This window comes from Arvicanthis niloticus, chromosome 5 (assembly GCF_011762505.2).
Source record: "Arvicanthis niloticus isolate mArvNil1 chromosome 5, mArvNil1.pat.X, whole genome shotgun sequence".
NCBI classification, from domain to species: Eukaryota; Metazoa; Chordata; class Mammalia; order Rodentia; family Muridae; genus Arvicanthis; species Arvicanthis niloticus.
In genome coordinates, this window is record NC_047662.1 from 93058111 (window position 1) to 93130199 (window position 72089).

General features: G+C 38.5%; 2 pseudogenes; both read right to left on the minus strand.

Annotated features, from left to right (window-relative positions):
• Positions 1-21000: 21000 nt before the first annotated feature.
• On the minus strand, positions 21001-56183 carry LOC117708776 (Y-box-binding protein 3 pseudogene; annotated as a pseudogene).
• Positions 41227-41334, minus strand: LOC117709732 (small nucleolar RNA SNORA17; annotated as a pseudogene).
• Positions 56184-72089: the final 15906 nt, after the last annotated feature.

Genomic DNA, 72089 nt, shown 5'->3' on the forward strand with positions numbered 1-72089 from the left:
CTGCCCCCTGCGGAACTTCAGACCGGGTGAGAACTCCCCGCCTTTGGGTGGAGCCCCGAAGTGTCTTTCAGGTGCCTTGCAGAGTGCCTCCCTGAGCTGCCTGGGGCGGAAGACATACGGGAAGCACAACTACCCAACAAGATTTACTCCCATGCCCACACATGAGCTAACCAGCCGCATAATCTATATGAGATTGTTTTGCAATAAAATAAATTATTTAATGTATACCTCAAGCAAGACTTCTCTAGTTTGGTTACAACTTAATTTATAAGTACATTGGCATATATGTCTTGTCAGTGCAGGTCTCATGGCTTCCTTTTAATTTTTATTTTTATTTCAAATAGATTCTTCTATCATAAAATCCATCCTAACCTCAAGTGAGGATTTCTGCTTTCATTAGAGACTCAGTTGTGTCTCGTGCTATTTTTCTGTAAACTGTCTTATGAGAGGAGAGTTTGCTGAAGCAGACACATGAGAGGATGTTTTGCTGAGGACAGACGTGGAGTTTTTCAGGAAGTTGCCCGGTGAAGGAGCATGTGATGATTTGTTGGAGAGGATGCTTGAGTGTCATGTCAAGTTTGGAAAGAGTATAAATTTTACCCAACAAACTTTTGTAACTTTTTGATGGTCTTTTTTTTTTTTGGCTTTGCTGATGATGGTCTTAGCTGATGGCACTCTTGCTTGGTTTTCCTTGCTTTCTTAGCTGGTCATCACTTGCCATGAGTTCATAGAGAAAAACACACCAAAGAACTGGTAGAATACTGGCTGCTTCTTGCTGCCTCTGCAGACTTTGGCAGATTGGCAGAGAGCCCTCTGATATCTTCTAGATCTAGCCACTGCTACTGATTCATGTTTGGTGTTTGCTGAGTGAACTGGACTGATGCTACTGCGGATTTTTTTTGTTTTGCTAGTGGACTAGACTGATGACAATAAAGATTGAAATCACTCTAATGAACTATTTCTAAACAAGTCCACAACCCTCATTTTTTTTATTAACCTTTCTTTTCTTGTACTGGTGAGTGGTGGCTAAAAGGGAGGTTGAAGTGTTAAAGAACCATAATTAAAGTAGATTTTGAAATATCTAATCCTACAGTGTCCCCACCTTCTGTTTTTCGACCTCCTCTTCCCCAGACACCTCCCCTTCTGGCTTCACTTCAGAAAAGAGTAAGCCTTCAAGAAAAGACAGCCAAACAGGACAAAACAAGATAAATAAGACAAAGCAAAATTCTACCGGACTAGACAATCAAATAGGATGTAAAAAGTTCCAAGAACGAGCAAGAGTCAAAGACACTCCTGCTTCCACTATTAGAAATCCCACAAAAATCAAGCTAATACCACAATACATATATGCAGAGGACCTGGTTCACACTTACACAGGCTTCATGCTTGCTATTCTTAGTGTCTGTGAGCCTATGTCGGCCTGCTTAGTTGATTCAATGATTACAGTGATTAGCTGGCAATGAATCAATTAAGACCATGTTCTTCATGTGTCATCCATCTTTTCTGACTCTCATAATCTTTCCTCCCCTTCTTTCATGGGACTTCCTGATCTCCTAGGGGAGGCACCTGTTGAAGATCTCCACTTTAGAAACCCTCATTCTCTCTCTCTCTCTCTCTCTCTCTCTCTCTCTCTCTCTCTCTCTCTCTCTCTCTTTCTCTCTCTGTCTGTCTCTCCACCCCTTCCTCCTCCCTCCTCTGCTCTCTCTCTCTGCATAAATGTCTATCTGTAGATCTCCATATCTGTTTCCATTTACTGCCAGAGAAAACCTCTCCAATGACAACTGGACAAGGCATTGAACCTTGGGTTGGTCTCTGGGCTACCCAACTTCTGTTTCCTGGCAATACAGGAAGTGTAGGTCATGAGCTCACTTTCCTGGCATGGGCCTCAAGTTAAATCAAACACTGATTGGCCACTCCCACAAGTTATGTGTCACCGTTGCACCAGCACATCTTGTATGTACAACAGATAGCCTGATTTTAGATCAAGGGATTTTTGACTTGGTTGGTGTCCAGGTTTGGTTTTTTTTTTTTTTTTTTTAACATGGCCTGTTGAGTACCTTTCCACAACAAAGAGACTAGAACATAGAGGTGAAGGCTCCAAGCCTGCACCAACTTAACTTCTCTCTGTGAACTATGTGAAAGATGTTCTCAGCAATGTACCCTGCTCTCAGTTCTCAGACAGCCACCTTTCGCATTTTGAACAATAAGGTTTGAACAGTTTCTATGACTGCATGGATAAGACTGTTTTTATTATTTTTATTGCACGAATGTAAAATATTTTTAAATAAGAGTTCTCATTAAAGTAAATCTTGAAATCTTTTAGCCATTGTTGACTCGAATACATTTTAAGAATTGAAATAAGCACTGTCACAAGGTTAACAATTAGCCTTTCACAACAAAGAAGAGTCTCAAATCTAAAGGGACATTTTCCTCATCTTTTATGTTAATGTGAAAATAGGGGAAGCAAAGAAAAATGCTAACAAGTCTTTTCTTTGGGGAAATTGACAAGGTAAACAAGAGAACAGATCTTTAATTTATACATCTCAAGCAGCATTTAATTTATACATCTGCAGCAAATTTAAATCCTATCTGACAGGTATTATATTCATAGCAGTTGGCAAAATCTGGACACACACACACAATTAATTTATTCATTTTCCATTAAATGCAATTGTTGTGGTTTGTTTCTGTCACTATGTTACCATCAAAAATATTATTAGAGAACTCTTTTTGTTTCTTGTGTCAAGCTCTATCAGCATAATTCAACATTTTAAATATAATCCACAAATACCCAAGCCTCTTACAAAAGGTTTTGTCGTTTGCTTGTGTACCAAAGCCACTGAGGGGAGTTTTTTCTCACACATAATTCCCAGTCATGATTATTCAGAATGAAATTACTAGCATATGTTTCTTTTTATATAGACTTTCTTGCCTTGCGGGTGGGTTGATAGTGTTCTTCCCTCCCTGCCCCACTTTTTAAATGGAACACAGACCATGATATGCTGGACTCCACATGAATTGCTGTAGATGGTTGTGGGTTCCTTGCTCTGGAGGGTGTCCCACGATGATCTCCCGACTGGGGACAGGGTGAGAGCAGGGAGGACACAGAGGGCGAGCAGGAAGGGAGATTGCCTACCCCTGCTGCTGCCTCTGGCACCCTGTCTCTGACCGGTCTCTCCTAGGTGTTGCCGGGTCTCCCCACGCTGAGCCGGTCCAGGCCCGGGCTGGGCCGATAAGGAGCGGGCTAGCTGTCAGGGAGGCAGCTTGGTGTCCCAGGCAGGTTTCTGGAAAGCTGGGTTCTCCCCAAGTGCTACAGCTCTTGTGACAAAAACTCTCGGACACCAGGATGATTCTTGAGCATGCGCTTTTACTTCCCCTAAATAGAGCCCTTATACAGTTTTGTGGTGGGTTAGGGTCTGGCAGCAGATAATGTCTATTGGCTTGACCTGAGAGCTTGGAGATACCTCATCTGCATGCAGAAGAGCCTGAGGGACCGTTCCTCATGTCTGATGGCCATAGACCTCTCTGTGGGAGGGGTTGTTGGAGGACTGAAGCTAAGTGAAAAGATCCAGGGCCTGGGAGCAGAGCTGAACTCCTGCCTTCCAATAAAGGTTCTGGGGTTCGAAACTCATGCTCAACCAAACACACCCAGCTTCTTCTCACAGCCCACTGCCCTACAGATGGTAACTAGGTATTACCTACCATAGCAACTTTAGGCACACAGTTTTATGGATCTTTATGTATAATATAGAAAATATGCAACCTTTACAAGAGGAAAGGCAATTTTGAAGGTAACTACTTACCTGTGGATGGGATTGCCACTCTTCTAACAATCACATATCATCTCTTTTAGCTTTCACCACAACCCATTGATAAGACAATGAAGTCTAGCCTAAGCTCAGACATTGCCATAAGCATCAGTTATAGATCTCAGAAGTCTGAGAAGCGAGGTCAGATAGGAGAATGTAGGAGCACCTCTCTAAAGGACACTAGCATTTGGTCACTTAATTTTACAATTTGAGAATACACTGTTCCATTAACTATATTTTGCTTTAAAATTGGGACTCAGAAATTAATGTGAGAAATTAAAAAAAGATACTTGTAGGAAAAATACATGTGGACAAATTGGTAGAGAGATAAAAATGGAAGATGTGAGAATGGGCAGTACGCATTATGTGTGTGTGTGTGTTCACGTGTGTGTGTGAATTTATCAAAAAACATTTTCATGAATAAAAATGTAAAGTTGGGACATGATATCAGAAAATAATTAGAATCATAGCATAGGATTTTCACTTTAATGTACTTTTCTAAAGTATAGAAAATCAATATTGACATTATTCTTTGAGTATTCAGATAGGTATTAAATTATTTATCATATATTTGCTTATAGATATAGAAGTAAAAACATTAAGTACTATACGGTATAGACTCCCTACAAATCTTGGTGTGTGAACCACAGATAATCCAAAATTTTCCTTTGTATTGTTGGTACATTTTAATCATAATGAAATATTTTGTAATGTAAATATTTCACTTGATTCTCAATTATTTAACTATATATAGTTATAAGTTAACATTGTACTGTCAAATTTTATCATGTAGGCCTCTAAAAAAGAATTATAACTACTATTTTATTACATAAAACAAAGCAGATATTTGAGAACTCATAAAAGTATAAAATAAAGAAAACAAAGCATTTTTAAAAGGATTAGCCATAATCATATTACATTAATAGATATGTTCAGGATCACTTAGTTTTATATTAAGATATTCAAATTATACTTGAAACACAGCTAATCATTCTGAATCAGCTAATAATATTTGAAATATGTTAATGAAAATAATTATTCTGCAATAAAAAGTTCAGCCATTTATCATATAATTTTCTTGAACAAAAAGCAAATAGGATACTCTCAGATAATATTTTGAAGTACTAATATAAGGCAAGTTAGTTTTATGTAAAAATAATTTTATTTAAAATTCTATAGGTCTTTGATTTTCCCATAGCAGACTATCTAAATATAAATTAATATAAATCATTGTAAGTCTACATTGATCTTGTAGCAAAATCAATTCAAGAATTTTAATTATTGCTGTTTAATCTTTCCTGTGAAATATATTTTAATTGATCAAAAAATAAACTATCTCATTGCAGAAGAAAATATTATACTATACTTTAAATTTAAAAAAAATTACCACTATGACCCATGCACTGGAAATTATTAGATATGGATAGATCTTCAAATCATTAATGTAATGTTCTACTGCTAATAAATAAAAATAGTAACAATGTAGAAATTATAATGTAAGGTATTAAAACAAAATCTCTCACAGAATTTATAAAAGCAAAGCAAACTTTATCTTACAATATGTAGCATCATAATTATTGATAGTATTTTAGCAATACATCACACAAGAGTTACCTAAAAGAGCAGAATGGAATGGAATGGAATGGAATAGATCAATATGTAACTACCACATATGACATCCAAGTAAAACCATAGTGAATGTTTTTAACATAATGGAAGAAAGTAACATAAATTATTAAGAATTTTATCTTCATAAAATATCTTCTCAATCAATAAGATGCCACTTTTGAGAAATTCATGTATGTTTTAGAACAAAGTAAATAAAAATATACATAAAACTATTTTATACAGTTGTAAGTGAAATGAAATATAGAAGTACAGCAGTATTTTGTGGAGAAAAGTTATATTTTATGCTGTTATTAACATATGTATTCAGAGACAAGGGGATTGTTCACTAATACTAGAAATTGAGTCAGAAAAAAATGTATCATATTACTTAAACTGACTTTCCTAGCCTCTTCACAGAGTAATATAAAAAAATGTACAGTAGATATACAAGCCAATGGAGATCAGTGTGACACTGTAGGAAAAATTGTTTGGTATGTTGCATTTGCCCTTAAATGAGCATCTTCTCAGCAAGTTCATACCATAACCTGTCTGAATAGGAGTATCATCTCTACAACTGTATTTTTTTTTTTTTTTTTTTAGGAAATTAGGGAGTTGGACTTTGAGGTTTTTTTTTTAATTATGAGTTTCTCCTTTAAGTAACTTGAATCTTGAGATACATCCCCTTGTCAGGTTGTTCTATTATTTATATGGCAAATTTGTTGGTAATAAAGCCATGTAAACCTTCTGACACCCTTACTATTCTGTCATTTCCTCTTTAACAGTGTTTGCTTTTCTCTACTGCAAAACCAGGTCTGACTTTCGTTGTGCTCATCTACCTGTAATGCATCTGAGGTATATTTTGCGCGTGTAGTTTTACATAGTCAATAACATGCTCGCACTCACCTTTTGTTTTGGGTTTTTTTTTTTTTTTTTTTTTTTTTGCCTTAATTTACTTTGCCTTGCACATTGCCCTTGGCTGAAAGGGATGAGGGTATCAGAGGGACAAGTCACCAGGGTTAGGGCGAAATTTCTATACTACACTTTTGTCAGCATAACTCAATTTCCAGTAGTCTTTGTTGCACAGTGAAATAGCTAAAATCCCAACAGCCAACTTGATTATTATCGTCACCTTATTCTTTAGGAATTTCTATGAACCAGGCAATTTACTCTTGAAGTTATATTATTTAAAGAAGATTCTACTTTGAACATATATGTTTCTATTACTGGTACTGAAGATTTGAATTAAATTATTGAGGATTCCTTCCCATTATGCAAACACAGATAGCATCCAGAATTGACTATAAAAGGGGAAAACTGAGGGAAAGCTAACTATTTCATTTATGTGTATGTAAAATGTAAGATAAGTTCCCTCTTGGAAAATCAGGCTACTTAGCCAGGCAGTGGTCACATATGACTTTAATTCCAGGACTCAGAAGGCAAAAGCAGGTGGATCTTTTAACTTCAATGTCAATCTTGCCTACATAATGAGTTCCAGAACACTAAGGGTTTCACAGAGAAACCCAGGGAGATGTGGGGGATCAGTTTCTTAGGTTTCCTTGATCCTTGTATTGTCTTAAAATTCTTATCACATAGATTATATTAGTTATGAGAATCATGTTCTTTGATATAATATATATTATAAAATTATACCTAAGTTCTTCTTTTCTTGAGGTTTCATTTCCCTTTTCTGTTTTGTTAAATAATAGCATACTGGAGTTTTACATTTTTATAAAGTACGTGTCCAAAATATTACTGACAAACTTTGATTGTATAATAGCATGTCTGTTTTCCAAAGCAGGACCAGGGTTGAGCAGCTGTAAAGAAAAAAGCATATAACTCTAAAGAAACCAGAATAATTTCATGTGAATTTAACATACTTTGTTTTTTACAGCCTAACATTTTTATACTATTTGTAGACTAGTATTGTCAGTATAATTCTGATTTAAAAATGTCACATATTGCCTTTCTTTAAAGAAAGAAAAAAATGATCACTAAAATAGCAGTCAGTTTGTGCAGAAAAACAAATTAGCATCTTTAGATTTTTTTTTAATTTATTTATTTTTTTCAGTCCAGACTTTATCTTCCTTCTGGTCCACCCTCTGACTGTTTACATCAAATACCTCCTCCACAGGTCTCCAAGAGAATGGCTCTATTCCTCCATTCCCATCCCACCAGACTTCCCCACTCCCTTGGACCTCAAGTCTCTTGAGTGCATCTTCTCTGAGTGGAGACCCAGCAGTCCTCTGCTGTATATGTGTTTGGTGCCTCATATTAGCCGATGTATGCTTCCTGGGTGGTGGCTCAGTGTCTGAGAGATCTTGGAGGTCCAGGTTAGTTGAGACTGCTGGTCTTCCTATAGGGTTGCCCTCCTCCTCAGCTTCCTCCAGCTTTTCCTTAATTCAACAATAAAGGTCACCAGCTGCTGTCCATTGGTTGGATGTAAATATCAGTATCTGATTCTTTCAGCTGTTTGTTTGGTCTTTCAGAGGGTAGTCATGATAGGTCCCTTTTTGTGAGTACACCATAGCATCAATGGCCCTGGGACCTCCCCTTGAGCTGGATCCCAATTTGAGCCTGTCACTGGACCTTCTTTTCCTCGGGCTCTTCTCCATTTTGTCTCTGTAGTTCTTTCAGACAGTACAATTATGGGTCAGAGTTTTTGACTGTGGGATGGCAACCCTATCCTTCCACTTGACCCTGTTTTTCTGCTAGAGGTAGGCTCTACAAGTTCCTTCTCCCCACTATACAACATTTCATTGTAAGACACCTCCCAGTTCTCTAGCACATTCTAGAGGGTCCCCTGCCTCTTACCTGTTTCCATTCTTTCTGCTGGCTCTCAGGGCTTCAGTCCTGTTTCCCCCACCTGATACCTGATCATGTTCTCCTCTTCCCTCCCTGCCCCCTTTCCCGTCAGATCTCTCCCTCCCCCTCCTATGTTGAAGTACAGCACTTTTAATGTCTGTTTTGGGTTACAATCATCAAATGAATTTAGGTGTGTAAGACCCAAGGTTTGGGGATTAATTATATTCAGTCTGTGGTGAGGATACCTGAAAAGGAAGACACATACATGGAACAATTGATTGAAATATTAGCAGGACTAAAACATTTCTGCTTCAAGTCTAAAGATTTATATAGTGACAGTGTGACTGTAACAGAAAAACACTTCAACCTGTCTTAAAGACACTTATGTATTAATCAGACTATTAACAATTTAAGGAAATTTTATTGATTTAGAGGATCAATTATATTTCTCCCCTTTTACATGGCAGTATAAATGTAAATTTCCCTTCTATTGACTTAGATAAAGTGATGGGATTAGAGGTATATCCAAGCTTTATGAATACATGGCTTGGGCTGAGCCAATAGCTTCTCTATCTAACCTTACACCTAGACCTGGAGGCATCTATTCCCATAGCAAGCCCAGACATGGAAAGTTTCAGGCATCAGTTTCCAGCCTCCATTTGCTAACTTAGGATTAGAATGTTTCAGCCTCTGAGACTTACTCTTTCTAGCTACTTCTGAAGTTGGCTGTCTGGTTCAACTCAGATGTTCTGGCCCAAAGTCCTCGCCAAACTGACTGATTCAGAATGGGTTTTCTTGGCCTCTGATTGGATTGCTCTATTTAGGTAGACAGCCTTTGAACACCACAAACTGAACTGCTCCAAAATAAACTGATCTGAACTGAACTTAATTGAACTGAACTAAATCAAATTCCATTGAATACTCTCTCCCATGCAGCTGGTTGAGCAATCTCTCTTTCCTCTCTGTTCTCATGAGAGTTGGCCACATCCTACCACTGACTCATTCATTTCTTTCTCTGGTTTGTCACTTTGTCTTTCCCTCAATTAGGTCTCATTGTTTGAGATTAAAGATATGTAGTAAAGGTATGTTTGCATTCCAGCCACAAGGATGCAAAGTGTGTAGGAATGACATGTCTATATTGCTAGCATCTTAATCTTGACAAAATAACAGTTTAGCTATGTGATTCATCTCTTGTCTCAAAAACACCTGACATAATGCACAAATCAATGATTATGTTTTTGATATACATTGTACTCATTCACTCTTAGTAAGTTTCTGTTTGCTGACTATAATTTTTTATGCCTTACTTTGGTTTTTTCCTCTTTCATTTCATTCCTTAGACATCTGCTAGTTTGTCAGTTCAGCCTTGGCATTTGTAAATACTAGCTATACATACTGTTTTTCTTTTACCTTCTCTTTCTTTTGCCCCTCAGTTTAACTGTATCATTTTTCCTTCTTAATTGTTCTTATTTGATTTTTTTGTTTTTTTGCATTTTTATTGGATATTTATTTATATTTCAGATGTTATACCCTTTCCCATCACCCCCCACCCAGAAACAACCTATCCCATTCCCCCTCCTCCTGCTTCTATGAGGATGTGCCCACACCCACCCACCCACCCACCCACTCACTCCCTCCCACCTCCCTGCCATCGAATTCCCCCACACTGGGGCATCCATAGGAAGAAGACCTCCTCTCCGTCATATGTCCAACAATGACATCCTCCCCTACATATACAGCTGGAGCCAGGGGTCCCTCCCTATGTGCTCCCAGGCTGGTGGTTTCGATACTGGGAGCTCTGGTTGGTTGGTATTGCTGCACTCCTCATTGGGCCATAAACCCTTTCAGCTTCTTCAGTCTTTTCTCTAACTTCTCCATTGGGATCAGTTCAATGATTAGCTGTGAGCATCCACATCTGTATAAATCAGGCTCTCGCAGACCTCTAAGGAGACAGCTATATCAGGCTTCTGTCAGCATGCACTTCCTGACATCCACAACATCCTGCCTTTGGTGACTGCACATGGGATGGATACCCAGGTGAAACAGTCTCCAGATGACCCATCCTTCAGTTTCTGTCCACACATTGTCTCCATATTTGCTCCCATGAGTATTTTGTTACTCCCTCTAAGAAGGACAGAAGCACCCACACTTGATCTTCCTTTTTCATGAGATTCATGTGGTCTGTGAGTTGAATCTTGGGTATTGCGAGATTTTGGGCTAATATCCAATTATCAGTGAGTACATATCATGAGTGTTCTTTTGTGATTGGGTTACTTCACTGAGGATGATATTTTCTAGTTCCATCCATTTACCTAAGAATTTCATGAATTAATTTTTTTAATAACTGAGTAATATTTTATTGTGTAAATGAACCACATTTTCTGTATCCATTCCTCTGTTGAAGGACATCTGGGTTTTTTCTAACTTCTGGCTATTATAAATAAGACTGCTATGAACATAGTGGAGCATGTGTCCTTGTTACATGTTGGAGCATCTTTTGGGTATATGAGCAGGAGTGGTATAGCTGGGTCCTCACGTAATGCTATATCCAATTTTCTGAGGAAATGCCAGACTGATTTACAGAGTGGTTGTACCAGCTTGCAATTACACCAACAATGGAGGAGTGTTCCTCTTTCTCCACATCCTCACCAGCATCTGCTGTCACCTGAGTTTTTGATCTTAGCCATTCTGACTGGTGTGAGGAGGAATCTCAGGGTGGTTTTGATTTACATTTTCCTGATGACTAAGGATGTTGTACATTTCTTTAGGTGCTTCTCAGCCATTTGAGTTTCCTCAGTTGAGAATTCTTTGTTTAGCTCTGTACCCCATTTATAATAGGGTTATTTGGTTGTCTGGAGTCTAATTTCTTGGGTTCTATGTATATATTGGATATTAGCCCTCTATCAGACGTAGGATTGGTAAAGATCTTTTCCCAATCTGTTGGTTGCTGTTTTGTCCTATTGACAGTGTCCTTTGCCTTAAAGAAGCTTTGCAATTTTATGAGGTCCCATTGGTCAATTGTTGATTTTAGAACATAAGCCATTGGTGTCCTGTTCAGAAACTTTTCCCTTGTGCCCAAGTATTTGAGGTACTTCCTCACCTTCTCTTCTATTAGTTTCAGTGTATTTGGTTTATGTGAAGGTCCTTTATCTACTTGGACTTGAACTTTGTACAAGGAGATAAGAATGGATCAATTTGCATTCTTCTACATGCTGACGTCTAGTTGAACCAACACCATTTGTTGAAAATGCTGTCCTTCTTTCACTGGATGGTTTTAGCTCTTTTGTCAAAGATCAAGTGACACAAATGATCATGTGTGGGTCAATTTCTGGGTCTTCAATTCCATTCCACTGATATTCTTGCCTGTCTCTGTACCAATATCATGCAGTTTTTATCACTATTGCTCTGTAGTACAGCTTTAGGTCAGGGATGGTGATTCCTCAAGAAGTTCTTTTGTTGTTGAGAATAGTTTTCGATATCTTGGGTTTTTTGTTATTTCAAATGAATTTGCAAATTGCTCTTTCTATCTCTATGAAGAATTGATTTAGAATTTTGATGGGGATTGCATTGAATCTGTTGAATGTTTTCAGCAAGATGGCCACTTTTACTGTATTAATCCTGCCAATCCATAAGCATGAAGGAGGATCTTTCCATCTTCTGAGATATTTTTCAATTCCTTTCTTAAGAGACCTGAAGTTCTTGTCATACACTTACTTGGTTCAATTCACACCAAGGTATTTTATATTATTTGTGACTATTGTGAAGGGTGTCATTTCCCTACTCTTTCTCAGCCAGTTTGTCCTTTGAGTAGAGGAAGGCTACTGATTTGTTTGAGTTGATTTTATATCCAACCACTTTGCTAAAGTTGTTTATGAGGTTTAGGAGTTCTCTGGTGGAAATTTTGGGGTAACTTAAGTATATTATCAATTGTCTGCAAATAGTGATATTTTGACTTCTTCCTTTCCTATCTGTATCCCTTTGACTTTCTTTTGTTGTCTAATTGCTCTGGCTAGGATTTTCAGTACTATATTGAATAGGTAGGAAGAGAGTGGGCAGCCTTGTCTGGTGCCTGATTTTAGTGGGATTGCTTCAAGTTTCCATTTAGTTTGATGTTGGCTACTGGCTTCTTGTATATTGCTTTTACTATGTTTAGGTATGTGCCTTCAGTTTCTGATCTTTCCAAGACTTTTACCATGAAGGGATGTTGAATTTTGTCAAATGCTTTCTCAGCATCTAGCGAGATGATCATGTGGTATTTTTCTTTGAGTTTATTTATATAGTGGATTACATTGATGGATTTGCAAATATTGAACCATCCCTGCATTCCTGGGATAAAGCCTAGTTGATCATGATGGATGATTGTTTTGATGTGTTTTTGTATTCAGTTTGCAAGAACTTTATTGAGTATTTTTGCATCGATATTCCTAAGGGAGACTGGTCTGAAGTTTTCTTTCTTTGTTCTGTCTTTGTGTGGTTTAGGTATGAGTGTAATTGTGACTTCATCGAAGGAATTGGGTAGTGTTTCTTCTGTTTCTATTTTGTGGAATAGGTTGAAAAGAATTGGTATTGCGTATTCCTTGAAGTTTTGGTAGATTTCTGCACTAAAAATATCTGGTCCTGGGCTTTTTTTGGTGGGGAGACTTTTAATGACTGATGCTCTTTATTTAGGGATTATGAGACTGTTTAGATAGTTTATCTGTTCCTGATTTAACTTGGTACTTAGTGTCTGTCTAGAAAATTGTCCATTTCATCCAGATTTTCCAATTTTGTTGAGTGTAGGCATTTGTAGTTAGATCTGATGATTTTTGGATTTCCTCAATTTCTGTTGTTATGTCTCCTTTTTCAGTTCTAATTTTATTAATTTGGATACTGCCTCTGTGCCCTCTGGTTAGTCTGGCTAAGGGTTTATCTATCTTGTTGATTTTCTCAAAGAACCAGCTCCTGGCTTTGCTGATACTTTGTATAGTTTGTTTTGTTTCTACTTGGTTGATTTCAGCCCTGGGTTTGATTATTTCCTGCTGTCTACTCCTCTTGGGTGTATTTGCTTCTTTTTGTTTTAGATCTTTCAGGTGTGTTGTCAAGTTGCTAGTGTATGCTCTCTTCAGTTTCTTTTTGTAGACACTTAGACCTATGAGTTTTCCCCTACTTCATTGTGTCCCATAATTTTTGGTATGACGAAGCTTCATTTTCATTAAATTCCAAAAAAGTCTTTAATTACTTTATTTTTTCCTTGATCAAGTCATCATTGATGAGAGTATTGTTAAGTTTCCATGTGTATTTAAGCTTTCTATTGTTTTTGTTATTATTAACGACTAGCCTTTATCCGTGGTGATCTGATAGGATGCATGGGATTATGTCAATCATTTGTATCTGTTGAGGCCTGTTTTGTGACCAATAATATGGTCTATTTTTTAGAAGGTACCATGAGGTGCTGAGAAAAAGTTATATTCTTTTATTTTACATTGAAATGTTCTATGGATATCTGTTAGATCCATTTGGTTCATAACTTCTGTTAGTTTCACTGTGCCTCTGTTTAGTTTCTGTTTCCATGGTCTGTTTCCATGATGCTTGTGTCTATGACTCCTGATCTCTTTCCTAGGTTTTCTATCTCCAGGGTAGTCTACCTTTGAGATTTCTTTATTGTTTCTACTTCCATTTTTAGATCCTGGATGGTTTTGTCTAATTCTTTCACCTGTTTGGTTGTGTTTTCTTGCAATTCTTTAAGGGAATTTTGTGTTTCCTCTTTATGGGCTTCTCCCTATTTACCTCTGTTCTTCTGTATTTCTTTAAGGGATTTATTTATGTCCTTCTTAAAGTCCTCTATCATCATCATGAGAAGTGATTTTAAATTTGAATCCTGCTTTTCTGGTGTGATAGGATGTCTAAGACTTGCTATAGTGTGAGAAATAGGTTCTGATGGTGCCAGGTGTTGGGAGCCGCAGTGCCAAGATGGCGCGGACATCCTGTCCTCCCACTTGTAAACAACTGACTGCGCAGGTGCAAAAGGCAAAAGGCGCACCAAAGTCACTGCCCATCCCGGGGCGTAATATGGGGTGATGAGTGAACAGCCAATCAGAAGTGAACACGCCACTCTAGGGTATATATAGCAGTGCCTTTCCCAGGCTTGGGGTCTTTTCCGCTTTTGCTGTTACAAGAAGTAAAGCCTCGTCTGTAGTGATACCCGATTACTGCCTCCGTGTCCTTATTCGCGGGCGGAGGGGACACAGAAGAGATGCGTGCAACATCTGATGCCGAAACCGGGGTTTTTCAAGGCGCCGCGGAAGACCACCCAAGTTTTGAGGCGGGTTAAAAGACTGCAGGAGTCGAGGTACACCTTTGGAAGGTATGCTTGGGGTAGAAACCTTCGTTGCGGGTGGATAGTCACCCATTGCCACCGCAGCAATAGCTAGCCTCTTGATTGCATTGCTTTCAGCTACTAGGGCAAGTCAAGAGGTTTCAAGAGAGGTCAGCTCCAGGCTATCAGAACCAGAGTGTGTTAGTGTTAGTCGGCATCAGGCAAGGAGCCTGGAGGTCAGGCCAGACGGCCTGGAGATATAGAGTACTCAAAAGGAACAAGGGCTACTAAAGAGCTATTTAAGCTTATAGAACCTCCACTGGCGGGTGGAGAGAGGTCGGAGGAAAAAAGGATCCTCCTTTATGACAGAATCTTTGGGGAAGCGTCTGTGCTCTGCTACCTGCAGCGGCTTGCAACAAGGCAGAGTAAGAGAGTGTGGCGGGAAAGGCAGACAGAGGAGGGAGATAGTCTGCCCTGGGAAATGCGGCGGGCACACGGGGAGTGCCCCACGAGCTCAGAGCAAGCAATGCCAGTGATAGAATGGATGATTCTTGAAAATGCCACAGCTGAATGTGGTTTGGGAGACACCCTTACTAACGCAGGACTAGCGGCAGTTAATTTACAGAGGGCTGCTGTCAGGGACAAGGTCCAAGGTCAGGGACGAGATAGGCCCGAACCATGGCCAGGAAGGGAGGCTGTTTGTGCTTATTCCACAGGTGAAAACAATTCAATTTGGGTCCCTACGCGGCTGGTGCAGATTGTGAAGAATGAAGCTAGGTTGCAAGATTACGGTTCTGAGTCTCCTGACACTGCTGTTTGAGTTGGTGATAAGTATACCACTGTGGGCCATAGTCAGATCTTAAACTGTTCTCTTGCCAGTATATTCAAATGCTGAAGTACTGCCTAGTTCAAAGCTATTGAGAGTTACTTGGTTGCCCTGGCCTCAGGCGCATCCGCCAAAAGCCTGGGTCATAAATGCTACAAGTTTTCCATTAGACTTTACACTTTGTTTTGTGGCAGCAAACTTTATAACATAAAGGTAATCCACTTGGTGTTGATTTGAGAGAAAATAGATTGCTTACATCGTTAAAGATTGTATTTTTGATTTGCCTATGTTTATAGAGAAAAGATACAACATGTGTCTTTTAAGGTTTACAGTTTAAATTTAAGGTTTTAAGCTAAAAGCCAAAATGCACAATTCGGCTTAGCCAAGCCTCAGAGAACAGGCCTGAGGGAGGTTAAGTGCATTTACATTTGAATTAAGACAATGCAGACTGCCTGTAGAAGCCCAGGTGCAAAGCATTTCCTTTTGTTCTGGGTCTTTAGACCAGGCCCTAGAAATGTGCTTAAGGGAATTTGTCTTTTGTTCTCATTGTTTCTTGTGAGAGGAGGGGTAAACCTAAGACCCAAAGATTTTACAACAGTCTGTGGGCTAAAGGTTATGATTATGCTGCAGAAATTAAATTTATGCCTGCTTCCCTCCATGAGTATAGCTGTGCCTGCTGATAGAATATGGTTCAGGTTGTTTTAATTCCTCTGTATTTGGAATTGTTGAGGATGAGATGCTTTGCATTCCTCTAATATATATGTAACAATTATTGGAGAATAAGGTTGGCTTTTATCCGATATATTCATTGGACTAAAAAAGATGGGTTATTAAATTGATCCAAAATAAAGTTCAAATTTAAGATTTATACAGCCTAACTTGCCTACTCCAGCTGCCATTTCAGTAAATGTTTACATAAAAGATGTTTTTATACCATTCCTTTACATTTCTGGTAAAGGTAAAAGGTTTACAATTAGTAAATTTATTCATAATTTTTAAGAGCCCATGAAGCAATATTTGTTAAAAATGATTGCTTCAGAAAATGGTTAATTGTTTTACATTTTATATATATAAATTTTGTTGCTGCTTTAATACAAAAAATTAAGAGGTTAAATCTTTTAGTAGGTATTGTTCCTTGTGTGATACTTTATTAGTGGATTTCTCTAAAGAAAATTTTTCTGCAAGCCATTGCTTCAATATAACGAGCTTTAAAAAAAATTTTAGAGTACTTGTTACTCCAAAAAAGGAATCAAAGACAGTGTCTTTCAATATTTGAGACCTCAATTATATCCTAATCAGTTGGAGCTAGAGAAATGGCTCAGCCATTAAAGGCTAGATTTTTAAAAAATAAAGGCTGAACTCCCAGCAACCACATGGTAGCTCACAACCATTTGTGGTGGGGATCTAACGCCATCTTCTGGCTTGTGAGTGTACATGCAAAAAGAAAATGGTTTACTTTTAATCTTGATTTGCTCTTAGTGATTTTTAAAAGTTGTTAAGAGATATTATTTGGCTAAAACCTCATCTTAAGCTTACCATAGGAGGATTTAAACCTCTGTTTGATATTTTCAAAGGGATGCAAGTCCTAAATTAAATCATATGTGTATTTTCTTGAGTTTAACCTGCTTCAACACAATTAAATTATGTGTTGTAGCCACTGTTTAAAATGTTAAAAAAGGGTGTATCTGCCTTTGTCTTGTTAAATGGTATATTTCATGAAGTGCAGAATGTTTCGGCTACATGATTTAATATCTCTAGCCATTTGAATAACATTAAAATTAATAAGGTGTTTAAGAATACATCTGCACAACCGGTGTCGGTGTGTGTGGACCCTCCATTTTTCTTTATGTTATCCAACTTTCAGAATAATTCTGATATCTTAGATTGTAAGAATGTTACATGCCTTTTGGCATGATGCTGGAATGGATCACTAGACCTAGCCTTGGTTGTGCATGTGCCTACCTTGTGCCCATCCCAGTACATCATTATTGAGACTTAAAAGAGACTTTGGTCAATCAGAGAGTTGATTGGCTCCAAACCCATGTGGAGCAGCTCATGGATGTGGTTCAAATGAGCTGTGTGTCAGCAATCCCACATCCGGGTATTACACCTTTGAGATTTGTGAATGATACATTTATTCAAAGCCATAATCTTTCTGCTTATTTAAAAGAGAATTGGGACTGGGAAGCTGGACCAGATGCAGTAGCAATTGCAGATCTGGATTTCGAGCCTTGATGGAACTTGAGTGGACCCTGCTACCCCTGGCAATTTTACTTCTTGGCCTACCTCCGCCTTTTCCTTCTTTCTTTCTCTCTTTCTTAAAGGGTGGGAATAGGCCTGCTTGGTGCAGCCCTATGTTGTGGATTAGTGTTCATGATGGTTGGTCTGTAAGCTCAGAGCCCAACAAAAACGTGACAAGGTTGCTATCGCCCAAGCACTAGTAGTCTTGGAGCAAGCATCTCCCCCTGAAATTTGGCTATCTAGGCCAAGAAAGTAGCTGATGACTGAGACCCTCAGTCGATGCACCCCAAGGGTTCAGCCCATTGCACTGGGTCGATGAGAGGTCTAAGTCCAGCCAGCCCTTGCCTGAATAACTGGTACCTGAATATTTAGAGGTGTTTGCGAGTGGGTACTCGACAGGGAATGTTCCACGAGTGTGGATAGATTTCATGAAAGTATGCCTGATTGCACAAAGATTTGATGCCAAGAAACCTCCCCTGGTGGCGCCCCAGGGTGGAGGCTCCCTTTCCCCGACAAAAGGCATCGAGATGGGTATGGGAAGTAAACCCATTACAATATCTCATTTTACACAGGGGATCAGGCCTCTGCTTTCCCTCACTGAGTTGGTGCCGTGCTTGATAGGCAATAGGCTGTTCCATCTTAAATATATAGATAGGGGGAGATGTTGGGAGCCGCAGTGCCAAGATGGCGCGGACATCCTGTCCTCCCACTTGTAAACAACTGACTGCGCAGGTGCAAAAGGCAAAAGGCGCACCAAAGTCACTGCCCATCCCGGGGCGTAATATGGGGTGATGAGTGAACAGCCAATCAGAAGTGAACACGCCACTCTAGGGTATATATAGCAGTGCCTTTCCCAGGCTTGGGGTCTTTTCCGCTTTTGCTGTTACAAGAAGTAAAGCCTCGTCTGTAGTGATACCCGATTACTGCCTCCGTGTCCTTATTCGCGGGCGGAGGGGACACAGAAGAGGTGCGCGCAACATCCAAGTACCATTGGTTTCTGTTGCTTATGTTATTGCACTTGCCTTTTGCCATCTGGTTATCTCTGTTGCTACCTGCACTCACTGTCTCTGACTGGAGCCTGTCTTTCTAGTTATTTTGCTTATGTCAGAACTCCTCACAGTCAAGCTGTCTCCGTGATCCTGTGATTCTGTGATCCTGAGCTCCTGGGTTGAAGAGGGCCTGGGAGTCATGCTGCCTCTGGGATACTGAAACACTACTGCTCTGAGCGCATTGGTTCCTCTGCTGCTTTGAGTGCAGTGGTTCCTCAGTTGCTTCTAGTACAGTGATTCCTCAGCTGCTGAGTAGAGTGGTTCCTCTAGGATTCATCAGGATATGGTATCCTCACAGGAGCAGACCCAGCAAAAAGGACCAAGTGAGGTACAGAAGGGAAATGGTATTCCAGAGGGTGGGGTTTGTGTAGGTGATTGGTCCTGAGTGCTCCACACTCCCAGCTGAAGCTGTGGAGTGTAGGGTTGTGGGAGTAGGTTCTTACCTGTTGCTTTGAGTATAATGGTTCCTCTAGGATGGGTTCTTTTCTTCTTCCACTTTTCTGTCTTCTTTTTCCACACCCCAGCCCAGTCATTCTTTTTACATATTCATTTAAAATGAATTATTATTTTAAATGTGTTTTTATCATCCTTCATTGCATTGATCTTGTCAAGGTCACTTTGAGTCCCATGTTACTAATTTTAATTCCCAGTTCTAAATACAGCTAAAATACTAGAGACACTTGACAGCATTCAATGTGCCCTTATTAATACACATAAATGTTTGCTTCTAGAACACTGAATTTTCCTTATTACCTTTCTTCCTCAGTGGCTTAAATTTCTAGTTATTTTTTGTTCATTTTTACACTCTTGACTCTTAAAATCTTGGAGTATCCAAGGCTTTAAAGATGACCCCATTGAAGTATTTATTCTTTTGATCATTTCATCTACATTTTGTGACTTCGAATAACATATACAATATTTCTCCAGAACAAAAATTCTATGTGTTATATGGCAACTTTTGATAGTTCTCATAGGGAATAAAACAAAAAACAAAATCAAACTACGGACAATTATCCTATACCCTGCATATATTATAAAACACATCATAATTTGAAATATGCTAAGCCTTGGAAATGTCCATTTAAGATAAATAAAATACATTAATTTTATGCTTTCAGAGTTTATATTTTATTACTTACTTAATAACTTACCTCTTGGCTGTTTGCCTTCTACATGAACTTTAGATATTTGTCATTCAAATTTCTAATCACAGTATGCCCGTTTTAGTAACTGTCAGATACCCATGACCCAGACTGGCTTATCTTCCCTTGTGTATCTGAAACTTTGAACAATTGGCCCTGATGTAAACCAATCTTTGGTATGAGTCATCTCTGGGCTTGTTTCCCATCTATTGACCTCAGCTTTCTTATTTTGAGAGTTCATTTCTACAACCTCTAAGTTATACTTGGTCTATTTCAACTCCTGTGCTGTAAATGCCCCTAAAAAATTATGTGGACATGATATTACATGCTTCCTTGGGAGAGGAAGACATATATAATACCTATGATGAATGCAATGGTAGACATTTCTATAGCTGGAAGGAATATAGTAAGTTAGGGATAGGACATAAGGAAGTGCTGGCCTACTAAGCAACATTTTTTATTCTAATAGTTTACATAGGGTGTTGACATTTTCCCATCTTCTCTTGTGAGTTACAGAGAAGCTAGTGAGATAATGGGGCCACCCTTTGACTTCTGACCCAAATGGAAACCAATTCAGTTTTTCAAGACAGCTGAATCTCTCCTTCAATACCTGACAGGACCTGGCTTTTAGAAGTATCTATCATTTATCTTTTTAGGTTTAATTTTAGCTATTGATTATTTATTCACTGGTTCTTCTCCTAATCCAGAAGCACATAGACCACACCTGTTTTATTCTTTGTTGTCAGCCCTGAGTATACTTGAGTAATTACTAAATAAATACTTATTGAATGAATCAGCAAAATTAGAGATCACATTGAAACCTACCATGTTGTTTAGAAAACCATAGTATTCTACAGATTTGTAGAATTTGCCTCAGTTGGAAATTTAGAAACCATTAAATCATACTTAGATAATTCTTTGTAGATGGATAAAATTGTGACTTAGATAAATGGTTTTCATGGACTCTAATGAGTTTGTACACTGACTAATATAATAACAATGAAACCAACACTTTTTTTTCTAGACAAGGACTAAAAGTGGTATGTGTAAGTCATGCTAACTTCAAAGTGACTGTGGAATAAAGCTGTATGGTGACAATCATAGCCCTGTCACCAAAGTTACCTATGTTCTATGCCACACACATATTCCCTTTTATTTCAGGACAAATATCTACTTTTTTTTTTAAAAAAAAATGTAATAATATTAGTCATTGATATTAATACATTGACTACTTGTCATGCAGCAGGTACACTGTGAAACACATTGGCCCAGGGTCTGATTTGACCCCATCAACAATCCTATAGGGCAACTGTCAATGTAATAACAATTCAGGTATAATTTAAATTTCAAATTTAGCATTGTTCTTTGGATAAGCCATTCAACATACATTTTCAGTGAAGGCTATGTGTCAGTAAAATGCCTCAGTATGTAAAGGTACTTGCTATCAAGCGTAATGACCTGAATTCAAACCCAAGTATCATTGGTAGGAGGAGAGAACTGACTCCAAAAGTTGTTGCTTGATCTCCAAACATGTTCTCCTTCCCCAAATCAATTAATCAGCCAACCAGTCATTATGCCATGGTTTAGTCCTAACCCTTGGCCCATGCTGCCAACTAGGACCATTACTGGTACCACAGCAGAATGGCTTACTACAAAAGGCCAGGCAAATATCTCTGGTCTGGGCTGCCACCAAAGGACATGTTGATCTCAGCAGACTGTAAGGCTATGTTGCTGTTCAAGGGCAGCACAGAGCTGGCCGGGCCCTTACCTACCTGACCTCTTACCTGGGTTGCACAGTAGTTCTGGCCCTGGCAGAATGAGAGTATGAGAGTTGGCCCAGGCCCTTGCTGGCTTTACTACTTGGATGAGTTAGCTGGATTGGTGCTGCAGAGCTTGCTCTGATGGTGTAGATGCAGGAGAGCTGGCAGGTTGACCAACATAGCTACCACCCAGGCCCAGATCAAGAACTGTGAGTCAGTCCACCACCCCAATATTTATCCCATCTCTGGACTTCTGGAGTTGTGAAGTGGCCAGTCTTATAGAACCAAAGCTGAAAGATCCAGTATTTATAGTGTAAGAGAATCCAGAGGCCTAGAATTAGACAAAGGACTCACTGCAGTGAACATTTGCAAGTAAAGCTCTTTGAGCCAAAGGGTATACTGTGTGATACACAACAGCTTCCATGGCAATTTTTAAAGTTATTATTATTATTATTATTATTATTATTATTATTAATTTCTATTGGGGTGGGAAGTTGCAAGAGTGGTGGGTGAATATGAACAGATGGGGAGATGAGTGAAATTAGGGTGGATAATGTGAAATTCACAAAGAATCAATAGAAAGAATAAAAGTTCCATATCCCCAATGTCATGAGTTACAGCTAAGGTTACCACCATTGATTCTTGGATGTATCACTTACCCCAGGTTTCTGTCTCTTCCTGGGAATGCTCCCTGCCTCCTTACCCCCATCAGCTGTACATTTCCATTCATTTTCATGGCCATCTAGCCATCTATATTGTCCCTCCCCACACCTGATCCAGAACTCCGCTTTCCTCTTTCCATCCCCTCTCCCTCCCAATTTCTTCTCTCCATCTGCCTTTTATGACTATTTAATTCCCCCTTCTAAGGGAAATTCAAGCATCCTTGCTTGTGCCTTTTTTATTGTTTAGCTTCTTTGGGTCTGTGGAGTCTAATATGTTGCCTGTATTTAATGGCTACTATTCACTTATACATGAGTACATATAATTCATGTCATTTTGGGACTGGGTTACCTCACTCAGGTAAGGCCATCTTCTGTACTAGACAGAAACCCCAGTGAGGCAATAGAGGCACCAACCCATCCACAAAACTTTCAATTCTAAATATATCCTGTCTTCAAGTAATGCAGGAACAGGAGAAGGCGCAAAGACTGAGGGAATGGTGGACCAATAACTGGCTCGACTTGAGACCCATCCCATGGGCAAGCACCAATCGCTAACACTACTAATGAAATCCTGTTTTGCTTACAGACAGGAGCATGTTATCCTCAGAGAGACTCCACTTAGCAGGTGACTCAGAGATACACACACACACACACACACACACACACACACAGCCAAACAGTAGATGGAGCTTGGGGACACTTATGCAAAAATAAAAGGAAGGATTTTGGGCAAAGGAAGGAGATAGGAACTCTATAAGAAGACCAACAGAGTCAAGTAACCTTGACCTTTGGGGCTCTCAGAATATGAGTCACCATCAAAAATATATACATAGTTTGGACCTAAGTAGATCTTTCTATTCATATGTAGAATCAAAAATATATACATAGTTTGGACCTAAGTAGGTCTTTCTATTCATATGTAGAAGATGTACAACCTGACCTTCACGTGGGTCCTGAAAAACTGGAATGGGAGCTATTCCAATAGCTGTTGCTTGTACATGGGATATGTTCTTCTAGGTGGGCTGCCTTGTTTGGCCTCAGTGTGAGAGGAAGCACCTAGCCTGGCAGAGCAATGAAGTGCCAGGGTAGGGGAGGATACCCAGGGGTCCCCACCCATTTATAGGAGAAGAGGAGAGTGGAATAGGGGAAGTACTGTGAAAGGGAATAACCAAGAGGGGAGCAGTGAGAAAGATATAAAGTGAATCATTTAAAAAATTAAATTAAATAAAACAATAAAGGTATTTTCAAGAAATGTAAGATTTGTGGGCTGCAGCTTCAGAAAGAACTAGGTTTGGGTGATTTTAATTTTAATAAATTATATATGTTTTTAATGTAAGCCAAATCTCTTGTTCATGGTCTCTTATTCTATAAGAGGAGGGTTATTGTGATGGTTGCCCTGACCTGCTTTCTCATGTGTCTTGTGGTTTTACACTGGGCCTACAGCAGCCAGGATTGCATTGCTGGATAGATTCTTTTAGATTAGCCAAATTATTTCAGTGGAAGTGACTGCAATGCTCAAGAGAGACTGGATTGTGATAGGGCTGAGATGCCATTTTGACACTTTACTGGAGGTCTGTATTATCAGCTAAACTCTTGATGCATATGCTCAGGACACCTGACTCAATGTTCTTTATTAACCTGAGAGTAGAATACTTCCTGTAAGATCAGTCACCATCCAAGAAAATACCACTATACAGTAGTAAACACTTACAAACCATCTCTCCTTCCATTCTAGTCACCTAAGAAAGTAAAAGAATACCAAATGTACAGTGATAATCAAAATTATATGAATAGCAACAATAATCAGTGAGATGTAGCAAATGAAGAAGGAAAACGTAAATAAAAAGGTGGACAATAGGAATTATCTGAGTGAAACTGAGGTTTCTGTTTAAAGACAGAATAAAAAGGGAAAGAAGACAAGAAATACAACCAGACAACTTAAAATTATGTCAGCTCTCAAGAGCTGGAGACTGGGAGGCATGTCAACCCTGAGCAGTCTGACAACAACAGCAGCAGCAGCCTTATAAATAGAGAAAGAAGAAAAGTAGTCAACTAGACAAGAACAGAATCTTGGAACTTAAAGGAGAAATACAATGAAGAGACAAAAACCTGGATAATCATGCAGAATCTAATGTGGCTTCACTTTACTACCTCCTTCCTGAGTTTGAAGACAACAACCAGGGACTTCCTGGGCCTAGTGTAGCAGGCCCAATAGGAAGATAGATGTCTGAACCATGCTTCTAGGATGTTTTTCACAGATCTGGTTGAGAATGCTTATGAAATTTCAAGGTGGTTCTCATGCTGAATTGAAAATGATGCTCAGTCTTCCTGGAAGACCTTTGAGTAGGTGAGAGATTGTCTTGTCAGTGGGAGGCTTTTCACGTTTTGACAGTGTATGCTTGTCAATCCCTTGAGTGATCCTCCGCGGTGTCTGATGTACTCATTTGAAACCCATGTCTGTGTTCCAAGGAAGACTCTTGATTTGACCAGCTTTACACTTTACTCAAAGTTGAGTTTTGATGTCTAGCATATCCTGTTGGCCTGGTTTCAGCATATGGTCCTATAACAGTGCCAGCTCAGTATAGGTCCTTAAAAAATTAATCTCTAGTGAATTCTACTCTGACTCACTGAAGAGTTTTCTTGCATCATCTTTATCTCTTTCTGCTATTGAAACACTTATCTCTTGATTTCCTCCTTCTTTTAAAAGGCCCATTACTTGACTCACACTGCAGATTTTCTGAGACTTTCTGTTCTTAGCCCAACTCTAGTTTGGCTGTCTGCTGTTGTACTCTGTCTCGCTGGGAGAAAAGGGCTCTCCTTGAATCCGGCTTTGACATTGAAATTAGAAGATGGTAGCCATCACCTGGCTCCTCTGAGTGCTATTATCTAAATGTATCCAGTTGTTCTTTAGGGATTCTACTAGATGACTTGTACCTGTTGTTCACTATCTACCATCTTAAAGGTAAAAATAATGTAAATTTTCTTACTTTTTTTCAACAATTTGTCTAGATTTTTCATTTATGGATATTGATGTAAATGTGCTGAACACAATATTATTAAGCTGAATTCTGAAGCATATTAAAAGGATTATATGGTATGACCAAAATGGATTTATTCCTAGACTGAAAAGGTAATTCAATATATAAAAAGCTCTCTATGCAATATGCCATATTATATTGGAAGAGAAAATGTAATCATCGCTTCTAATCATCTCAATTGATGCATAAAAAGCATCTGACAAACTTCAATAACACTTTATAACAGGGTCACTCAATAAAAGAGGAACAGATAGACATTCCATCAACATGATAAAGGCCGTATACAAAAATTTCACAGTCAATAGCCATTAATAAGGAAGTGACAGATTTTCCCTCTCTAACATTATGGAAAAGAAAAGGATGCTTGCTGGTAGACATCAAGTGAATTCAGTATCAGGAGTATTAATTGTGTAGCAATTTCCTCTAAGGTACAGCCATCCAAGTTAGAGAGAACTTATGATTAAGAGATAGGATATTTTAAAAAGAGCTTAAATATTATTATTCTTCAAGGAAGCTCATTAATCTCAGACAACTCAAAGGCTTCAGGAAATCCCTGCAACTGACCAGGACCCTTCCTCTGCAAACATACAGAAGAAAAAGGCCTACCTTACCAAGAGAGACACTTTTAGACAAGCTGAGCTGCCTAGTAGATACTCTCATCAGACCAGCAGCTTAGAAGACTCAGAGATTAGGTGATTTTCACAGACAACATGGAGACCAGCTGAACTGCCTGGAGTAGGCACAGGCCAAGTCATGAGTCTAGAAAGACAATCTCCAATTCATTGAGCTGCATGAAGCTTGTTAGTTTGCATAGGTTTCCAGCTTTCAATGAGCTGGCATGGTTAGTTTTTGGTACTGCATTAATCTTTGAGCTGATGTTGTTCCTGCAACTAATGTCTCACACATATTTCTGGGTAAGTAACCCAAGTAAGGCTCATTAGTGCTCCTAGCTAGATTTTTGTTGTATATGTATTTTGTTAGTTCTCTGTGTGGGGTGAGTAGATATGTGCTTATCTCTCTCCCAAATACTGTCACCCAACAGCAATTTTGAATGAAAAATAAAGAGATCCCAATCAGATTGAAGAATGTACTCAACAGCATGATACATTTCATAATAAATAGTTTAAGTTAATAATTTCACAACTGAGTATAGTGCTTGTAACAATTATAACAAATAAATACTCAGCAAAATGCATGATACAAAATCAGTACAAATAGTCAGTTGCATTTCTAATAGTCTTGACCACAGGAAATTAACATTGAAAAGCTGATTTTATTTTATTTTACTTTTATTTTTTTAAAGTCCAGCCATTGCCCTATCCAAGTCCTCTCTCCCTCACCTAGTCTCTTTCTCACCTAGTTTCCAAGAGGTTGATCATTGCCCTCCCGCCAGGCCTCCTCACTACCTGAGACATCAAGTCTTTCAAGGGTTAGCTGTTTCTCCCACTGAAGCCAGACCAGGTAGTCCTCTGCTATATATTGCCAGGGGCCTTGGACCAGCTCATGTATGCTGCTTGGTTGGGGGGTCAGTGTCTGAGAGATTTTAATGGTCTGGGTTAGATGAGACTGCTGGTATTCCTATGGGATCGCCCTCCTGCCTAACATATGTTTCAGACAAACTATTGAATCTTTGAAACTGTTTGAAAAGTATATAAGCAGGTTGAGGTGTTTCTCAACAATATCAGTGCAAAAAAAATTTGAGTTGCTATTTAATGTTTCATAAGAATGATGATTCCGTTTTTTTTTTTGAGAAATATTACAATTATTTTAAGCAAGCATCAAAATTCTTAAACAGTTTATGAATTAAAGTAAGACATGTGAAAGTGTTTGGGATTGACAGCTTTGTAAAAATGAAAGTAATTCTTGAAAGAACAGCAAAAAATGTGTACTCAGACAGTCATTGAAGAGTACAGATGTTAAATATGCATGAATGCATTAAATTGTCTTCCTATTAAGTACTCTCTGCTTAGTGGTTACTTAACAAAAGGAGAAATCTTTGATCTGTAAAGTCATATGTATTCACTAAATCTGAGCCTAATTCAGTAAAATATTAAGAAATGAAGAAAAATCTATGTATTAGCACAAAATTCCTATAGCCTTTCTTCATAATGAGCAGTATATAATAGCATCAATCTTTCAATTTTAATGGTAGCCCTATGACATCACAAAGTATAATTAAAAAGATTTTCTGCATTAGTCAGCAGCTATTTTAGATGGCATGACAAGGCAGATCAGTATTATATTTTACAGAATATTTCCAAAATTTGCATCAGGAAAAAATGGAAAATATTAATCATTAATAATGGAATAAATATTTAATTTTATTATAAGGCATTTTTTTCTGGTCAGCTCACATTGTACCTCTTAGAGAAGAATCATAACATGTTCTTTAGTAAGAAAATAGAAACTTAGAAATAGCTCAACAAAATGTCTCAGGTATATAAAAGTCTTTGAACATTGTTATTCTTTTCCATCATTGATGGTGATGGTGATGATTATGTATCATAATTTACCTGTGCTTGTATAAAGAGTCCATTTTGACTTTACCATTTATAAAATATGTGCCTTCTGTAATTGGAATTTTGCAGATCAAAACATTGTCTTGCCAATAACTGGGTTTGGCTTTCAAATTCCTTTCATTCTATTTGAAAATAGGGAGCATATTAAAAGAGATACCAATGAGACTCGAAAAATCAACATAGCATCTGAACAAGTATAATTTTCAGTATCTGAGAAAGAGTAATAATTTCAGAGTTATTCTTAATATAGACTCAAGTTTGCCAATTTAAAAAAAAAACAAATCTGCTGGATTGAGAAAGGGAGACATTTCTTCATTGGTTTGTCTCTGCTGTCTAATTCAGGTACTTGAATTCTGTGTCAAAAGGATAACTGGGAGTTAGCCATTGGCCTCCTTTGGCGATTAGAACTGTCTCCCTCTACCCTAACAATTACTTCTCGTTTTCAACAAAGGACTATCTGAAATTCTTTGAAACCATCAATGCAGGGAGCATGCAAAAGTTACAAACGGGAAAAAGATTTTTAAGGAAGTGACAAGCATACTTAGAAAGCATGCCCTTCAGTTGAGGTTTAAGGTGTACTAAAGGTGTAGTATCTCATACAGCTTGAAGAATTTCAAGTGCCACATAAGTTCTCTATAAAGAATATGTATTCATTTTACCAATTATGTTCAATCATTCATGTTCTCCAAAAGAATTCTTTCCAAAATGCTTGTTCCCATTACAGAAAACATATAAACTCTTACAAAAGTTTAAAAATGTTGTTAAAACAATAGAAAACAATTATATTCTTTATAATCCATGACAAAGAAAAATGTAAATTATGTACTACAGGGTGTTTACTTTCTTCTAAAAATTGGTATACATATAAGACTTAATTATTTCTGCATTGAAAGTTCTGATTAATCTCTATTTTGTAACAATCGGCCAAGCCCCTTGGTCTTGGAGATGGAAGTGTGACATTAACACTGGCAATAAATGACTTCCATGGAGAATAAAAGAAGGTTAACCATACAGTGAATGTGGGCAAGAAAAACAAAGAAGCAAGATGTCATAAAAGGAATACTTAGCTCAAAGGAAAGAAAGAGAAAGAAATGTTTTACACAAGTGAATAAGAAGCGTGAGAAAAACCAGTTTGATTACATTCATAGTAAGTTATGATAGCTACTAACATTGCTCAGGGGACAGGGCCTCTTCACTGAAGGTAGCATTCCTAATATTTGAATTATTAATGTAATTTTCTACATTAGGCATTTTCTGTACCTACATCTTCCCCTTCCTTCTCTCTCCTATTTGCCCCACTGTTCCTCTAGGCAGATTAATACTTGATTTTATTATAATAAAAAATCAGAACAACCTTGAGATACCACCTCACACCAGTCAGAATGGCTAAGATCAAAAACTCAGGTGATATTAGATGCTGGTGAGGATGTTGAGAAAGAGGAACACTTCTCCATTGTTGGTGGGATTGCAAGCTGGTACAACCACTCTGGAAATCAGTCTGGCAGTTCCTCAGAAAATTGGACATAGCATAACCTGAGGACCCAGCTATACCACTCCTGGGCATATACCCAGAAGATGTTCCAACATATAACAAGGGCATATGCTCCACTATGTTGATAGCAGCCTTATTTATAATAACCAGAAGCTGGAAAGAACCCAGATGTCCTTCAACAGAGGAATGGATACAAAAGGTGTGTTATATTTACACAATGGAGCATTACTCAGCTATTAAAAATAATGAATTCGAGAAATTCTTAGGTCAAAGAATGGAACTAGAAAATATCATCCTTAGTAAGTTAACCCAATCACAAAAGAACACACATGGTATTTACTCACTGATAAGTGGATATTAGCCCAAAAGCTTGGAATAGCCAAGACTCAACTCACAGACCACATGAAGCTCATGAAGAAGGAAGACCAAGTGGGGATGTCTCAGTCCTACTTAGAAGGAGTAACAAAAATACTCAAGGGAGCAAATATGGAGACAAAGTGTGGGACAGAAACTGAACTAGGGGCCATCTGGAGACCATTCCACCTGGGTATCCATCCCATGTAGAGTCACCAAAGGTAGACACTGATGTGGATGGCTGGAAGTGCATGATGACAAGAGTCTGATATAACAGTCTCCTTAGAAGTCTGCCAGAGTCTGACATATTCAGAGGCAGATGCTCACAGCTAACCATTGAATTGATCAAGGGGTTCCCAATGGAGAAGTTAGAGAGAGGACTGAAGGAGCAGAAAGGGTTTGTGGCCCCATGAGGAGAGCAGCAATACCAACCAACCTGAGCTCCCCAGGTTCTAAACCACCAGCTTGGGAGCACATAGGGAGGGACCTATGGCTCCATCTGTACATGTAGGGGAAGATGGCCTTGTTGGGCATAGGTGGGAGAGGAGATCCTCAGTCCCATGAAGGCTGAACACTGAGTGGGGGGGGGGAATTCGAGTGTGGGGAGGTGGGAGTTGGGGGGTAGGTTGGGCCACACCCTCATAGAAGCATGAGGAGGGGGATTGGGATAGGAGGTTCCTGGGTGGTGAGGGCAATGGGGGTAAGGGGATAAAATCTGAAATGTAAATATAATATCCAATAAAATAAATAAAAAACCAGGATCTATAAATTCAAAGAAACATACCTTTATCTTTCTGAGATTGGTTTAATTAACTTAAAACTATGTTTCAACTTTCATCTATTTTTCTGCAAACAACATAACTCCATTCTTCTTGATGGCTGAAAATATTTCCTGTGTCTTATATGTCACAGTTTCCTTAGCCATTTATCAACTGTAGGATACATAGATAAGTGATTTGACTGAGTTGTAGTGACTACTACTGAATTAAACATTGAAGAGCAACTGTCACTGTAATAAGGTCACATGGAGATCTTCAGGTACACTCAGGAGAGGGACAGTTGGTTCCTACGGCAGATCGCTTTTTACTTTAGAGGCTGAGCTTCTCCTCATTCCTACCAGCAATGTAAAAAAGATCTCTTTTGTTCAGTACTGGTCACCTTGTTACTTGTCTTTTTTTCCCATTAAATAGTTTTTTATTAATCAATTATTTTATTTATTTACATCCCAAATGCTGTATTCCCCTCCTAGTTCCCCCTCAAAGAGTTCTTTACCCCATCCCTCTTCACCTTCGCCTTCACACTGGGCCATCAACTTTCTACAAGATTGGCACATCCTCTCCCACTGAGCCCAGACAAGGTAGCCTTCTGCCACATACATGCCACTGGGGAAGATGGTTTGGACCAAGCCCATGTATGCTTCTTTTTTATGGTAGGTAGCTAAGTCTCTGGGAGCTACCAGGGGTCCAGGTTACTTGAGACTCTTGGTCTTCCTATGAGGTTTTATTCCCTTCAGCTCTTTCAATTCTTCCTCTAACTCTTCCATGGGGATCCCTGACCTTCATGTAATGCTTGGATGTGGGTATCTACATCTGTTTCAGTCAGCTGCTGGGTACAGCCTCCCATAGAACAGCCATGCTAAGCTCCTGTCAGCATAGCATCAGTAATAGTATTAAGGTCTGCCCATGTGGTAGATCTCAAGTTGTGCCAGTCACTGGTCAGCCATTCCTTTAGTTTATGCTCCATTTTTGTCCCTACTTTCTTTTAGGCAGGAACTATTTTGGGTCAAAAGTTTGTAGGTAGATTGGTGCTCCTATCCTTCCACTGGGGGTTCTTTCTGACTACTGGAGGTGGCCCATTCATGTTTAAACAAAACAATAGCCTACAGATTTGGAGAAGATCTTTTCTAACCCTATGTCTGACAGACAGCTAATATCCAAAATATATAAAGAACTCAAGAAGTTAAACGCAAAGAGCTCAATTTAAAAAAAAAAAAAAAAAGGGGATACAGAACTAAACAGAGAATTTTCAATAGAGAAATCTCAAATAGCCTAGAAGCAGGTAAAGAAATGTTCAACACCCTTAGCTGAGATTTTACCTTACACCCAACAGAATGACTAAGATCTAAAATTCAAGTGACAGCACATGCTGGTGAGAATGTAGAGAAAGAGGAATTGTCTTCCATTGATGGTGGGATTGCAAAATTGTATAATCATTCCGGAAATCCTTCTAGCTGTTCCTCAGAAGGTTAGAAATAGTTCTACTTGAAGACGCAGCTATACCATTCTTGGGCACATACTTAAAAGATGCTCTCCCATATAACAAGGAGATGTGTTCCAGTATGTTCATAGAAAACTTATTCATAATATTCAGAAATTAGAAGCAACCCAGCTGCCTCTCAGCTGAAGAATAGATACAGAATATATGGTTCAATTACTTGTATTTCTACTGATTGGCATTTTGCGTAGGGTAAGATGGAATGTCAGTATGGTTTACATTTTTTTCTAAGCATAAACCTGTTGTGATTTATTATGACATTCAACAAATATTTTTGTTGATTCTGTCTTTATATCTTTCCCTTTTATCTCTTCATCATGACATCTTGAAGCAATTTCTAGGACTTTATTTCTCCCTTTTCCTTACAGGACTTCCCCAAGTCTTCAAAAATGACCAAAGAACAAAATCTTTTCTTATAGTGAAGGGTGTGTGTGTGTGTATGTGTTGTTTTCTCAAAAGCAAAGGGTAGGTTTCTTCTCAAGTCCAAGTTAATAAATAATAGAGCACACAGATATCAAACAGAATGGTAAGGTTAATAAAACACCTCTAATGAACAAGTATAGTTATCAAGTGAGTGGTTTTCAACATATTTTGTGATACTTCAGAAAATTTTGGGTTTTAGATTGAAAATGCGCAGTCATGCCAATGACACCTAGACCTCAGGTGGATAGATCTCACAGCCAAGTAACACATGAGTTTTTAGCACTTAGATTAGCCAAGTCACAGAATCATTTCTTCAGATTATACAGTGACAGCAAAAAGGGTAAAAAGTGCCTGATTAAACTTGTGAGCTAGAAATTCATAACTGTTTTAAATTCCAGAGAGATGCAAGAAGATTGGAGCTTTTTATACATTACCTGACCCAAATTCCCTAGTCTCATAAGACTACACAATAAAGTTGCTTTAGATAAGGAAAATTCTTTAGATTTTTGCCTTTGAATGAACCTCTGCATATAAATAGATATGGAGGTAAAGAGGTCACATTTCAAAGATAACAGCTCAAATGCTGTATTTTCTCTTGTTTGCTATGCTGGTTTATGTAGTATATACTGAACTAGCATATTGACTTGGATAGAAATATTCTTCATATGTTGTTCAAAATAGCTTTTCTAACCTATTGCTTCCTAGGTTTTCACATAAAGTTCTCCATATTCAAGAGAGTTATATGTGGTGAGCAAAGAAAACCATACTGCAGAGTCTATTATTAGAAATACAGGCAGACCTCCTTTGAATCCATTTAGACTTATTTATTGTTTATTGTCTGCTTTCTTTTATTTTTTCTAACTATTAGTCTCAGAGATTCTAAGAATAGCAGTTACAGAATTTTCTGGGAGTAAAAATGTATTAGGCTCCTATAAATAATTCATCTCAAATTATCTAGCAGCAGCATTCGTGACATGAACAATCTTTCCTGGTTATGAGATCCAGAGACAGAAAATACGTGTTTAAAATGATATCTTCACCCTGTACTGCCACAACAACATTCTCTCCCAGTGATTGCTATGCTGTTTACACTAGGAAATTGTTCAGCCATATAGACTGCAATGTTTTTTCATTTATATTTTCTATCTTCATTAATATTACAGACTTGTTCCCAGAGATATAAATATATACTACCAATTTCAAATTTATTATAACTTATTTGGGGATACTTATAAAAAACTAAAATAATGCAATTAACATAAAATGATTGGGTTTATCTATTTATAATTTCTCAAACTGAATAGCAAGTTTAGGAATTTTACAGTATTTGTCTTTTGAATGTTTATGCTTTATACAAATATGCATATAAAAGAATCAGAAGACTCAATTGGCTTCTTGTTTCTTTTCTGACATTCTCTAGCCTTATCTTTATAGTCCCTCCCTGTATTCAGAGTATAAACCATGTGATTCTAGTCAATTCTCTTGCATAATTCTTCAGCAAATTAGTTTAAAAGCTCAAAAGTTAAAGTTATTATATTCTAGCAAGACTATTTATGATAAATGTTCACCTTTATTTTGACATCTGTAGGACACTCTAGGTCATAGTTGAGGACTCAGCACTCTAGTTTAAGAACAAATAATCTGAAAGTAGAAATTGTAAATCCCATACCAGACAATTCCTGATTTTATTCTATTGAGTATGATGCCAACTACTCTAATTTTGTTTTCTTCCCATAACACACAGATCTGATGGCAGTTTTAAGGATTCAAGGCATGCAAGATGTCTACAATATCCCATTTAACGAAATATTCATTAGGTGATTTTGTGGTTTAAAATGAGAGTAGGCTCATATATTTGAATGATTGGGCTCTAGTTGATGAAAATATTTATGAGGGATTTGGAAGTGTGGTCTTGATGGGGAAGATTTGACACTGGGAGCTGGCTAATCCTTCAGTGCACACTGCCTGTTGCCATGTTCCATGCTTTGGTATTCATGGACCTTAACCTTTTGAAATGGTTAGCCCAAAGATACCCCTTCTTCTATAAGTTGACTTTATAACTGTTTCCTATAACTGCAATAGAAATAACTAAGAGGTGTAGTTATTTTTATTGGTAGTATTTTAATTTTCTGAATTATAAGGCATTGTATTTTGACAGGTGAGTAGATTATATATAGGCGAACACTCAAAAGAAGAACAAAGTCTTATTAAAAGATGAATTAGTGGAATTTGGGACTAATTCACTTACTCTGTAATTGAAGTATATAAAAATATACTAAGTTACCTTGATATAAGGGTTTGTGCCTAGTCTTATTGCATCTTGTTATGTTATGTTTGGTTAATATCACTGGAGGCCTGTTTTTTGTTTTTTTGTTTTTTTAAGAAAAATGAAGGAGCAGTAGGTCTAAGAAGGAAGAGAGGTGGGGAGTAACTGTGAGGAGTGGAAGGGAGAGAGGCTTCAGTTGGTATATATTATATGAGAAAAGAATAAATATAATAATATATATTATATTTATGTTATTATATTATTATTACATTATTATATTATATTATGGTATTTATATACACACATATATACATATATATGTGTATATATACAAATTGAACAGAAATAATATTGTTTAAAGGCAGAAAAATATATGTCAGGCATTGCTGTGCAGGTTAGGATGCTCATCCTTAGGTTTGATAACTTGAGCTCAATCCTGAAAGTCAGATGATAAGAAAGACCTGACTCCTGTCTTCACACATGCTATGGAAAATGCTTGCTTCCCAACAACTCATGAGAGAAGTAATAAAGACAAACAATTTAAAGTACAGTGTTGATGTCTTTTTTAGAAAAAAATGGCGATGTTTTATGTAGGCAATATTTTAGAGGGAAAATCAACCTGTCTTCTTATATAAATTTGGTAGTGTGGTTAAAAAAAAATGGCTTTGATTTGTTTGTAACAGCAAAAGGTTGTACCATTATACTAAACAATACTTCGGAGAAAAATAACGTCAGCAAAGAAACACACATCTATTTATGTATAAGTTGACAGTGGGTTGACTAAGTAAATCGAGAAATAAATTACTCTGTGCTGCACTTAAGCAACTTGGCAAGATAGCAGGCTTACAATGTCTATTTTATCTTTATGAGTGTTTATTTCAGACCCAAATAATGGAAAAACAAAGCTTCAGGGTAGAGTGATTTTATAAATAAGCATATGTGCTACGTGGCTAGACAAAATTAGTTGAAAGTTAATTTGCATTCCTTCAATTTTCTACAAATGTGGCTGACTATAAAATGTAGAGGGATGATCCAGCATAGCCTTACATGGAAAAACCTCAAGAGCTTTGCACATGCAGATGCTTGCATAAAATGTATTGAATGGAAAGAGAACTCTGCTAGGAACTATAATCTTTATTAAGTCAAACTTTACAAAACACTTTTACTCATCAGGGATTGAATGAGGCACTTGGGAGAAGACGATGAGTAAAGCAGAGTCTCTGCTCTAAAGATCATAGCTTATTGTAGCTGAAGACCATAAAGCAAGCGATTAATAATTTTACCAATAATTCCATGTTTAATATGGAATTTTTTCCAATGTAAAAAGAAGAATAAAGTATGAGTTTCCTGAGAAAATGATGATTAGTTGTGACCCGAAGTAAGTTGTGTTAGTTAGAGTTTTATGCCTGTGATAATAAGATACCATGACAACAGCGACTCTTATGAAGAAACAAATTTAACTGGGACTGCCTTACAGTTCAGAAGTTTAGTCAATTAATGTCATGGCAGAAAGCATGGTGGCATGCAGGCAGACATGATGTTGGAGAGGTAGCTGGATCTACAATATGAATCACCAGGTAGCAGGAAAAGGAGTGATACTGGCCTTGTCTTGAGCATCTGAAATTTCAAAGACAAACCCTTAGTCACACACTTTCTCTGACAAGACCACACCTACTCCAAAAAGGCCACACCTTTCTATGAGCCTACAGGATCCATTTGCATACAAATTGCCACATAAGTTAAGGAGAAGTTTGCAGAAGGCAAAATGGTAAGTAATAGTAATATGTTCAATAACATCATTTCTGTTAAAACAGCAAATCTACCCTTACAATTTAAAGGACCAAGGTATATTTTACAAAGCAGCTGAATTAATTTGGAGTGTTTACCACTTTTAAGAAATTACTCAGCAGTGCTATTAAAGAAAATGTTGCTAGACAAATTAATAAAGAAGAAAAATCATTAAAAATTGAAGTGGATGATATTTAGAACACCTAACAAAGATGATTCAACACTGAAGTTAAAGCAGAACATTTTGATATGTATGACTGGCCTCCCTAAACTGATTTCAAATTACAGAGTTACTGCATTTATTCTTATGAAGGTAGTTTGTCCTCTCTATATGTCATTGAGGCATGAATTCTTAAAAATCCCTTCCTGTTCTATGTTAGGTAAACAGGTAAATCCCATCCGTAATGTGACAGGGACTGACAATATACCAAGGTTTATTTGCGACTTGTTATCTTCACTTCCGAGTCCCTAGAGTATTTGGAATACAGAAATGCACACCATAATGATAACCTTTGTCTCTTTGCCTACACTGTAGAGAACACATCGGCTTAGAATAGGTCTGATAAACTCAGTGTGCTTAATATTCTATATACATCCTATTTAACTTCATTACAACAATTTTTTTTTACTTCTCCATTAAATCACTCATTCCTTTGGTTTTTAATCAAACATAGCTAGGTTTCCTTCTGTTCAGTGCATGGAAAACAGAGGAGGGAATGATTTTAGAGCCAACAATATATATAATGTAACAAAATAGATTGTTTAGGGTAACAGAGATCATTCCAAGAGTCTCTATTGAACATGATTGCTTCAATTATCTGACAACTGAATTTGCTTTAATTATTTTTCATTGTTTTATAATTTCTGCTTCAACTAAAAGTAATTTTTTTTGCATTCAGTATATACTAATTGTAGTTTAACCTCTCCTAGTTCCTATTAGATCTTCCCCTACCTCCCTGTCCAATCCAAATCCACATCCTTTCTTGCTCTCTGTCATTTAAAAAACAAATAGTCATCTAAAAAAAAAAAACCAATAAAACATAAAAACATAAAAAACATAAGAAAACATAAAAACAAAAAATCTGAACACAACAACAAAGAGTCAAAGAAAAAGCACAAGAAACACATATAGATGTAGAGCGACACAGACTGGCATTCACAAATATGTAGGACGAGCAAACATGTCCAGACAAAGCACTGTGAGACAAAAGAAACTATCACTGAGCTCACTTTGTGTTGGCCATCTACTGATGATCAAAGAGCCTGGCCTTCACAGTGATTTGCTTGCTGAGGGAGATTTTGTTATGAAAAAAAAAATGTTTTGTTTGTGAGAATTTTATACAAGCATAAAATGTGTTGATGTGGATTTGATCATTAATTTTAAATATATGAACCATGAAGATATGTGTTTCAGAATCACTGTAAGAACACATGGTAATGATAGCACTCATACATCTATCAGTGAACACTGAGCAGATCTGAGTTTCTAAATCTTTCCATTATTATTTGCTGAGTGTTATGATAGAAGAAATGCAGAAGGTGAGATTAATAACACATTGTCTATTCCGAATACAGCTCATCATGATCAATGATAAAATAATATGGAGCAATAATTTGGATGCCCATACGCATTCTCTACAAAACAAATCATCAAATTGAGGAAATAACATCTTATTAATAAAAATTCACACAATAAATAACTAACCTATTAAAAATGATGTTAGTGTCATTATTCTTTTACATGTACATTGATGCTTATTCTATATTATCTTTTGAATGTTTTATAATTACATTTTATGAACTATGCTTACTATAAAAGTAAGTTTATTTTTTGAATTTAGCAAATAATGCTATTTTGCCAAAATCAACTGGTGAGTTTCAGTTTTAATAGAAACAATTATTTGCACATACATTTCACCTCTGAACCTACCTGTTGTTGTCAAATAAAGAAGCTGCTCATTCAGATTTTACCACATAACATTAATCTTTTGCACCATTACAAATGAACTCTAATATCCGTTACCAGCTATGATGTAATATCATGAAACATTAATGCAGCTAATTGTAAAAACTCAAGAAGGCTAGAGAAATTGTGACAACACATTTTAAAAACTTACAAGAACCACAAAAGCCACGGAACTAAAAGAACTACGTTTCCCCAGCAGCCTTAGGGATGAATTCCAGCCAGCTTGATTTCACTGGAGTTTCCTGGCTCTTGTAGACTCCAGCTAACTCTCTTGGGGAAATGAAATCAGTGCAGTTATTGTCAAGAAGCAATGAAGCAACACGATCAACAGCTGACTCTAGAGATGTGGACAGCCTTCTCCATGGATTAAAGATGAATCCTAAGGCTGAATGGAAGGGCAGTTCTTGAGGGAGAAGTCAAATATCCACAGCCTTTATGTTTCACTTTCTAATGAGAAAATAGAAAAGTGATTTTTAAAAAAAATTTTGAGATTATAATTATATTATTATTCTATTGCCTCTCTTATATACTGCTTTGTTTTCTTTCAAATGTATAACCACTTCTTTCACTGATAGTTGTTCAATGTGTATATATATATATATATATATATATATTCCTAAACATAACATAACCTGCTGGGGTTTTGTTTTGAATTATTTTGTTTTGTTGTAGGAAAACTGGGCTTTTTTTTTTACTCTTTAAAAAATAGTTTTAGTGGTTCTTTGTGAATTTCATACCATGCACCCCAATCCCACCCATTTCTCCCTCCCCTCATACCCACACTCTACAAACTCCACGACCCCCACACCATCAGAGAAAGAAAACTTTCATTGTAGAAGCTGTTGTGTGTCAGTGTTTCCCACAGTATTTGTTTTTGTCTACACACCTTTGCTTCCAAAGGTTCATTCCTCTAGTCTCTAGTCTGGCAAGAGGCCTCTGGCTTCTACTACAAAAATCAATACTGGAATCTCACGGGGTCCCCTCTCAGATATCCTGTTGTTGCCCTGTGTCCTGGTAATCTTGCAGCTTTGCATCTGTAAAACCAGCGCCTTCATGCACTCAAGCAGTTAGTCCATGGGCTAGATATTGGGTTGGGCCAATTCAAAGCCCCAGTGACAGGCTTTTTCTCTCCCTTGATAATGTAGATATAGGCCAGATCAGACAAGATTAAAATAAATAAAGGCTGGTTTATTGGGCACTTTTCCAGGGCGAGTTCATCAGTTCCAAAGAACAGAGCTGAGAAATCACGCACCTTGCCTAGGGCTGGGAAATTTTACAGACTGTGGGCAAAGGGATACATGTCTACTATAAGCTAGTTTTGTGCCGAAGCATGGTCATGAGCTGAGCACTTAGGTGTAGATTTGGGTGGCTGGCAGCATTAGGTGAGGAGGTTGTGACAACTGCCAAGAATGCAGAACAGGACTCTTGGAGCCATTCCTTTGTTAGGAGGTCTTCAACGTTGGCAGGGTTAAAAGGGAAGGGAGACAGAGTTCCAGGCTTGTGAACGGGCAAGTAGAAGTTCCAGCCTAACACTTAGATCTGGGACTGAGAGATATCTGAGCTGGTCAGCTTCCCTGTTCTCTCACACCCATCCCACCACGGCAAACTCTTCTGCCTTCTCCCAGCTGGCCCATTCAACGACAGCAAGTGCCAGAGTCTGCTCTCAGGTGCTCATACCCTCTGGCCAGATCACCCGCAACTTCTGCAACCAGAGCCAACTCTACTGTGCTTTCTGAGGAAGGGTCAGAAAATCACTGAAGGAAGACACCAGACTCAGATAATAAGCAAAGACAAAGAGTGCTTATTCTCCAGAAACATCCAGCATGAGAGGATCAACCATTCTACAAAATGGCGACCCCAGACAAAGGCATGCAGGCCTTCTTATAGGGAACTGGGGAAATATCCTAGAAGGATTAGGTAATCGAAAATCTTCACCGCTGAGTGCTAGGGGGTTATAGGTAGTCAGTGGTCTGCATTCCTATGTCATTAATGTTTAATCATGTGTGGTCTGTGGTCTTCATTCCCTTGTCATGAAGGTTCAACCATATGATAAAATATTGCTACCCAGTGCAGATGATCCATTCTGAGATATTTCTGCATTTTTGTGGTTCTTCCCAGGCTTATCTTTAGAAGGTGATGATCTTGTACAGGATTTTACCTTGTTCCTAATGCTGTTGTCTTATGACCTAGTTTCTCAGACTTATGGTCTGTTCCTAAGGCTAGTGGCTTAAGGCCCTTTTTGAAATCATGCCTGGTCCTTAAAATGGAGACAACTGGGGTCCTTAAATGGAGACAAATGGGGTTTATATTGTCCTTTCACAGGGAGTTCTTCGGCTAGCTTGGGGTAGGGTTCAGCTCTCCTAATCTCATGGTTCCAGGACCAGCTCTTCCAAAATGCCCAAAAGATGGTTAGGGCCAGTTATGCACAGCCTGCAAATATTAACATGTCCCTACGTGGCAGCCCATACCAGCCTGTCTGCCTGGCCTTTGGTGGTAACAATCACTTGCTGCTGTAGGAAGAAGGACCAAATGGCCTTGGCCTGTGGTCCCAAGTGGCAGCACAGGTCAAGACCCCACCATAGTCCTAGGTAGCATCACTGGTTACTAACATCAGGCTGTCCCTCACAAACTTCAAGTCTCTAGTTCTGCCTCTCTTTATTGCGTCCACATGTCTCTTTCTCTTCCATTTCTCCATCACTTACTTGCTCCTGCATGGCGCCTGCTGTCTTTGAGTCTCTAGGGCTATCTTAGGGGTGGTCTCAGGAATGCTATGCTACATCCCTGCATTCTGGCACCAGGCAAGGGGTCATTTGTGGCATGGTCTTATCCCCTCTACCTCCTTCCACACTGATGGTCATCTCAGGCTAGTTCCTTGTTCCAGCACCCTGGTGCCAGGCTCACTTTTCTTAGGGAAACTTGGGCTTCTAACTATTCAGATGTTCACAGGTCAGAACACTGAGTATAGGCAGAACCTCTCTTCTTTTTGCCACCTACTTACACACATGCCCTCTAGGGGCAGGCATAACCTGCTGTTTTTAAATGTGGATACAAGAGCTTGTCAAACTCTTTTCTGAAATTTAAATAAAATGTTTATTTTGTTTGTTTCCAAAAAGAATCGTATCTTACTAATACTAATTACTAATTAGTAATAATAATGCTATTACTAATAAAAATATTGCTTGAGAATACATATTTCTGTAGCATTTTAGCTTCTCTCTTACTTTTTCTTAAGCTTCTCTTTCAAAAATTCACTTGTTATATGGCAAGCTGGCTTCCTGTGTAATGGTCCAGAAACTTTATATTTTCATTTATCTTTAAATTTTTACCCTCTTATTTTTATGTGTATAGATGTTTTGTCTGCAGCCATGTTTGCATTGTGCACAAAAGACTCACAAACAGTGTAACTGTCAGATTCCAGGGTACTTCAGTGACAGAAGGTTGTGAGCTGCCATGTGAGTACTGGTGACTGGATCCAGGTTCTTAGCAAGAGCAGTGAGCATTCCGTAAGCCTGAGCCATCGCTCTAGCTTCTGGTTCAAAGATTTAAAATTTTCTTTTGAAAACTAAAATGTAATAGATTCTTTTTGTTCAAATCATTCTTCGTTATGTATAAAGCAAAAGTATCCATATTCTGTCTAATTTAAGCAGCCATATTGTATGCCTGAAGAGCTTCTGTGCCCGTAATGCTCTTCATATTCTTTTCTGTTTGAATTTACCACCAGAAAAACAAAACAAACAAAATGTGTGAGAGACATAAACTAGCTGTCCTTTCTATTTAAGGTGCTTGGGTACATTGTGGTACTGCATTATAGCATATTAAAGAGAATACTCCTCACTGCATGAATGCTGCTCTTAGGAAAAAAGGAGTTCAGGGATGCATTACAAGGGAAAATTACCACTTTAAGCAACATTAAGCAATGTACATCTGAATTAAAATATACATAATCAACTCATAAATATACTTGAAACTATTCTCATATTAATTTTCATTTGTATAGTATTTTATAATATTTTAACATTGAAATTTTTGCAGTAAGTTTAACATCATAATATTGAGATTACTTAAAATCATTTTCTGATTCTGTATTTACCAAACACATTCTTACCTATGTATAGAATTCTATAGAGAAGAATGTAAGATGTACATATATTTCTTTCCTGTATAGTTATTTATTCAACTTCTTGTACCTTCGTACAGAGGAAGATTGTGTTCTAAATAAGCCATGTTAGGAAAATACATAATGACATCCATTCTTCAGTTTAATCAAACTTGATTTGCTATGTAATTATTTAATAATTATTGACAATATATGCTGAGTGTGAATGAATATAGCCCTGTTGACTGATAGTTGTTTGATGAACTTATGTTTTGATGAGAAAATACTTGACATTTAATAAATAGATAAATGATATCATAACTAAAGGCAATAAAAGGTTAAAACAAGGTAGGTAGCAGATACAACTGTGTGATGAGACAACTAGTTAAGTGAGGTATCCTTACAGTGGTGCTCACAAAATCATTTTGCAGGAGTTGACTTAGCGGTCAAGACTTGAAAGACAAGCTATAGCCATTAAATTCCCCCAAAGAACCATGAATAAAGTTCCATCTTTCTACTGCAGATTAAGAGTACTTCACCCTGTCACATTCCTGATAGAATGAATGGCACAGAAATGTGAAGACTTTCCAGGGTAAACAACAGCAGAGAAATCAAAAGGAATGTGTGTTCTGCAATACCATCACACTGACTAAGCTTACTGTCATTTTCTTTCTAGTAGTCCTGACCCATTGTAGTTTGAAATTAAGAATCAAGAGTGAGCACAGAAGGGCAGACACAGAGGACACTGTGTAGAGCTTGCTGGCTTTAAACACCATACAGAGCTTGCTTGCTTTGAACACTAGAGATCCTAAAGAAAAAGTTCTTAATAGAGGAGAGAATGAAGCAGGAACCTAGTTTGGTTCATCATTCTTATTTTCTTTGAGCCTTTCTCCCTTACTGCTTCCTCTCTCTTTCCCTCATTCTCATCTTTTTTCACTCCCTTCTTTTCTCCTCCCCTTCACCTTTCCTTCTTCCTTGCTTTCTTCCTCTTTCCTTTTACCACTTCCCTAATTTTAGTTATTTTTTCTGTTTCCTCCTCTGCTAGCTCCAAGAATCTTATATTTAGGAGTATCAAAGAAAAGCAAAATACACAAACTGTTAGGAACCATGTAGGAAAAGCTAAAGACGAGTAGGTGATCTTCCTGAGATGGTTTCACCATGGACTGTGGACTTCAATGAATGAGTTCTTGCAGGCAAGGCTGAAGGGACAACATTTTCAGAAATTGATTCATGCTATTGATATGTGCTTTTTAAATACATCATATATTAAATTAAATTAATATATGATGCCTGGGCTTAGCCCACCCTATTGGGCAGATTTTCTGCAGATCAATGAAGATGTACTGTCTTTTAGTAGTGGTATACAGACAAATATATGATTTCTTAATTCCTAATCATGATTCCATAAGAATTACTAGAATTATACTAAAAATTATTAAGTCTTTTATAATATGACTGCAGGTAAGGCCCTCTGTGATATGAATACTCCAATTAGAAATCTGTCAGTCTGCACATGTCATGAGCTAATTGCTTCTGAGATAGAAAGCAGGCATTTTCAAATTAGAATACATTCCTTAGAGCTGTAAAATAATTACCCAAAGGTCATAAAAGAGAACTTATGTTTATTGTGGGTGCAAGGATAGAAGATAAATATTGACTGGGCTCATGTACATGAAACTTAAATGCTATCTTAGAAACACAAATTATGGCTCTCAATGAACCTGTGGAGCCAGTGACAGATGACGAATATCTAGCCAGATAACTAAGTCTTAATGGAAACATATGCAAACATCTCTTAATCAATTTATAATTTTAATTTATGTTTGAACTTTTAGTGAACGTTTGTAAGAAAATGAAATGCTTGAAGAAAACATAAAGAAACAGAAATGAGGTCATTAAGCAACAACAAAAAATATTTCAACAATGTTGCTTTAAAACGTTTTATTATTTTTTTGCTAAGACAAAGCCTGTAAAGATGGAACCAGAAAAAAAATATATAAAATAGTAAGCATAATAAACAGTGGTATAAAGTGAAAGAAAAGTAATTGGCAAGTATCTCTCCAAAATATATACAGTTTATTCAGAAAGGGAAAAATAGCAGCAGCAGAAGAAAGCAGAATGCAGAAAGAGAATTAGAAATTAAGGCAGCAGAACATAGCAATATACAATAGAATATAAAAGAGATGAAAAGAGATAAAGAAGTTATAAAAAGAGCAGAAAGAACAGGCAGGCTTCTCCTTACCATGAGAAGGAGCACATCTTATCTTAACAGCAAGCTAGGCTTAGTCTTACTAAAGAGGAAAAAGATTTTGTTTGTTTGTTTGTTTGTTTTTTGTTATTGTTTTTGTTTACAGACTTGGGTTTAATTCATTTAGCAATAAAAGGGTAAAAGATTTTTCTTTCTCCATGCAATAAATATTGATGCTCATTTTTCATCCAGAATGAGTGAGTTCTTCCTGCACTGGCACTTGGGCTTTTCCTCCATATGCACATGTGAGTACAGATGTGTGTGCAAGCATATAAATATGAGGTAAGTAGTTAAGCCCAATAGGAATGCATGAAGGTGTATGAGTATGTGTAAATGAATGTGTATATGAATGTATAGATGTTTATGCATATTTACTTGTATAAAAGTTTTTCTTTCTGTTAGCATGACAGTCTTCTCCTGATTCAATAAAAATATATTGCTCTAAAGTTTCCTTCTGCCTAGAGAAGAGGAGGCAAGACAAGACTTCTCTCTTCTGGACAAGAGAGAAAGGAGCCAGAGTAATTAATCCTTTACACAATCCCCTGCTACCCAGCTGGTGTGACCCTCATGTGGACAAAGTGACATGGTTCCTGCTCCTGGGACAGGGCCTCATTTTGAGCCTCCACGAGTGTCAGTGGCAGCTGTGGGCATTAGGCTTGTTTGTGTAGTATTGTACATATTTCCCATTCCTCCTAGGAATGTCCTCCCTGTTACATTAATGACTTTATGATAATCAAACCACACTAGTCCACGATGTGAAGGTGTTGTTAATGTCTTAGCAAGACTGTACACAGTGAGACTTTCAAGACAGCCTTTAAGGGTATAGAAAATGTCTCTAAATTATATATATATATATATATATATATATATATATATATATATATATGAATGACATGGGATGCTGATTATAAGATAATCAAAAGGGAACCTGGAGTAAATAACAGGATTGATATGTGAAATAAAATACTGACTGGACATGTGTTCTGTAAGAGATGAGCTATCCAGAGATGAGTTACCCAGAGAATATTTTAGGATAAAAAAATCAAACTGCTTAGAGAACTCAGAACAGACACAGAGACCCCCCCCACACACACACACACACAAGCAGGACATGATCAGATGTCTTAGAATAGCAAGCAAGCAGAATATATACAAAGAAATCTCCAGAGAGAAAGCAGAACATAAAGAAGCATCAAGCAAAACACGGGTTATCAGTTTGTATCCACGATGACTTCAAGTCATTTTTACACTGCTCTCAGACACCCCTTCTCTCAGAACTGCTCTCTGAGTCTAGGATAGTCCTTGTCACCATGCTGTTAAGAAACAAGTGTTAATTTTCCCAGAGGCCTGCAGCTTCTAGCTTCAAGCTAAATTAGAATCAAGACAGGTGAACATTATTATAGCAATCACAATCTCTTGTAAGACCAAGTCTTGTCCTTGAGAATGCTTTCTCCCTGACTAACTTCAATAGAGAACCAAAAATCTGGAGCTGGATACCACAAAAAAAAAAAAAAAAAACAAAAACAAAAACAAAAAACAAACAAACAAACAAACAAAGGGTCCACACACCAAGACAAAAATAAATTTTGTTAAAATTGAGAGAAAGTTTCAGGAAGCTTTGTTCAATTTTCTGCACATGCTTTTCCCCTAATTGTTGTTTTTTCTATCACTCAGCACTATATGTTCAGGTCCTCTACCAGGCATTAGAGTCAGCCCCAGGGAATTTGACATGTTAGTGTTACAGAGATTACAAAGAAAAAGACCTTGGAAAATCTAGAGGATTGCCTTTATTAAATTTAGCTAAACCACAAGTCTTATACATGTAGATTTTATCCTAGTAAACATATCAAAGTCTTTGGGAAATTCATGTGGTATTATCTTAAGACTATAGACTGCTAGGTGAAGCACATCTAAGACCAGTTGGAAAAAGTCCATGAATGGGTCAAAAAGTAAATTGATGTTGCAGCCATGATTCATAGTAGGTTGGTTGATGTGGCCCAATCAAGACTGAATTGCCAACACGAATTAAATAACACATTTCATAATACTTAAATAAAAGCAACAATGTAATAAAATATACATGGAGTAATCCAAAGTCTTTAATATAAGAATGAATGTTTATGCTCATATAGAAAATGATAATTGAGAGACTAATAATATAACATTGGATATCCCTGTAAAATTGGTTATTCTAACATGTTCAAATGAGGAAATAGAAGCTCTTTATTCATCTATTAAATATAATAATTCAGTAAAAGAGTTCAAAAACAACATGAAATCAGTCAGTAAAGTGGTAGCCATACAAAGATGGAAACTTACGCTTGAATCTCAGAACTCATGTGAAAAATTGGATATGGAGGTACATACTTGCAATGCCTGTACTGGAAGGGAAGACAGGTAGATCCTTGAAAAATTCTATACAGCCATCCTATCATTACTTATAAGTCCATGTTTCAGTTTTGAAACCCTGTCTCAAATATCAAAGTAAATGACAAATAAGAATGACACCTGATGTTGGTTTTAGCCTCCAAACACACACACATACACACACACACACACACACACAGAGAGAGAGAGAGAGAGAGAGAGAGACCAAATCACACACACACATAAATTAAAAAGTAAAATAATAATAAAACAACTTTTTATTGGATCTTAATCATAAACTTGACATGAAACATTACAGAGTCACCAACTGTGAAGACATAATCAGTAGCCTATCATCCAACAAGCAACAGAGAAGAGGAACAGGATAGGAAGACTAACAGGATAATACCAAAAGTGACTCTGATTTTATAATTGGAATCCCCACACCAGGGAAGGGAAAGTATAACACTGAATAGTTATTTTAAGAAACAATGTCATAAACTTCTCAAGGTTGGTATGCTAACTAGTTTTATATCAACATGTCAAACTAGAATCATTAGTGAAGAGTTCAGAAAAATCCTCCATAAGATTTGCCTGTAGGCAAGTCTGCACTGCATTTTCTTACTTAGTGATTGATATAGGAAAGCTCACTTTATCATGGGCAGCGACATCCTTGGATGGTTAGTCCAGGATGGCATAAGAAGTCAGACTGAGCAAGCCAGTAAGCAGCACTCCTCCCTTCGTGGTCTCTGCATCAGCACGCCTGTCTCTAGGTTTCTCTCCTAGTTCTCTACTTCCTCTAGTTTCATCCCTGACATTTTTCAGTGATAGACTCCACTGTAAAACTTTAAGCTGAAATAGATCCTTTTATCCCCAATTTGAATTTTGTGATGGTGTTTTATCACAGCAATAGAAACCTTAACAAGGATAGCAAGGATATGCTGCCAAAAATGCATACTGTGAGATTCAAGAAGTCAAATGAATAACCACAGAATAAATCTAGAGAAATGTAAATCTATACACCATAATCAATGTGAGGATAGCTAAAGACAAAGACAAAATCTTGAAAGCAGATTTTGAAATGCATATAAAGTATCAAGCAATTACACAATCCTTACCATAAAATGTTAACTTAGAAGGGTACTGCATAACCTGGGAACAGGATGGAAGTAAAGAAATGAAAGCACAGAAAGCACAGTTGAATAATAGTACTATTTATGAATAAAATTAAAATGATGAATAATTACTGTAAAATAATGAATAGAAGGTTTGGAGTCTAACTTCTTGAGTTCTTTATATGCCTTGGATATTATTCCTCTATTGGATGTAGGATTGATGAAAACTATGAGTATGTGTGCATGAGTTTGTGTGTGTGTGTAGGTCATAGAACTAGAAAGCATATCATGATACAGAGGGAAGGTCTTAAGTGATGGTGGCAAGGGTGAATGTGGGAAAAAATATGGCTGTGGAACCCAGGGTTCCTCCCGCCATGCTGTGGGTAGTTGGCTGGGAATGCTCTGGGTTTCTCTAGTGGAAGTTGGGACCGGCTGCTCATTAACTAAAGGCCTCTCCACAGTTCCTCACAGTTCCTCACTGTTCCTCATGGTTCCTCACGGCACGGCCCCAACACACAAGGAAGTCCTTGGGTTTCCAAAACTGATTTATTGACATGGCAGATGGTGGATGGATCTGGATGCACACCCCACAAAACACAGGGCAGACCTGAGTTAAATAGGGAGGGGAAGAGGGGGGAGGGGCTGGGGAGGAATGTTTAATTGGCTCCAACCTCTGACCTTCGGGTACATCATTAGTATGTAAATCTCTCTAGGGCCTGTTCATCACACCCTCTACCTGTGTAGTGACTGAAGGGTGAAGGTGGAATGGAGATTAGACCTTGTGTTAGGCCTGACAGGTGAATGCAGCGGAAGTCATACATACAATAATAAACTAGAAGTGATGCTTATGTGGTGTAGGAGGGACCAGCCAGATACAAACAAGTACTATGGAGAAGGGCAAGGGAAGAAGGCAATGAATTAGGACAGAGGAAAATAGCACATATCTATGGAAAATCTCTAATGAAGCCCATTGATTTATATGATGACCTAAAACCTAGTTTTTAAAGAAGTTAGTAATGAAAATTCTTTAGACTAAATGCAATGACATCAGGAAATAAATAGGAATATAAACATTAATAATTTTTAAATAAGTTATGAACTTTATTTGCTATTTGTTATACTAACATTAAACATTAATTTTAGCGAAACAGTGGTGATGCATGCCTTTGATCCTAGCACTTGGGAAGCAGAGGCAGATGTGTCTGTGTAAGTTGGTGTCCAGCCTGGTCTACAGAGAGTTCCAGGACAAGCAGGGTTAATATAATAATGCTATTAACTATTTGTATGTGTGTGAGAGAGTGGGTGTGTATACAGTGTCACAATGCACTTGTAGATGTCAGAGGATTACTTTCAGAAACAGTTTCTCTTCTTTCCTGAATTCAGGGGCTCAAAGACAGTTCATCAGTGTTATGTGTCAGGTGTCCTTAACTACTGAGCCATCTCTCCAGAATTGATATGTTAATGTTTTTATTAAACAAAGGTATCTCTCTGTTTTTGATACTTCTGTCCAGGAATGTCTATTCAGGATTATGGTGCAATTCACTATAGTATCTAGTAGCAACTTTGTGGGTTTAACATTTTTGGATTTTGTATGTGATTGTCTTAGAATTTCTATTGCTGTGAAGGTCACTATGACCATGGAAACTCTTATCAAGGAAATCATTTGTGTTTTATTGCTGTGAAGAGACGCTGTGACTAAGGAAAGTATCATAAAGGAAAACATTTACTTGGGGCTGGCTTACAGTCTCAGAGGTTCAGTCCATTATCATCATCATGGTAGGAAGCATGACAGCATCCAGGCAGATGTGATACTGGAAAATCTACATCTTGATCCAAAGGCAGCAGCAGGAGACTGTCTTCCACAGGCTGCCGGGAGGAGGTTCTCAAAGCCCATCAACACAGTGACACACTTCATTTACAAGGCCACACTTATCCCAGAAAGACCACACTTTCTAATAGTGTCATGTCCTACTGGTCAAGCATTCAAACACATGACTCTATGGGGGCCATTCCTATTGAAACCACCTTATTGGCAGAATAGAACACTTTCGGGAATTTACAGTAAGAAAGCACAAGTACATTGCTCATTTTAAGGCATGTTAATTTTAAGAGATAACAGGTTTATAATTATAAAGATATGTTGATAATATTTTCTGTGAATTACCAATGGCATGTAATAGCAGAAAAAGCAGACCTGAATTCAGTACACAACAAAAATTTAAAAATAAAAATCAGCTTCTCTCTTTATCTCTATCTGCTTGCACACATACATTCTCTCTTTCTTTTCCCCCTAGCCCTGCCTCCACCACAAAGTAACTACCCTGGTCTTGTTCCTTGGGACCAGTGAACTCACCTGAAATCATTTTCCCAATAAACTTGCCTTTATATATGTGGCTTGAATTGGCTCATTTCACTGGTAGAGAAAGAAGTTATTATTTGGTGCTGAGGTTGGAGGCAGGGGAGTTACATCCCAGTGATTTGGGAATGTGGGACGACTCCCTTTCCCTATTTTTCTCTCCACCTGATGCTATGGACTCTGACCTCTATGAGTAACAATCTTCCAATAGCCTTGGAGTACCCAGTGTTCCTTCTGAGTCTTGAGACCCCTGGGATGCTCTGCCAGAAAGTGGAAGGCTAGGTCTTTGTTCCCACCAAAGAGCATTGATTCAAAGACATTTGACCTGAGACTATTGCCCACCTCCCAACTATTTGAACCAAGGGAAGATACTGCTCCATAGTTCCATGGGTTCCAGCAAATCCTGAGAGAATGTGTACCACTGGATTTAAAATAAATAAATAAAATACATCCAAATGGCTCTGAATTCCCTATGTCACAATTTTTTGGGGGAAGTATGCTCTCACTTCTTCCCCAATCTTCTTCACTGCCACACAGCTTCAAAGGCTACTCCAATCAAGCCACTAATCTGACCTCCACCTCCAGGTGCCATCAAGCACTGCTTCCCTCCCACCCATTCATGGCCACAGCAGAAATAGTGGAGGCAGTGATTGCAGCCTGCTCATTTTAAGATAGTCTTCTGTACTGGCTTAACTACACCCTGGCTGACAGCAGGAAAGAATATGCAGCAGGTGAACACTTGACTGGGATAAAGAGAGTATAGCTGTGGCTTCACTGCCATCTTGATTAAGGGGAGTTATGGGAGAGCCATAGTCTCACCACAATGCCACTTTTATCCTTTTAAGTTTGGTCTGCCTGTTCCAAACCTATGAAACAACCACCACATACTTATTTCAGATTGATTTTGGATGCATAAGACAAAAAAAAAATGCAGCCGGGCAGTGGTGGTGCATGCCTTTAACCCCAGCACTTGGGAGGCAGAGGCAGGCAGATTTCTGAGTTAGAGGCCAGCCTGGTCTACACAATGAGTTCCAGGACAGCCAGGACAACACAGAGAAACCCTGTCTTGAAAAAACAAAAGACAAACAAACAAACAAACAAACAAAAAACAAAACAAAAAAAACCAGAAAGAAAGAAAGAAAGAAAGAAAGAAAGAAAGAAAGAAAGAAAATGCTATTTTTTTCTCCTGAAACCAACTGCGTAGACTCAGAATTTACCTTTGTTCTTTCTAGCCACTAGATTTATTTAATGAATTATCAAAATTGCACCTCCATGCATTCATGCTAAAAAAAATAAGATATATTTAATAATCAAGGTATATGTTTCAAGGTGAAGCCTAGGATGTATAACTAGAAATAAGTAAAGTCTGCCTATTCAAATATACTTTAGACAGATAGAGGTTTTCAGGAAGTTCAGAGACTGCTGAACATGGTGTTTAAGATCCTTAAACTTAACATGAAAGAGACTCCCAAATCCTACCAGAGAGTTGTCTGACATTTTCTAAGACAAGGTGGGGTCAGTCTCTCCCACATTCTTCCTCCACAGAAAAAGCCTTACCTCCTGGGAGTTATGGCCAAAGACTGTCTCTGCCTGTAATGCCAAAGAGACCACAGGAGCCTAGAACAACTGTCTAGGTAGTGGATATTAGACTAGTCTCTAGCATTTTAACTGATACACAGGTAATTTAGATTATAATTTATCCTTTTCAAGTCTCTGATGACTACACTAGTGAAAGAGTACCATTTTCCATTCCTTTATCTAAAGGAACTCATGTTACAATGATTGTTCCCTATGATGAAACACCTGTGGCTCATGGTCAATAATTGGATAGAAAATAGTGTAAAGTTAAAAGTCACATAGGTCTGAGGATGTAAAAGTTTCTAAGAAAATATTTAAGGATCTAGAAAGATGTTGTGAAGTTGGCAAATGCAGGTTATGAAGATTAGAGGACAGTGGTAATACTACTGCATCTGAAGTTTATCTCTTTTTGCAAACTTAAAAATGTTCTAATAAGCCTTGGGGAATCCACTAGAATGCACTACTCACAGGTTAGATGCACTTGATATATCAAGTATTGTCAATCAACAGTATGTTTCCCTCTCCATCTTTCTATTCCTGAGGGTGTGACCTATTACCCTTTCCCCAGTTATTATTACCATTCCTGGCTGGCCACTTCTTCTCTAACTACCAAGACCAACCATGGGCCTAAAATTTTCAAATGTACACCCAAGAAAAATGTTTCTCCTTATACTCTTTGCCTTTTATTTTCTGCCTTTAATACATATATCCAGCATCCTGCCAGGTCCAGGTGTTCCTTCAAAATCTGTATCCAGGATCGTGGCTAGCCCCAGATGGTCCCACAACCTGTATAGAAAGTAAAACAACCTGGTGTTCCTGGACTTGGCCAACATTTCATCCTTTTGTCCTCACCCCCATAATAGCACCCTAAAGTCATCAGAATGTAGTCATAGACAATTACATTGCCCCTTGTTGGGAAAGGGGGCTTGGGGATCCCAGGGTTCCTCCCACCATGCTGGGGGTACTCGGCTGGGAACGCTCCAGGTTCCTCCAGCTGGAAGTTGGGCCCGGCTGCTCATTAACTAAAAGCCTCTCCCCAGCTCCTCACGGTTCCTCCTAACAGCGTGGCCCCAACACACGAGGAAGCCCTTGGGTTTCCAAAACTGGTTTATTCACATGGCAGATGGTGGATAGATCTGGACGCATATCCCATAAACCCAGGATCGATCTGAGTTAAAAGGGGAGGGGAGAAAGGGGGGAGGGTATGGGGAGGAATGTTTAATGGTTCCACCTCTGGCCTTCAGGTACCTCATTAGTATGTAAATCTCTCTAGGGCCTGTTCGCCCCTCTACCTGTGTTTGTGACTGAAGGGTGAAGGTGGAATGGAGATTAGACATTGTGTTAGGCCCAACATCCCACCCTCTTTTCTTTCATAAAAGGAGGTGCAACTCTATGTAAATGAGAGATGTGGACCACATGGAAGTAGTCTGGAATCCGGGAGCGCTGGGAGATAATGTGTTGTCCCTGACAGGCAATGTCCTGTTAGGTCCCCCGGCTATCTCAAACCCAACGCTCTATCAAGGGGGCCTAGGAACAGAGCTGAACAGCCTACCGTCACTTAAAGGGTCTCCGGGGTTCAAAGCTCGTTCAATCAGGCTATGTCTAAACCATGTCTTCACGGCCCAACATCTCACTGTTTTTTAGTGAAAATTTTGGATGAAGTGGTCAAAATAAAATACTATGAAGGCCATAGGGTGTGGCACAATTAAGACAAAGGGTGAGGGGAGTTGGGAATGGGGGTTAGGAAGGCAATGGATAATTGAAACAATTGAACACAGGTGATACAATTTGAGGGTAATAACATCTGATTAATTTAAATAGACATTATGTTTTCCTCACTAAAGTGTAACTTTAGCTATGTGACTTTGGCAAAAGTTCATCTGCAGCTGGAAGGTCTGGATCTGTCTTCTGTAGTGAGCGTCTCTGGGTTCTGGCGTGCATTTCTGGAGTGAGGTGTCGGTCTCTGGATCTCAGCATGCTCTGGGGTCTTCAGTCAGATGAGATGGCTGGAAGAAGGCAGCTTAGCAGGTTCTAGGAGGTGGTGCTGTCACTGGATCTCAGTGTGTCTCTGGAGTCTGCAGTCAGATGAGGTGGCTGGGAGAAAGCAGCTTGGCATCTCAGGCAGGTTCTAGAGGATGGCTGGACTCTGTTGGATCTGTGGGTATACCTGTAGGATAATCACAGTAGGGAAGCAGCATCACTGGCAGGGAGATGTCTGTAGGCTGGATACTGAGCATTAAATTGCTTGGGAACAAGCACCTTATGGCCTGTCGTTAAGATCCTGGAAAAGCAAAGGTGTTTGAAGAAAGTTTAGTCTTGGAAGATATCTTTGAGTCTGTTTTTGGATGGCTGAGGGAGAAAAACAATGTTAATTTTGTATCTGGGATAGGCAGCAACAGTTTGCCTGTAAAAGAAATTAGTTGTTAATTAAGACTCAAGAAATGGTGATCAGCACGTTGACTTAAACTGTGGAAGGAAATTAGATGGCTTTTAAACCTTGAAGAAATTATAAAGGTTGAAAAAAATAATATTGGACATATATCACGAATATTAGAGAGAAAAGGCAGCATTAAAATAAAAAAATAACAAAAATTTTGGTTGAAAAACACAAGCATTGTTGCTCTAGGTGTTCCTGTTAGAAAGAAAAGGAAAATTTTTTGGTTGAAAAACAGGAACTTTTGTTGCAGGCCCTCCTGTTGGGGAGAAGCGGTATGGCGGGTTTAAAAGCAGTGGGGAGGGGCCTTGCTCTGCCATGTGGCATCTGGGTGCTCTGGCAGAGAGGACCTGTATTCCACCTTTCTTTTTATTAGAAATTTTAATTGTAGAGAAGGATCAAAAGGCTAACTTGAAGAAAGTTTATAGGGAGAAACACATAGGCTTGATAGGAGAGCCAAGAGTCAGAGAGTGAAAGGCTATACGAATCTCTCACCTAAGGAAGGAGTCTTAGGAGGGTCACAGCAGGCACTGTGACTTGAAAGACAGCTGTTGTCTGTGAAGGAGCCCTCTCTGTGGAGCTGGGGGATGGGCAAAGTGGAGGCTAGGGGGTCACCGCCATCTTGCCCTTGAGCTGGAAAGCATATGGAGAGGGAGAGACAGACAGAGAGAAAGAGGAGGAGGAGTTAAAGTAGAGAAGTTGACCAGGAACACATGGAGAAAGAGTGGGGCCTAGTCTTTTGAACTAGGCAGGAGCTAGTGGTAGCTAAAAATTAGAAGAAGCTAACAAGGAACACGTGGAGAAAGAGGGGGAGAGACAGAAAGAAGCCTGCCTAGTTTTGTGAACTAGGCTGGGGATTACTCACTGTCCTGGAGTTTCTCGGAGAGGTTTTCTGTGGGCAATAACTGGGGGGAACACTCTTGGAGCTGGCTCTTTCCGTGTCCTCTACCACCTGTAGGGAACGATATGGGCTCGTGTGTGGGTGAGCGGGTCCCCTGTGGAACCTCGGGCGGTAGGTTGGATTTCGATGGACCAGGAGTTGTGTTCCCTCGGGGACTCCATCTTTCATCTGTCTAATCTCACCAGCATTATGGGGAGGTACAGGGCGCACAGCATAGCGGCTCCCTTCTACTGGAACTCCATCTGGGCCAGTCACATTTGTTGCTTTAGGACCCCCTTTTCCTGCAACCACATCAAACTCTACAATTTCTCCCTCCCCCACATTACACAGATACTTGCGTGGATTATTCTTCTTGATGGCAGTCTGGTGTACAAACACATCTTCTTTGGTGTCATTTCAGTTTATAAATCCATATCTGTTTCTGACATTGAACCATTTGACAGTGCCAAGAACTTTGGTGGCAAGAACCCTTTTCTCTTCGTCCCTGCTGCCTGTGGGAGGTGATGAGGCCTGGGCGGGCCTGGGGGCTGCATCTCCTCCGGGGCTCCCTGCAAGCAGCCTGGCGGGCGCCAGGGCCTGGGGCACACCACTGGCCGCAGGGCTCTTAGGCTCCGGGTCTGGGGGTGCCACAGATGTCGCGGTGTTGGCCGCAGCCTGTGGGAGCGTGGTGCCACTGGTGGTGGCCCTGCCAGCCTCGCTCTTGTAGCTGGAGGGCAGGGGACGCTTCTCCCTGTGTCTCCTGGCCCCAGGGATGGCAGGTTGTAGGGCATTCATCCTTCCAATGTCTTGTCTCCCCACATTTGAGGCAGATTTTTTCTGTTTTTATTGCTGCCACAAATGCCTGAGCTATGGATTCGACCTGATTTGATGGGGTTCCTATTTCTCTGGTTGCTACAATCCACCTATCATGATGCTCCTCCTGGAGACCCTGGCAAACTAGCCTAGACTCAGAAGTCATGCCTTCCCAAACAATGGTTTTAAGAAGAAGGTCTCTAGCTGTGGGGTTGGAGATTTTTCTTTCTAAGCTCATTTTAGTTCTGAGGATAAAATCAGATAGAGGTTCTCCAGGCTTCTGATGAAGGGAGAGCAGGGAGTGGGCAGGGTCTTGTGACCCTGAAGATGGGGTAAGCCTATTCCAGGCTTGAATGGCACAGAGGCGGACCTGGTCATAGTAGCCTGCTGGCTGACTTGCCTGTTGTGCCCCAGTAGAGAAATCTTCCTGGCCAAAGAGTTCTTTAAAACCCCATGGAGTGTCATCTTCCCTTCCCTGGTTTTGCCTGACTTGCTGAAGACACTCATCACAATAGTAGGCCTCCCATTCTAGAAACATTGGATCAGGAAGGGCAGAACGGCAAATATCTCTCCAATCTTGGGGGGGGGGGTGTTTAAGTTGACAATATGGCTCTGTAGGAGGGATTTTGTCCACGGTGTGTGAATGCCATCTTCCTTCACTGCCTGCCTGAGTTCTTTTAGGTCGGAGGCTTGGACTGGGTACGAGTTAAGTGGTTTAGCTCAAGTGGGGTGGATATTAACTGGGAATGTTCGAGCAGTTTGGGTTTTATCTACAGATTTTGAAGGACTGCTACTTTTGTGGCTAAGAGGTGGGGGGACATATCTCTCTTTGGTTGGGAGGTAAGAGGGAAGGCAGGGGAAAGCTCCTTTAGTATTTTAATGGAGCCTTGCCTTTGGATGGGGGAGGGAGGGACAGGAGGAGCACATGGTTTCATTTCCTCCAAGGCATAAGGGGTGGGTATATGGATTTTATCTCTCTTATTAGTTGGGTAAGGGCCTCAAGGTCTGAAACAAAGTGATTTTTGGGACCTTGATCTTTGGGTTCATTTGACTGAGGGGCCCCAGGAGCTGTGTTGTTCTCACTCTGTCCTATTTTCGATGGTCCTATACATTGCCGAATTGCAGCTAAGATCGGCAAAAACTCACAAGGGGGTTTTTTATCTCTGTTTTTGATAAGGGAAGCTACTTTGCTCCATGAGTCTGGACTGTAAATATTACCCTCTGCCATGCATGGTGCTATATGAAGAACTTCCTCCCAAAACAAGGAGGCTTGCCTTTTGCCTATTCTTATCCTGTGGGTCTTTAGCAGGGAATATATTTGCCTGGCTTGAGGTGAACATTTATGTGAGGTGGAGTTTCCCATGATAGAAAAAGAGGAGAAACGCCTTGTCCAATGGGAACGTTCCCTTGGCCTATTGGCTTTGGGGGATTCCAAAATGGTCTAAGAGCGCCAAGCCTTCCCGCAGATTTAAGAACTGGCAGCCGCCCTTGTGGCTTTTAAATGGCTGCTGTGTTACCAGTTTTCTTTTTGTTTTAGAGAGAGTCTAGATAGAGAGTCTTTGCCAACACCCGTTGCAGGCTGTCGGGATTTAAGCAGAGACCAGGGAAGACTTGAACCAACACCAGAGAGTGGCTCTGGCCAGGAGGTAGCAAAAGCTCCCTTGGCTTACTTAAATCCGCTCGATGGCTTCCGACTGAAACACAGGATGAAAAAACAGATTGCTTGTTTCAAGAGTTCGGGGCTTACCCTTCCCTTGGTATCAGTAGCTGAGTGGCTGTGTGGCTTCCAAGGCCCTACGTTGGGCGCCAGATGTTGGGAAAGGGGGCTTGGGGATCCCAGGGTTCCTCCCGCCATGCTGGGGGTACTCGGCTGGGAACGCTCCGGGTTCCTCCAGCTGGAAGTTGGGCCCGGCTGCTCATTAATTAAAAGCCTCTCCCCAGCTCCTCACGGTTCCTCATAGCAGCGTGGCCCCAACACACGAGGAAGCCCTTGGGTTTCCAAAACTGGTTTATTCACATGGTGGATGGTGGATGGATCTGGATGCATATCCCATAAACCCAGGATCAACCTGAGTTAAAAGGGGAGGGGAGAAAGGGGGGGAGGGTCTGGGGAGGAATGTTTAATGGCTCCACCTCTGGCCTTCAGGTACCTCATTAGTATGTAAATCTCTCTAGGGCCTGTTTGCACCCTCCACCTGTGTTTGTGACTGAAGGGTGAAGGTGGAATGGAGATTAGACCTTGTGTTAGGCCCAACAGCCCCTTATTCATTTTATTATCAACAAAGGGCTGGGGTGTTAGGATTCAGACTGGGACAAACAGCTGACATGCATATTTAAATGTACCAAGGCTGACCTAGCCTCCAGGTTCTCCCAGAATCCCTGGGTTCCTACCTGGCACCTGGCATACCTCCACTCCCCCAGAGGCTTTTTCCTATACAATCCAGACATTTTTTTTTAAATTGGATATTTTATTTACATTTCAGATGTTATCCCCTTACCTCATCCCCCTCCCCGGAACTCCCTATCCCAACCCCCCTTCTTCTGCTTCCATGAGGATGTGAGGCCACCTACCCCCTTACTTCTGCCTCCCCATTCTTGAATTCCTCCCCACTGGGTATCAGACATTTTGTCTCTCATTTTTTTCTCTCTTCTCTTCTCTCCTCTCCTCTCCTCCCCTCTTCTCTCCTGTCTCCTCCTCCTCCTCCTCCTCCTCTTCTTCTTCTTCTTCTTCTTCTTCTTCTTCTTCTTCTTCTTCTTCTTCTTCTTCTTCTTCTTCTTCTTCCTCTTCTTCTTCTTCCTCTTATCTCTCTCTCTAATTATCTCTCTCTCTTTCTCTCTCTCTGCAATACTTCCCACTCCCCTCTACTCTCCTCTCTCTCCTTCTCCATGGTGACTATCCTGGCCTCCTTGCTTGGAAACAGTGAAATTGTCTGAGAATGGTTTCTCAGTAACCCTGCCTTCATGTGTACTCCAAAAAATAAAATGAAAAAAAAAAAGAATGAAAGAAAAGAAGGAAGGAATGAAGGGAGAGAATGGTTTCTCAGTAACCCTGCCTTTATGTGTACTCCAAAAAATAAAATGAAAAAAAAAAGAATGAAAGAAAAGAAGGAAGGAATGAAGGGAGAGAGAGAGAGAGAGAGAGAGAGAGAGAGAGAGAGAGAGAGAGAGAGAGAGAAAGGCAGATAGCTCATACTCGATAGATATGGAAGAAATTTTATCTGGAAAAAATTTTAAAGTAGTGTTTCCTAAGTTGAGTCTCAAGGTTTCATAAATTAGAGCAAGGGTCATAATTCTCATCCATATTTCTAGAGCATTAAATAAAGGAACATTGTGTAATAGATGGTTAAGTGGGATTTTGCACACCCACAATCCTATGTTGGCAAGTTGTCTCTTCTAAATGAAAGCAGATGTTTTCATTTAAGCTAGTTTGTTTAGCCTTCAACAATTGTTATTCATTAGAGTGGATGATTAATTGAAAAAGAAAACAGCCCATGAGACTCACTGTGTAGCACCTTTTGTAAAGTGTCCTATCCCAACTGCCAGCTAAAAACAGTTTCTGTGAATAACCGTCTAGGAATTGAAAATCAGCTACGTGAATCTGAACAAATTTTTGAATATTAGGATTTATGCTGTCAGCACCTATATTACATTTTTGAATCTTATTTGCATGCCATTCATTCTACTCTGAACGATAATTGAAATTACTTACATGCCAGCTACTAAGGAGGTTCTGTTTTAAATAATGTATAGAATGAATTCATTCAGCTTCTATAACAGCACTGCTGGATAGACAGTAAATTTATAGTATTGCAAATCAGAGAACTAGTAAAGAGGTGTAAGCTCCCTGTCCATGCTTATAGGCACCATTCAAACAGGCATCTGGATCTGGATTATTAGCCAATAAGGACTTATTAATACTTATTTAGAGTTTTGAAAAAATTATATAGTAGAACCTTATAAAAGGCAGTTTTATACAGACTTTTTTAAAAACAAAATTAATACACATTTATATGCTTGTCTATGAAAGAAGTGTTAGGAGTGGACCCAGAACATACCTCCCTTTTTCCTTAAGCTATTATTTTTGAGCAAACTGAATAAAAATAGGTAAACTCAATTTTACAAGGAAGTAAACTTTGTTGTGGGGAGCCGACAGAAAGTGGCTATCATTCTTGCAGCCATCATGAGCCATATACCTGGAAAAGAGACTTGATTACAATAGCCTACAACAGCTGAGCACACTCTGATAACATCTTGTTTTAGTACCCAGGATCTTCCCTTGGGTGTGTGAGACTTAAAGGTGTGTGACTTAAGGGCATGTCTTAGAGATCAGATTTACAGACAAGGCCTAAGAGCATGACTTAAAGGTGTGACTTAGAGGTGTGGCTTAGAAGTGAGACATATAAAAGGTGAGAGGCAGACAGAAGAAATTATTATTATTAAGTATTATTATTATTAACTTGGAGTAGGCACTTGAGACTCGAGACTCTAGACAGGTAACTTGAGATTAGGCACTTAGCACTTGGAGAAAGAACTTGGAACTGGAAACTTGGAACTTAGAAGCACTAGGAACTAGGAACTAGAGACTAGGAACTCAAGACTTGGAACTTGGACTGAAGACCCCCATACACGGGAGACCCTTGCTCAAGTCTCAGGAAATCATGACCACCCAAAGATCACAAGAAACCATATCTGGATGCAATCAGCAGAGGTTTATTAGGGAAGAAAACTGGCAGCCAGCGGTCTCACCACACACTCGCGCAGGAACTGGCTTATGAAAAGCTTCTGGCTGTCCACAGATGCACCTGATGCTAACACTAAGTTATACAGCAATGAAAGAGTATTAACTGATTATAAATGACCATATTCATAATAATTCGTTGTTCTGTGACACAGTTTGGATTGCTAACTTGACTGTACTAAAGAACACCTGATGGCAGTAACTGGTGGAGATGTACCCATGTTAAAGTGAACTTCTTCTTGGAAATGCTTAGAAATACATAATTTTTGTATTTTTCTTCTTAGATCGCATGTTTGTGTTTGAAATACCTTCCTGGAATTGCATCCTAGATATTCTGGGCTTCCTTAATCTTTGGACCCTCCAACACATACACCAGTTACAATTGGACTAGTCTGTCAAGGGATTTGTAGTACAACCAATTTAAGCTTATCCCCGACTAGCTTACAAATAAATGAGACTCAGTCTATGGTTATTTTATTTGGCTTTGGCAATTATTGGGGGTCACCCGTAATCTACTTTTCTAACTGGAGGCCTGGCTATCTTCCCAATGGTATACCCAGATACTTGCTGTGTCTTCTGGCTGCTTGCTCATGGTTCCTCTCCACTCATGACTGTTTCCTCACCTACCCTCCTCCTTCTTCCTTATTTCTCCTGGTCTCTCCTCCCCCAACCAGGTCACTTCCTAGCCCACCTAACTCAAATGCATCCAGTAATTGGCTGCAGACAATTTTATTTAACCAATAGTTTTAAATCAAGGAACAAGGCTTGCACAACAAAAGCTTGTAAAGGAGAGAGGTCACTTCTAGGCCTAGACCTTGGAGTCCAGAATTTAGCTTTACAGCACATCTGCAACAGAACAAACCTCAGCAGGGGTTTCTTGCTGACTTCAATCTCCAACTAAATAGGCATTGTTTTCTCTTCCTCTTCCACAAGTCTCATCCTGGCATCTGCTGAGATTTACAACTGGTACCCTCAGGTTTTTCTTTCAAACTACCACAAAATTGTCCTTGAGCACCAAAGAAGTAGAGAAACAAATAAAAGAAACACCCCAGGAGGATTGGTGGTATACAACTGGAGTGTGCAGTGACAATGTTTTCAGAGAGGATTAACTAAAAGTAAGGGTTAGCCCGAATGTAGGTGGCAAAAATATAAAATCAAAACAGGAGAAAATAAGCTGAACACCAGTATTCCTCTCTCCTTTTTGTCCTTCCAGGATGTGAACAGTGTGATGCTCACACCACCAGGCCTTCCCCACTATTGACAGGCCAAATCCTCTCCATTTACAGGCAAAAAATGATCCCTTCCATTTTTAAGTTCCACTCTGTGACATATTTTGTCAGAGTAAGAAGAAAAACTAATATGATTATTATCCCCTATATTTATCTATCAAAAATGACATGTTTCTTTTGGTTACTTTTGGTTAAATTTCTGCATTTTTTATAGTTCTAAAGCCATTCCTGATAATATTAAGTGAGTCATCATCTTAAAAGAGTTTCTTAGCTACAGAATTTATTATTTAATATAAAACATATTATGTACTTTCCTCTGTTTTGAAACTCAGAAAATTTATATTACATATGAATGACACTGGAAACTTCTCTCAAGCTCCTTTCTGTGTAAAGCTTAACATTGTCTAATGTTTTAATAGCAAACATTACTGTTTTTGTGACTTTGGAAAATATAACAAAATTTTAAAGTGTTGAATTTTAATAAAGGAATCAATGATTAATTTATTACTTAGGACATAGACTGATGAAAATTATATGTGCTTATCTGTATGCATGCCCATGCAAAGAGCAGATGTCTGAGTAGTCACAAAAATCTTAATGCTGGTTATTGCTGTAATGAGATTTCAAGTGATTTTATTTTCTTCTTAATTATAGAACGCATGATATGAATTATCTACAAGCAATCATCTATTACTTTGTATTTAAAACAAAGATGTCTTCTGTAAGGGAAAAGGGGGATAATTGTGAGAAAACATTCTAAAATATTTACAATTACTATCTTGATTGATGGGGAAGTAAACAGCATGGCTTGCCATTCTTGTTGTGGTGATTTGAAGTTGTAATTTGGAAATGTGTTCCATGAAACATTTCTAACAATATACAAACAATACCTCGTGTAGAAGTGCAAACATGTGAATTTCCTGTCTCAGTGTTCAACTTTAAGGTGGTCAGGGTAAAATACATTCCTCTTAGTGGTCATCTTACTTTTTCACATACAGGGTCTGTTTGTTTTGAAATGTTTTAAATTACATTTACATTACGTTTTTTTGGTGTATGTGCCTGTGGCTATGCTTGTATGTTGGAACATAGATGCCACAAGAAATGTGTAGATATCACAAGACAAGTTATTGGAGTTAGTCATCTCTTTCCAATATGAGTATCTCAGATGCTGGCATTTTGTCTAGGCTTCACCTCACAGTTATCTGGCAACAATCCAAAAAGGGGCTGCCTACTCCCTCCTCACTCTCTTGCTCTCTCCTCTTCTCCTCTTGCTTTTGCTCCTTTACCCTCTTTTCCATCTTTCCCCATTCCCCTCACCAAGCATATCCCTGGCTTCTCTTTTATTTTTATAAAACATAACATCAGGGATTAAGCAGAGTTCATCCATTTTGGTGGCAAGTGAGTCATCTTGCTGTTGAGAACTAATGTTTATTCTAAGAAGTAAAGGGTTTTGTTTGTTTGTTTGTTTTAATTTTCTAGACAAACATATTACATATCCAGTGCTATACAGGTAGAGACAAAAGAATCAGAGAATTAGGCCACTCACAGTACACAGAAAGTTTGAGACCAACCTGGGCTATAAGAGAGCCTGTATTTAAGAGAAACAAAGCAAAAATATCTGGCTACAGTTGACTTAGGATAGGCATCCTTGTTATATATCTGGTAATCCTTAAGAGAATTAAAAGAAAAGAACTTATTTCAAGTGTGAGATCTGATACATTTTGATGTTGCTTTTCCTCTGTGAACTCCCTACTGTGGTCAACTCAATGTGTGAGATCTGATACATTTTGACTTTGGAATTCATCTGAGCACTCCATACTGTTGTTAACACAAAGGATGTGTCCATCACCACCCGAAGTCTCTTTGCATTCTGGCTGTTCATCTCACAAGGCTTGCTGTATCTATAGAATGGCCTTTTGTACTTTGAATACACCCATACACAGTATTTAATAATAAAATACATATGATTATATTTTATCTTTAATTTTTATTTTATATTATGCTCATATCAATGAAATGTTGTCTTTTTTTGACTAGTTTTTTTAATGGATTTTTTTTTACCCAGCAGGTAGCAAACACTTATTTGAAATTCATCACTACTTTAAATAAAGATACTATACAAACTCTATAGATTTTCTCATGTGAAGATGCTTTATTTTGTTTGGAGCTAATAACTAACAATTAAAACAGGACTTCAAAACAGGTGAATTTTCAGCTTTTAGTGAAACTATTGGCTTTTATATTCCAACCTCAGCTTTGCTAAAGCAACCTATAAAATTTAAACTGCCCAATACCATAAGATAATTGGTTTTATAAATCTATAGAATTTTTTTCCATAAAATAATTATTCAGACTGAGATGGTTTTATTTGTTCAATTTTAACATATATGTTTTTGCCAAAAAAACCCCACCAACTTTAATAATGCATAGTTTGCTCCAAAAATCTACAAGAAGAGAGTAATTTCCAACCATTTTGTAACACCAGTATTCTTCTGATACCAAAAGAAGACCACTATAGTACAAAAACAGAGACCATAGAACAATGTATTTCATGAGCTTCAACAGGAGTTCTAACAATATGATAGGCAGCCAAACATAAGAGTGCTTAAGAAAATGTACATTATATTACAGAACATAACCAACAGACACTAATCCACATGCTCAGGATTATTACTCATTCAGAAAGCAATGGTCGTTATCTGTGTTTGCACAGGCTAAAGAAACAAGCATGTGCAAATAAAAGAAGGGAAAGAACATAATAAAATACATTCATGACAAGACAGACAAAAAGCCCACCAAAAATAACCTTCTGACTCCACACATGGATAAGCTGTAGAAATGTCTGAACACGAACTTGATTCACAAAACATGAATCATCAAAAAAAAAAAATCAACGAGAAAAATCAAAGTAGTATCACTATCTCAGAAGACATCTGAGCAGTTCCTAACAAAGAAAAAAAGTAGAAACATAAGGTCTAAGGACAACAATCCCAATTATCTACATAATAAGTTAAAAATGTATGCTCACTCAAAAGCTATAATTGGAATATTTTCAGCTACTTTTCAATATTTATGTGGAAGAATTTTCCATTCAGCATGTGAGTCAATAAGCATTGTAGCACAGCCATGGACTGAAATATTCTGTAATGATGAACCAAAATGTGCCTTCAGATTAGGAGAAAACCATTCTATATTTCTATATTCCAAAGCTTGCTTTAAGAAGTTATGATGGGGCTAGAGAGATGGCTCAGTGTTTAAGACCACTGGTTGCTTTTCCAGAGGTCCTGAGTTTAATTTCCAGTAACCACATGGCTGCTTGCAACTCTCTGCAACACCCATTCCAGGCAATCTGACACCCTAAAATAACAATGAACATAAAATAAAAATAAACACATAATTTTTACAAAAGAAAAAAATCATATATGTTATATTACAGCTATATGAAACTATGAAAGGCAGTACTTATGAAGAGTAAAAATCAATGATTGCCAGAGACTTGGGGATTTGAGACAAAGAATAAATAGGTGAAATTTTAGCCTTAAAACTATTCTGCATAATCCTGTAGTAATAGAAATATGATAGACAAAACCAAGAAGAAGCAGGACTTCTAGGAGCTCTAACCCCAGCAGTATCTTAGGTTAGGAGACAGCAATATCAGCCCCAAACAGAGTAAATGGGACCCACTGGGACCCAGGAATTCACTCCTGCCCTTGGGAACTGCTTCTTTCAGGTCTGCGCCCAAACACTGAGCAGATCTTGGGCTTCGGCTTTAACCCCAGCAGCAAAATCTACCCCAAACAGTTCTGACACAACCAAAAATAATAGGAAAGACAGGCTCCAGTCAGAGACAGTTCAGGTAGCACTAAGGAGATCCAGATGGTGTAAAAGGCAAACATAAAAACATAAGCAACAGAAACTCAGGGTACTTGGCATCATCAGAACCTAGTTTTCCCACAATAAAAAGTCCTGAATTCCCCATATTATCAGGAAAGCAAGATTCAGATTTAGAATCACTTCTAATGATGATGATAGAGGACTTTAAGGAGGACATAAATAACACTCTCAAAGAAATTGAGAATACAGGTAAACAGGTAGAAGAGGAAACACAAAAAATCCCTTAAAGAAATACAAGAAAACACAACCAAACAGTTGAAGGAATCGAACAAAACCATTCTGGACATAAAAGTGGAAGTAGAAACAATAAAGAAATCACATGGGAGACTACCCTGGAGTTAGAAAACTTGGGAACGAAATCAGGAGTCATAGATGCAAGCATTACCAACAGAATACAAGAGATAAACAAGAGAATCTCAGGTACAGAAGCTACCATAGAAAATATTGACACAACTTTCAAAGAAAATGCAAAGTGCAAAAAGTTCCTAACTCAAAACATCCAGGAAATCCAGGACACAATGAGAAGACCAAACCTAAGGATAATAGGTATGGAAGAGAGTGATGATTCCCAACTTAAAGGGCCAATAAATACCTTCAACAAATTATAGAAAACTTCCCTACTCTAAAGAACAAGATGCCCATAAACATACAAAAAGCCTACAGAACAACAAATAGACTAGACCAGAAAAGAAATACCTCTAGTCACATAATAATTAGAACAAAAAATGAACAAAACAAAGAAAGAATATTAAAAGCAGTAAGGGAAAAAGGCCAAATAACATAAAGGCAGACCTATCAGAATTACACCAGACTACTCCCCAAAGACTAAAAAAAGCCAGATCTTAGACAAATGTCATACAGAACCTAAGAGAACACAAATGCCAGCCAAGGCTACTATTCCCAGCAAAACTCTTCATTACCATAGATGGAGAAACCAAGATATTCCATGACAAAACCAAATTTGCATAATATCTTTCTACAAACCCTGCACTACAAAGGATAATAGCGGAAAAACTCCAATGCAAGGAGGAAAATTATACCCTAAAAAGAGCAAGAAAGTAATTTTCCAATAAATCCAAAAGAAGAGTCACACAAACAATGCCACCACTAATAACAAAAATAACAGGAAGCAACAATCTCCTATCCTTAATATCTCTTAAGATCAACGGACTCAATTCCCCAATAAAATATAGACTAACAGACTAGATATTCAAACAGGACCCAGCATTTTGCTGCATACAGGAAACCCACTTCAGAGACAAAGACAGACATTACCTTAGAGTAAAAGGCTAGAAAAGAATTTTTCAAGCACATGGTTTTAAGAACAAGCTGGAGAACCCTTTCTAATATTGAATAAAATTGACTTTCAACTTCAAGCTATCAAAAAGGATAAGGAAGGGTATTTCTATTTTTTTATTTTTATTTATTTATTTATTTATTTATTTATTTATTTATTTATTGGTTTTTCGAGACAGGGTTTCTCTCTGTAGTCCCGGCTGTCCTGGAACTCACTCTGTAGACCAGGCTGGCCTCGAACTCAGAAATCTGCCTGCCTTTGCCTCCCAAGTGCTGGGATTAAAGGCGTGCGCCACCACCGCCCGGCTAGGAAGGATATTTCATATTCATCAAAGGAAAAGTCAACCATCATGAACTCTCATGATGCACCAAATGCAAGAGCAGCAACTTTCATAAAAGAAACTTTACTAAAGCTCAAAGCGCACATTGAATCTCACACAATAATAGTGGAAGACTTCAATATCTCACTCAGCAATGAACAGATCATGGAAACAGAAACTAAATAGAGATACAGTGAAACTAACAGAAGTTATGAACCAAATGAATTTAACAGATATCTATAGAGCATTTCATCCTAAAACAAAAGAATATACCTTTTTCTCAACATCTCGTGGAATCTTCTTCAAACTAGAACATATAATTAGTCACAAAACAGGCATCAACAGATAAAAGAAAATTGAAATAATCCTATGCATCCTATGAGATCACCATGGACTAAGGATGGTCTTCAATAATGACAAAAACAGTGGAAAGCCTACATTCACATGGAAACTGAACAGCACTCTACTCAATGATACCGTGGTCAGGAAAGAAATAAATAAAGAAATTAAAGACTTTTTGGAATTTAATGAAAAATGAAGACACATAGCAAAACTTATTGGACATGATAAAAGCAGTGCTAAGAGGAAAACTCATGGCTCTAAGTGCTTACATAAAGGAACTGGAGAGACCATACACTAACAGCTTGACAACACACATGAAAGCTCTAGAACAAAACGAAGCACATACCCAAGAGGAGTAGATGACATGAAATAATCAAACTCAGGGTTGAAATCAACCAAGTAGAAACAAAAAAATACTATACAAAGAATCAATAAAACTGGGAGCTGGTTCTTTGAGAAAATCAACAAGATAGATAACCCCCTTAGTCAGACTAATCAGAGGGTAGAGAGACAGTATCCAAATTAATAAAATCAGAACTGAAAAAGGTGACATAACAACAGACACTGAGAAAATTAAGATCATCATCAGTTCCTACTACAAAAGCCTATACTCAGCAAAATTGGAAAATCTAGATGAAATGGACAATTTTCTAGACAAATATTAGTTACCAAAGTTAAATCACACCTTGACAAACCATCTAAACAGTTCCATAACCTCAAAAGAAATAAAGGCAGTCATTAAAATCTCCCCACCAAAAAAAAAAAACCAACAAAAACAAAAACAAAAAAACAAAACAACAACAGCAACAACAACAAAAACGTCAGGGACCAGATGGTTTTAGTGCAGAGTTCTATCAGACCTTCAAAGAAGACCTAATATCAATTCTCTATAAACTGTTCCACAAAAATAGAAACAGAGGAAAACTACCCACTTCATTCTATGAAGCTACAATTATGCTCATACCTAAATGTGCCAATGTAATCCACTATATAAACAAACACAAAGAAAAAAACCACATGATCATATCACTAGATGCTGAGAAACCATGTGACAAAATTCAACACCCCTTCATAATAAAAGTCTTGGAAAGATCAGGAATTCATGGCCCATATATAAACACAGTAAAAGCAATATTCACCAAATGAGTAGCCAACGTCAAACTAAATGGAGAGAAACTTGAAGCAACCTCACTAAAATCAAGGACTAGACAAGGTTGCCCACTCTCACCCTACCTATTCAATATAGTTCTGGATGTCCTAGCCAGAGCAATTAGGCAACAAAAGGAGGTCAAAGGGATACAAATAGGAAAGGAAGAAGTCAAAATTTTACTATTTGCAGATGATATGATAGTATACTTAAGTGATCCCAAAAAACTTCCACCAGAGAACTCCTAAACAACTTTAGCAAAGTGGCTAGATATTATACTAACTCAAAGAAATCAGTACCCTTTCTCTCCTCAAAAGATAAACAGGCTAAGAAAGAAATTAGGGAAATGACACCCTTCACAATAGTCACAAATAATATAAAATACCTTGGTGTGAATCTTACCAAGCAAATAAAAGATCTGTATGACAAGAACTTCAAGTCCCTGAAGAAAGAAATTGAAGCAGATCTCAGAAGATGGAAAAATCTCCCATGGTCATAGATTGGAAGGATTAATATAGTAAAAATGGCTATCTTGCAGAGAGCAATCTACACATTTAATGAAATCTCCATCAAAATTCCCACTCAAGTCTTCACAGAGGTAAAAAGAACAATTCTTAAATTCATTTGGAATAAAAAGAAAAACAAAACCAGAATAGTGAAAACTAGTCTCAACAATAAAAGAACTTCTAGGGAATCACCATCCCTGACCTAAAGATGTACTACAGATTATAGTGATAAAAACTGCATGGTATTGGTACAGAGACAGGCAGGAAGATCAGTGGAATAGAATAGAAGACCTAGTAATGAACTCTCATACCTATTGTCACTTGATCTTTGACAAAGGAGCTAAAACCATCCAGTGGAAAAAAAGACATTATTTTCAAGGAATGGTGCTGGTTCAACTGGAGGTCAGCATGTAAAAGAATGAAAATTGTTCAATACCTATTTCCTTGTACAAAGCTCAAGTCCAAGTGTATCAAGGACCTTCACATAAAACTAGATACATTGAAATTAATAGAAGAGAAAATAGGGAAAAGCCTCGAACACATGGGCACAGGCAAAAAGTTCCTGACCAGAACACCAATGGCTTATGCTCTAAGATCAAGAACTGAGAAATGAGACCTCATAAAATTGCAAATCTTCTGTAAAGCAAAGGACACTGTCCATAGAACAAAATGGCAACCAACAGATTGGGAAAAGATCTTTTCCAATCCTACATCTGATAGAGGGCTAATATACAGGGTATACAAAGAACTGAAGAAATTATACTCTAGATAATCACATAACCCTATTAAAAATGGGGTACAGAGCTAAACAAATAATTCTCAACTGAGGAAACTTGAATGGCCGAGAAGCACCTAAAGAAGTGTTTAGTGTCCTTAGTTATCAGGAGAATGCAAATCAAAACAATCCTGAGATTCCACCTCACACCAGTCAGAATGGCTAAGATCAAAAACTCAGGTTACAGTAGATGCTGATGAGGATATGTAGAAAGAGAAACACTCCTTCATTGTTGGTGGCATTGTAAGCTGGTACAACCACTATAGAAAGTAGTCTAGTGGTTCCTCAGAAAATTGGACATAGCATTACTTGAGGACCCAGCTATACCACTCCTGGGAATATACCCAAAGGATATTCCAACATATAACAGGGATATATGCTCCACCATGTTCATAGAAGCCTTATTTATAATGGCCAGAATTGAGAAAGAACCCAGATATCCTTCAACAAAGGAATGGATACAGGTGGTATATTGTGGCATATTTACACAGTGCAGTACTACTCAGCTATTAAAAACAATGAGTTGATGAAATTCTTAGGGAAATGGATGGAACTGGAAAATATCATCCTGAGTGAGGTAACTCAATTACAAAAGAACACACATGGTATGTACTCTCTGATAAGTGGATATTAGCCCAAAAGCTCATAATATCTAAGATACAACACATAGACCACATGAAGATCAAGAAGAAGAAGGAAGACCAAAGTATGGGTGCTTTGTTTGTTCTTAGAAGGAGTAACAAAATACTCAACCAGAGCTTCCAGGGTCTAACCCTCCAGCCTGGGAACACAATGGGAGGGACTCATGGATCCATCCATATAGGTAGTTGAGGATGACCTTGTCAGACATCAGTGAAAGAGGAGGGTCTTGGTCCCTGAAAGTTTAGATGCCCTAGTGGTAGGGAATTCAAGAGCAGGGAGGTGGAATTGGTGGATGGGTGGGAGCATACCCTCATAGAAGTAGGAGGAGGTAGGATGGGATAAGGGGTTTTGGGGGAATGGGAGAGGGAATAACATAGAAAGGTATAAATAAAATATCCAATAAAAAACACCACAATGGAGCTGGCAATTATAGTCGAGCAGTCAAGACTTTTTGTCAACAATTTATTACAGGGATTCTGTATAATCCTCAAGGATAAGGTATTGTGGAAGAGGCCCATGGAACTTTAAAAAGATTGGTGAGGCATGCTGTGTCTGAGACAAAGAATGATGCAGACCTGGGAGTTTGCTGAGTGCCCTGACCAGGGTGACTTGGGAGCTGTATTGGACATATGTCCCTTACCCACCTTTGCTTGCCTATATCCCATATGGGAGAAGCTGCCTTACCTCAAGTTTTTAGACCTTGTGAGACAGAGAATGAAAAAGAGAAATTATAATGTCTTTTGTATTTTTCTTAAAGGTGACCAGCTATTAGGACTCAATCATGTACTGGTCTAGAAATTAATCCAATATTGGAAATAACAGTCTACACTTGGAAGGCTGTATCTGAACATTTTCACAGACATATTTGGAAGTTAGCTGTAGTTCACTACAATGTTATGATAGCAAGAGATAAAGTTGGGACATGATCTGGATTTCAAACACGGGTTAGTGCATGTTTTAAGGCTCTTTTAGTTGTCAAGCTAAAATTGGTTTTGTTTC